The 72,089-nt window shown below is 47.4% G+C and overlaps 1 long non-coding RNA gene across 1 annotated transcript; it reads left to right on the forward strand.

The window, feature by feature from the left end:
- Positions 1–9,597: 9,597 nt before the first annotated feature.
- LOC144807978 (uncharacterized) lies at positions 9,598–43,545 on the forward strand. The gene is made up of 4 exons (XR_013606547.1): positions 9,598–9,652; positions 20,833–20,951; positions 22,584–22,714; positions 42,603–43,545. It is a non-coding gene; the product is annotated as an uncharacterized LOC144807978 (long non-coding RNA).
- The last annotated feature ends 28,544 nt before the right edge of the window (positions 43,546–72,089 follow it).

Consider the following 72,089-nt stretch of genomic DNA (forward strand, 5'->3'; position numbering starts at 1 on the left):
ATGAGAATCCTTCATCGAGAGCTCCTGTCAGAAGCACCAAGAGGCCTGTCCAGGGATGCAGAGGAGGTGAGGCCTGTCCGGGGGTGCAGAGGAGGTGAGGCCTGTCCAGGTCTGCAGAGGAGGTGAGGCCTCTCCAGGAGTGCAGTGGAGGTGAGAGGAGGTGAGACCTGTCCATGGGGTTGGGGAGGAGGTCAGGCCTGTCCAGGGGAACAGTGTCTCTCTTTGGGCCCAGTGCATAGCGCCCCGAGGCTCAGGGCGGAGTCAGAGGCGTTGTATGGGGGGAATGAACTCTGGGCTACTCTGTCCTTAATATGAATCCTTCACTGAGAGCTCCTTTGAGAAGCATCGAGAGGCCTGTCCAGGGGTACAGAGGAGGTGAGGCCTGTCCAGGGGTGCAGAGGAGGAGAGGCCTGTCCAGGGGTGCAGAGGAGTTGAGGCCTGTCCAGGGGTGCAGAGGAGGAGAGGCCTGTCCAGGGGTGCAGAGGAGTTGAGGCCTGTCCAGGGGTGCAGAGAGGTGATGCCTGTCCAGGGGAGCAGAGGAGGAGAGGCCTGTCCAGGGAGTAGAGGAGGTGAGGCCCGTCCAGCGGTGCAGAGGAGAAGAGTCGTGTCCAGGGGCAGAGGAGGAGAGGCCTGTCCAGGGGTCAGAGGAGGAGAAGCCTGTCCAGGGGGCAGAGGAGGTGAGGAATGTCCTGGGGGCAGAGGAGATGAGGCCTGTCCAGGAGTGCAGAGGAGGAGAGGCCTGTACAGGGAGCAGAGGAAGAGAGGCCTGTCCAGGGGACAGAAGAGGTGAGGCATGTCCAGGGGGCAGAGGGGGTGAGGCCTGTCCAGGGGGCAGAGGAGGTGAGGCCTGTCCAGGGGGGCAGAGGAGGTGAGGCCTATCCAGGGGGCAACAGAGGTGAGGCCTGTTCCGGGGGCAGAGGAGGAGAGGCCTGTCCAGGGGCAGAGGAAGTGCTGCTTGTCCAGGGGTTACAGAGGAGGTGAGGCCTGTCCAGGGTTGCAGAGGAGGGGAGGCCTGTCCAGGGGTGCAGAGGAGGTGAGGCCTGTCCAGGGGGCAGAGGAGGTGAAGCATTTCCAGGGGTGCAGAGGAGGTGAGTGTGAGAAGTTGGCCTGGCATATGCTGTCCACTAGTTATAGTGGGAATCATGCACCAGTCCAAACAACCCTTATTGATGATAGATTAAAGAAAACCTTTATTGAAAGCTGTCCTAGTAGTAGCTATGGAAAGCAGCCTTCAGGATAAGTCTTGAAGGAATATAAAGCAGCTTGTTTTACCAGTCTATAATCTCTTGAATGACCAAATGAGAACTACACCAGGTATATATATAAAATACATGTATTTATTCTAAAACACTCCCCTTAGTCTCTTTATGAGGCTAGAAGTCGAAGTACACAAGTTACAAGTCAAATATTCACAGTAAATAGCACAGTTTTCGATAGGCCCCAGGGGGGGACCAAACCATATACTAAAATAGTGGTATAAGAGCTACGGCTTGACTGTACACAAGGCCAGAGCCTGTAGAATCGCTGGGCCCCTTCAGAACCACCCAAGGTTCTGAAGGGAACCACAGGGAACCCACGGGGGACGCGTTCACTGTGGGAACATAGCTGCAAGCGCCGTTAGCTTCTATTGGGAAAGTCGCTGTTGGAAATTTAAAGTTTAAGGACACTTAGAAGTTGACTAGAAACAAACCCTTTTGGACTTAGATGGTTAATACCCATGGGAGCACCGGAGTACTCGAGTTATCTAACCCAGGAAAGCCGGGAGCATAGGTGCCAAATGGTGTCGGGTCGCGTTGTTGTTTTCAATGGCGAGTTGCTGCAAAGTGCTGCTGCCAGGGAAGAGGAGAAGTGTCGGAGAGATCCAAGCCTGAATCGAAGATGATAAGAACCTGAAAGCAGAGGGGACAGAGTCTGGGTCACTTGCCAGTGATCAGGGGCACGAAGGTCGAATGTCCACCGATGTCGGATGCTTTAGGTGAGATGAGGGGAAATTTGACTCTTCAGCCACGAGGACCAGGAGGTGTCAACGACAAACAGGAGCTGGATTCGAGCTGTCCCACAAGGTATTGGTGCCCGGATTGGACACAACAAGCCTTAGCAACAGCAACCCATGCAGGAAGAGAACAATGGCTTCGGAGTGGACCAGCAAGGTCCAGGGGACTCACCAAGTTAGGCGTAAGGGCACGTCTTGAGCAACCAGGGAAGCCCAAAGAAAGTTACAGCTGCCTTCTCAGGGACCCACAGGTCAACGGACAGGGGATCGCAAAGGTACCTCGAGAGGAACCAAAAAATAGTCTTAGTTTACCGTCGTATCGCAACCATAAGCTGGTGGTTGTGAAGCGCCGGTTTAGTTAGAATGTTAAACACTCTGAGAGCTACATCTTGTTAATGTTAGAACAAGAGGTGACACGTAAAATTACACATTCTTTCTAATGTACCTATGTATACGGCTCAAAAACACCAGCTGGCTATAGTATGCCCCCTTAAAAAAACAAAATATTTAAAAGTTATCATGAAGACATATAACGATGTTAATGTTATCGCAAACTCAACATTAGAAGAATCGTGCTACCTCCTCAGCATTAGCATTATTTTTTACCTTGTTCCACTCTTAAGAGAATCCTCCGCGATGCCACCATGTATCTTCGATGCCGAGTATGCTTGTGCGAAGAAGTTTCCCAAACTAATTTAAATACCGGAAGTGTAAACAGCGTGTTCACGTTGTTGGTGAATTCACTCCCTACTCTCATGGTGTAAACAGAGAGGAAGGACTTAGCGCTCTATTCTAACTTGGCGGCCATTCTAACTACACCGGCTCTTCATATCCACCAACTTATGGTTGCGATACGACGGTAATCTAAGACTATGACGCTCACAATATGCTTCTTTACACGTAGCATAAGAAGGCAGATTTTGGTAACTATGGCCCAAATATGCAGGTATTCATTACAAACAGTATACTGCATGGGTTTTCGTTGGCATGGCTTTTGGGTTAGGATACTTCATTTCGATTGAGTTGTCAATCTGCATGTTCATTAAGCAAACTATAATATTTAAACAACACGTCAGTTGTTCTGAAGACTTTTTAATAAAGAATAGCAAGGGCTTTGTTGCTAGTAATGATTAGTGACTTAAGTAAAAATACGGTTCCAAATAAGCATTATTTAGTGATTTCACATTTTTGCAGCACTGAGAAGATTGTTACTGGAAGAAATAGAAACCAGTGAAATCCGTTCGGAATCATAGACGCTACCACACCTGAAACCCATTGCGGTTCGGAATTATCACCGCATAATAAGTAGGTCCATTTTAAAGGCACTAGTCTTAAAGCTAATCTCAAACATTGAATTTCAAATTATGGATTGATATATACAAATCTTTCTGCTTGTTTTACAGAATCAGTTCTCATACAGGAGATAGGTATTTATATAACCTCAAATAAGACTTGCTTTTAGTGTCTAAATTTCACTTACTCACATCACTATTATATTTTACCTATTCAGTGCAGACTTCAGATTTCTTTTAATATGACCCTTAGCCCTTGTAATGATTCACACTTCTCACGATCACTCTAACAGCGGAAAGTTCTCACTTAGTTTAGTGTGGGAGAGTTTTAGCTGGCTCTTACTATCCTAAGCGCACTTACTTGGTCTCTTCATCGCTATTAGGTTCAGAGACCTACTGTTTCACAGAGGTATATTCTGTGATATTGTGTTGTTGGATGTTTGTATTGATTTCTTATCCCACCACAAGCATGAGTTACACTTGATTGGTGACTTTCCCAATACTGATATAGTATGGTTTGTTTGTTATCAATGGGACTGTTTTTCCCAATATATATACTGGTCTTTTTGTGTCTTTTTCTAAATCACACAGCCTTGAGAAAGTCGCGGGACGACCTCCCGTTTGCGACGAAACACGTGTTGGCTGTAGATAATTTCTGGGAAGACTTGCACATAATAAAGTGACCAACAAAGAAGAAGGAAGACTAATCTTTTGCGCATTATTTAATTTTGAATTTGTGGAAACGTGTCACCTACTTATGTTACTTTATAAGTGAGACTTGTGCTAACGAGTGTCATTTGTTCTAGAAGCCAGAGGCCTATCCTGAGGAGTAGGGTGGTTCTCCTCACCATTTAGCACCGTCAAATACTGGGTTTCTTAAAATAATGCGTGTAATTATTCTATGTGGCGCTTTGTTACCTAAATCAAATACCACAGCCTGGCTTTATCTACTCTTAAGTGCATTATAACCTTGCGGTAAATGCTAACTTTGGACTGGCTGCATGGAAACATGTCATGTTTGGTGTCAAACACCTTGGAATCATACCCCCACACCAGCAACTGGTGTGGGAGTTTGGTCCCACCCTTCTAGAGGGAGAGACATGACAGCACAGGTATACCCTGTGCCAGCTTAAAAGAGCCCTGGCATCACAAAATGGATGCTGCAGCCACAGACACAAGTCTGACCTCCTGCTGCTGACCGAAACTCCGGCAGGGGAGGCCTTAACAATAGTTTTCCTGTCACAGGGAGGTGTAACCACCTCCCAGAGAGGCTTTTGTGTATTGGGGCTGGGTGGGAGCACTCCAAGAGTGCTTTGAAGTCTGCACTGGGGGCACATTTGGTGTCCCTGTGCATAGTCCAGTTCAAACCAGCCTCGGGGGCTACCAGCCCCTGCTCTGGTGCAAAACTGAACAAAGGAAATGGGTGTAGCCCCTCCTCTTTCCAAACCCTCCCAAAGGTGGGACCCTAGAGCTAGTCCAACCCATTCCTTGGGTATAATGAAGGAACCTCAGTAACCAGAACTTTAGATATCCCTGGACGAAACTCTGAAACTGAATCCTGGACCTTCGATGATCTGTTCAACGCCAGATGACTGAAGAATCTCCCTTGGAGTAAAGGAGTTACTCCCCTGCTTGGCAGGCACCATTGACGCATCTGACCGGTCTGCATCTCCGAAGCTCCAGCAAGACGCCAAAGACTTTGCAACACCAGAGGAGGATTTCCAGACTTCCCCTACGCTGATCTGAGTCCCCAGCAAAGCCGAGACCTGTAGCCATCGTGGGTAATGTGGAACCGGAACCCCTGGACACCATGCACATTTGCAAGTACATCAGCTTCTCGACGTTCTTCGAAGCTGTGCTTTGGATTAGTTGTAGCCCGACCCCCAGCAGAGAATCTACTGAAGATTGCTGGCCTACCCACTCCGTGTGAACCGAGGGCTGCCATTTTGTGATTCAGCTCGAGGTACCTTCACGATCCCTTGTCCGTTGACTTGTGGGTACCTGAAAAGGCAATTCTGATTTTCCTTGGGCTTCCCTGGTTGCTTCAGACGAGCTCTGACTCTCCATCGCTTGGTGAGTCGCCGGGACCTTGCTGGTCCACTCCGAAGCCATTGTTTTCTTTCTGCGTCTGTTGCTGTTGCCAAGGCTTGTTGTGTCCAATCCAGGCACCGACACTGCAGCGTTTGACATCCTTTGTGGGCGAGCTTGAATCCTGCTTCTGTTTGTCGTCGACACCTCCTGGTCCTCGTGGCTGAAGAGTCAAGCTTCCCCTCATCTCACCTGAAGTACCCGACATCTGTGGGCATTCAACTATCGTGCCCCTGGTCACTGACTAGTGGCCGAGACTCTGTCCCCTCTGATTTCAGGTTCTTCTCATCTTCGATCCAGACTTGGATCTCTTTGGACACTTCTCCTCTTCATGTCAGCAGCACTTTGCAGCAACTCGCCATTGAAAAGGACGACGTGACCCGACACCATTTGGCACCTATGCTCCCGACTTTCCTGGGTTAGGTAACACGAGTACTCCAGTGCTCCCATCGGTGTTGGACCTAGAACCATCTAAGTCCAAAAGGGTTTGTTCCTAGTCCTCTCCTAAGGGTCCTGAAACTTTAAATTTCCAACCGCGACTTTCCCCATAGAAGATAACGGCGCTTGCGGCTGTGTTCCCACACTGCACGCGTCCCCGTGGGTCCCCTGTGTCACTACCTTGGGTGGTTCCGAAGGGGCCCAGTGATTCTACAGGCTCTAGGCCTTGTGTCTAGTCAAGTCGTGGTTCTTATATAGAGGGTGGGCTCCTCTGTGGGGATAGAGATACTTGGTACTCTTAACTATTACTATAGTGTAACCAGGCGCTTTAAAAATGTCTTATTATTATTATTATTATTATAATTATTATTATTATTATTACCCTTCGATATTTTTTGTAGATGCACTGACTCACCCTACCCTGCGTGCCATAATAATATCCTTTATTTCGGATACATGGAAACTTCTATGCCTTGATAGCCAGTCTGTACATTTATTGCGTAGCTGGTCCCATGACTCATGCTGCTCCCTCTTTAAAGTAGGTATTCCTGCCAGTACCAACACATAAGGGCAAGCAGCGGGCGGCAGATTCAGGACATCCTGATTAGCCATTCATACTTGGGGCGGCAGGAACATTAATGCACGAGGTACTAGACAACCTGTTCTGATTCGAGCCCCTGGGCCTTTTTAACCCATTAGCACCATCCCTGGTGGGGTTGGTATTTGAAATGGTTATTGGTATAGGTGGGTGGGGGGGAGCCGTTTCTATCTATAGGCAATTGACGCAGCCCCTGGATTGATCGTATATCGGGTGAAGGGTGATTGCGGGAGTAGTAACTCTGGCGGTTTGCAACACAATTTCGGCATCAAAAATACTCATACCAACACCTACACTATCGATGGCCCGAATCCCATCAACCTCTTTGATTTTGGCAACCTTTTCCCTCACTGTCCCCTTAAAAAGTTTGGCTACTAAAATAGCCACCCGCCTTCTTATCCAGGGTAGATAAAAAGAACAGATGGGGAAAGAGTTGTGACCTCATTCTATGCCAATCTTTGGAGAGGAGCTGCATCTCCTGGAGGAGGCACACATCTGCCTCCATGTTATCCAGGTAGGAAAGGATGGACCTCCTTTTATTGGGATTGTTGAGACCTCTCGCATTGAGAGTGAGAATTTTCAGTGTGGGCTGGGAAATAGTGTGTCATAGTGAGTGCACCAGCTTTGGCCTATATTTGGGTCCCTGTGATCCCTCTTCCCCCTGAGCTCCCAACGTCTGCCCGGCCTCCATTGCCCTTTGATCCTCTCTTCAACGACTTTAACCTGCTTACCCGTTCTCCACCCTCCCCTCCCTAACCCCAACTTAGAAACCCATTAACCTCAAATTGTCCAGGGCCCGCCATTCGTACGCGCGCGTCCTTAGAAGTCGGAATAGTTGTGAATGTGTGTGGCCTGTTCCCCGTGTCTCTACACTCCCCGTGTCTCTACGCTCCCCGCAGACTTTTTCACTGCCCACCAAGCCTTGCAAATGTCACGTATCTGTCCCTCAGTCGTTCACGGTGTCATCATGGGGGAATGTCTCCTTTGACAATGTCTTCAGCACTGCCAGTCTTTCTTGTGCCATGGTCTTGGGGTCCGGTCTCCTTGCTCGCTCTGTGCTACGCCTCCCGTAGACCTTATGCCTATTTTCTCGAGGAGTTTTAATCTGTGGGCCCTCTGTCTCCTCCTGGATTGGATTCTCGATGCCCAGCACCTGGCAAGTGTCCTGCATGGATCTGAGCTGGAGGAGTTTGCCCTGCCATATGAAAATCAGCCGGAAAGGGTGACCCAAAGAATATGGTATTCCTTGATTTCGAAGACGCGTGGTTGCCACTCGAAATACCCAACACTTTTGAAGGGTTATTAGAGCCAGGTCCTGGTACAAAGCTATGGAGTGGTCCTGATATCTTAGTGGTTGCTTGTGCCTGGCAGTACGTAGTGTACACTCTTTTAGTTTAAAGTCTGGAAAGTAAGCCAAAATATACGGTGGGGGCGCCCAGTATGCTCCTGAAGAGACCCTGCAGGTATTGTGTGATGTCTGGCCCTTCTTCTTTAGGTGGAACTCCCTTAACGTGGATGTTGTTTCGCCGAGACCGATCCTCCAGGTCTTCTGTGTGTGACTGGAGATCGATCTGTTGAACCTTGAGCCGGAGTATCTCTTGCTGTAGATGCTCCACCTCCTCTTCCCGGGCTTGCCCCTGATCTTCGATGGAGGCCACACTGTCCCCAACGGCATTAACGCCCCGCCTTATCGTAAGGAGGACGTTGATGCCGTTGGGGGACGTGTGGCCTCAATCGGTTATCTCCTTCATCTCCCCCGCTATTTCCCTTTTCAGCGTCTGCAAGTCGCCTCATAATGCACCGAATAGCGACTCTAAAAAGGCGTGGGTAACTGGGGCTTCAGAGGTGTCTGCATCTTGGCTGATTTGTGTCATTGGGGAGAGCCTCCCTTCTCTGCTGCTGGTCATTGGGAGCTAGGTCAGCATCTTTTTTAGATTCTGATCCTTCTTGCTTCTCGCTGAGGACATGGCTGCTATATCTCTTACCACATCACTAGACCGTCCTGCCTTGTCGTGGGGGTCCCAGCCCCAGTGACTGGCTGTCACCAGGTTGTCCTCCCGCTGAGCTCCACTATGCTGTTGCTTGATGGTGAGGGCCATAGTTGTCACTCCCTTTCAGTCTCGTCCGGGCCTTGCTGCCTTCAACCGTCTGCTATTGCCCTGCTGGGCATCTGCTGCTTGTTCTCAATACTCTAAGCACTTTGCACCCAAACCTGCAGTGAATCCCCCTGTAGGCCAGCAGCCCTATCTGAGCCTGGAGCACTAGATGTCTTCTTGGACCACTGCGTCTAATTCCTGCACTATGTGCTTGCAGGCCATGGCCTCCGGTTTCCTCTGACTTGGCAGTCAGCTCCAGAGAGACTAATCCATGCCCGGGCCCCTCATCCATTGGCACCTTGTGATTCTTACAGCGTTACAGTTCATATCTAATTCCCCTTATTGGATATTGTCATTTTAGTGTCATTTTGTTTAATACATTTTACTTTATTTTTCTATTTTGGTTTGGGTTTTTTATTGTTTTGCATTTTGACTTTTACTTGTTTTGTTTCTGCATAAATGTTTTACATATTACCTTAAGTTAAGCCTGCCTGTTCGGTGCTTAGGTACCAGGGGGTTGATCCTCGGTTAATTGAATGGGTTTGAAAGTTCACTCTAACAACTATTGTGATTGTTCCTCATCTACCGCAAATAATAATTCAGTTTCTTACAGAAACTATCTGAAATTATCTGCAGAACAGGCAGTTGATAACCTACCAGGGTTGAAACACCCTGTGGACAAATTGGAATATGGGACGAGTATTGTGTGGCAATAGAACCTCTAAAAAAATTCAGCTTGTAGACGAACCAAGAATCACACTTGAATGTCACAACTTTTAAAAACAAGGTAGTCAGGAAAGTGTGGCGAATTAATTGCAGCTCTTTGCATTTTGACAGCCCCAAGCAAATTTGAGAACAGAGTGCATGTATGTAGCAGAGACGAGTGTTCACCCAATGTGAGTGGTGAGATCCGCATTGCAGGTCTGCCTGAAGTTGTGATGCTGCTGACAGTAGCGTGTCTGCTAAAAGCAATGGCGTGGCTGGTGGAACTATAAAGCCAAGTAAGAGAAAGTTATCTTCAGACACCACAGTCTTCGTGACTGAGACCAGTAATACTGAAGACTCTGAGACTCACAGCAGTAATTTCTCCTTTCAGAGTGTTATTGCTGCAGAGGGAGTGAAGCCAAGAAGTAAGCACATTACTAAGGTACCAACAAAATTTAATATTGTTCATTTGTATTAACTGTTTCTCTTTTGAAGCATTTGGAAATGCATTTTCTAGTTTTGTTGCTTTTTGTTAAGTTTTTAGGTCTCGCAGAGAGACCTATTGCCGCCCATCCACAAAGCTGATTTTTACGATGAGGATTTTCAACAGTTCACGTGAATCACGTGACCACAAGCTCCTCGTGCACGAGCTTGCATTCGATCATCAAAGGCAGCCCAGTCTCTCTCACACAAGCTTCTCCCAGCAGGCCGTCCACCCCCCTTCCTCTCCATATGGTTGCTCGAGTTGCAGGCAGCCCACCCCCTCCCTCTCCAGCGCCTGCCTTCTGTGTCTCGCATTTGATCATCAGAGGCAGCCCAGCCCAGCAGGCAGCCCAACCCCTCCCTCCCCATATGGTGCGCTCTGCCTCAGGCCAGCATCTCTCCTCCCATAATTATTCACTGCAGGGCCTGCGTCTCGTCACCCTTCCTACCAGTCCCCACAAGCAGGCAGCAGCTTCAAAGGGATCTGCTTCCCCGCCCACTACTTCACACTTCACGGCCTGGCGGCCGTGACTCGCATTTCTCCTTCCCTCTCCCCACAGCAATGCCAAGAGCTTGTTGTGCTCTAGCCTTGATTCTATGAATATGAGCAGATAAAATCTGAATGCTTGTGCGTGTTGCTTTACCTTCGCTGCTTTTAATACACATTTCCGGTATTTAAGTGCGCTATTGAACCACTTATTTTTGGCCAAACGCTGTTGAAACAACCGTTGCCATTTGTATGCTCCCAGAAATCTTTTGATCTCTTCTTGCATTTGTTCCCCTGTGCTGCTTGCATAAATGAGGAATCTGTTTTCAACTCTGTTATATTAAAAACTTTATTGAGAGTCACGTAGATGCTCAGCCCGCCTTTTGCCTGCCTTCCTCTCCAATTTTTACAGTTGGGTTATAGAATTTTGAGTAACCCATGAGTGGTGTTTCTCCACAGCTCCAGGTCTCCTGGAGACGTCTTATATCAAATGATCTTAAGTGGGTTTCTGATTCAGGCTCTAATGCAATCTTGCCGGCTCCTGCGATGTTCCACGGTGTCAGAGTAATCTTACTGTGGGGCATACAGTAGGCGCTCTTGTTGATAAGTGGATGCTATGATCGCTTGTGAAAAGCTTCCATTAGCCCGTTGGTGTTTAAGTTACTTGGTGTTACTGTTACCCGTCCCTTTCCTCCCACACGCGTCTGAATTACAGTGCCTTAGACTAGTGTTCCTGACACACATTCTTGACACACTGGTGCACGGGCTGCAGACGCGGCCTTGTGACGCGCTTCGGGAATCCGGACGTGCCTGTGAGCTTGAGGCCTCCCCCACCCCCTGGTGTGCAGTGATTCCATATGTGGAAGCGGCGCGTCAGCAGGGATGATGGATTGGATCGAAGCTTGAGGCTGGTGCGCGTCAGCGCCGTTAAAGGCTCGCGCGTCTTCCTGCTTCGCGCGCTTCGTGAAAGAGGGGAGAGCCGCCTGTATGCTTTCAGAATAATCCATCACTTGATCCATATCACACAGCAAACGTACTGAAAGAAACAACGGCTAGTCCGGACTCAAGAGTCGTCAACAAACCATCTTAAGTGTTGCTCATTCACATTGAGCCTCAAAAACATCACATAAAATCTGGATCACAGAGCATCATCTCGGCGAGAGCCAGAGCATACCAAGCTACGGAATCACAACCTCAGTGCACGTGACCTCTCTGCTACTGCACAGAACATCTCAGTCATTTTAGGTGGCTTTATAGCCTGTGCGAGCCATATCACGACTATTGTTCGGGGCTCCTCAACCGACGCAAAAGCCACTGAACAGTTAATCTCTGCAATGTCTGCAACACCTCAATTAGTGCGAAGAACATCCGAGTGGAGCACTAATGAGCGCAGTCAGAGCAGAGAGGGTCTCAAATATTGCACCACATATTTCAAACACTGAACATAGCGTCGCTGCCGTTGCAAGAGCCTCTAAACCAAGCACTTGACCTCTTAATTAGCGCTCACATCTCAAGCAGTGCATAAAGCATCTGAGCCAGCACAAGGGGCCTCGCATTCAATACAACAACTCAACCACCGCACATTGCACCACAAGCAGTGCACATGGCATCACAAGGAGTGAACATAGAACCTCAAGCAGTGCACATAGCACCACAAGCAGTGCACATAGAACCTCAAGCAGTGCACATGGCATCACAAGCAGTGCACAAGGAACCACACACAGTGCTCATAGACCACAAGCAGTGCACATAGCACTACAAGCAGTGCACTTAGAACATCAAGCAGTGCACATAGCACCACAAGCAGTGCACATAGAACCTCAAGCAGTGCACATGGCATCACAAGCAGTGCCCAAGGAACCACAAACAGTGCTCATAGAACCACAAGCAGTGCACATAGCACCACAAGCAGTGCACATAGAACCTCAAGCAGTGCACAAGGAACCACAAACAGTGCTCATAGAACCACAAGCAGTGCACATAGCACCACAAGCAGTGCACATAGAACCTCAAGCAGTGCACATAGAACCTCAAGCAGTGCACATAGCACCACAAGCAGTGCTCATAGAACCTCACGCAGTGCACATGGCATCACCACAATTCCATTGAGTACTCTAACCTTTAAAAATAGCATCTGAACTATTACACAGGACATTTCACCATTGCACAATTGTAAATGCACGTTGCACTGATCACATGTGGACAAGGCTTCTCACCGTTGCATGGATCTTCCTGATCATCACACAGAGTAGTTAAAGGACAGTGCATAGTTTCTCAGCCAGTGCACAGAACATCTTGACAACTGCACAGATCTGACATTTGTGCAAGACTTCTCAACCATTGCACTGAGAATCTTAACCCTTGTACAGTGTCTTCTGATAATGGCACAGAGTATTTAAATGATTGCACATAGCGCGTCAGCCGTTGCACGTAACATTACAAGGAGTACACATAGCATAACCACCATTCATGGAGCACTCCAAACTTTACGTAGCATCTGAACTATTACACAGTACATTTGACCACGTGACAAGCTCCTCATGCACAAGCTTGCCCGAGCCTTCCCCCTGCCAGCAGCATTTCTCCTGCACTCGGCCCACCCCCCTCCCTCTCCATATGGTGCGCTCTGCCTCAGGCCAGCATCTCTCCTCCCATAATTATACACTGCAGGGCCTGCGTCTCGTCACCCTTCCTCCCAGTCCCCACAAGCAGGCAGCAGCTTTAAAGGGATCTGCTTCCCCGCCCACTGCTTCACACTTCACGGCCTGGCGGCCGAGACTCGCATTTCTCCTTCCCCCTCCCCACAGCAATGCCAAGAGCTTGTTGTGCTCTAGCCTTGACTCTATGAATATGAGCAAATGAAATCTGGATGCTTGTGCGTGTTGCTTTACCTTCGCTGCTTTTAATACACATTTCTGGTGTTTAAGTGCGCTATTGAACCACTTATTTTTGGCCAAACGCTGTTGAAACAACCATTGCCATTTGTATGCTCCCAGAAAGCTTTTGATCTCTTCTTGCATTTGTTCCCCTGTGCTGCTTGCATAAATGAAGAATCTGTTTTCAACTCTGTTATATTAAAAACTTTATTGAGAGTCACGTAGATGCTCAGCCCACCTTTTGCCTGCCTTCCGCTCCAATTTTAACAGTTGGGTTATAGAATTTTGAGTAACCCATGAGTGGTGTTTCTCCACAGCTCCAGGTCTCCTGGAGACGTCTTATATCAAATGATCTTAAGTGGGTTTCTGATTCAGGCTCTAATGCAATCTTGCCCGCTCCTGCGATGTTCCACGGTGTCAGAGTAATCTTACTGTGGGGCATACAGTAGGCGCTCTTGTTGATAAGTGGATGCTAGGATCGCTTGTGAAAAGCTTCCATTAGCCCGTTGGTGTTTAAGTTACTTGGTGTTACTGTTACCCGTCCCTTTCCTCCCACACACGTCTGAATTACAGTGCCTTAGACTAGTGTTCCTGACACACATTCTTGACACACAGGTGCACGGGCTGCAGACGCGGCCTTGTGACGCGCTTCGGGTGGTCACTGCACACCCCCTGGTGTGCAGTGATTCTATATGTGGAAGCGGCGCGTCAGCAGGGATGATGGAGTGGATCGAAGCTTGAGGCTGGTGCGCGTTAGCGCCGTTCCAGGCTCGCGTGTCTTCCTGCTGCGCACGCTTCGTGAAAGAGGGGAGAGCCGCCTGTATGCTTTCAGAATAATCCATCACTTGATCCATATCACACAGCAAACGTACTGAAAGAAACAACGGCTAGTCCGGACTCAAGAGTCGTCAACAAACCATCTTAAGTGTTGCTCATTCACATTGAGCCTCAAAAACACCACATGAAATCCGGATCACAGAGCATCATCTCGGCGAGAGCCAGAGCATACCAAGCTACGGAATCACAACCTCAGTGCACGTGACCTCTCTGCTACTGCACAGAACATCTCAGTCATTGTAGGTGGCTTTATAGCCTGTGCGAGCCATATCACGACTATTGTTCAGGGCTCCTCAACCGACGCAAAAGCCACTGAACAGTTCATCTCTGCAATGTCTGCAGCACCTCAATTAGTGCGAAGAACATCCGAGTGGAGCACTAATGAGCGCAGTCAGAGCAGAGAGGGTCTCAAATTTTGCACCACATATTTCAAACACTGAACATAGCGTCGCTGCCGTTGCAAGAGCCTCTGAACCAAGCACTTGACCTCTTAATTAGCGCTCACATCGCAAGCAGTGCATAAAGCATCTGAGCCAGCACAAGGGGCCTCGCATTCAATACAACAACTCAACCACCGCACATTGCACCACAAGCAGTGCACATGGCATCACAAGGAGTGCACAAGGAACGACAAACAGTGCTCATAGAACCACAAGCAGTGCTCATAGAACCACAAGCAGTGCACAAGGAACCACACACAGTGCTCATAGAACCACAAGCAGTGCACATAGCACTACAAGCAGTGCACTTAGAACCTCAAGCAGTGCACATAGCACCACAAGCAGTGCACATAGAACCACAAGCATTGCACATAGCACCACAAGCAGTGCACATAGAACCTCAAGCAGTGCACATAGAACCTCAAGCAGTGCACATGGCATCACAAGCAGTGCACAAGGAACCACACACAGTGCTCATAGAACCACAAGCAGTGCACATAGCACTACAAGCAGTGCACTTAGAACCTCAAGCAGTGCACATAGCACCACAAGCAGTGCACATAGAACCTCAAGCAGTGCACATGGCATCACAAGCAGTGCACAAGGAACCACAAACAGTGCTCATAGAACCACAAGCAGTGCACATAGCACCACAAGCAGTGCACATAGAACCTCAAGCAGTGCACAAGAAACCACAAACAGTGCTCGTAGAACCACAAGAAGTGCACATAGAACCTCAAGCAGTGCACATAGAACCTCAAGCAGTGCTCAAGGAACCACAAACAGTGCTCGTAGAACCACAAGAAGTGCACATAGAACCTCAAGCAGTGCACATAGCACCTCAAGCAGTGCACATAGCACCACAAGCAGTGCACATAGAACCTCAAGCAGTGCACATAGCATCACCACAATTCCATTGAGCACTCTAACCTTTAAAAATAGCATCTGAACTATAACACAGGACATTTCACCATTGCACAATTGTAAATGCACGTTGCACTGATCACATGTGCACAAGGCTTCTCACCGTTGCATGGATCTTCCTGATCATCACACAGAGTAGTTAAAGCACAGTGCATCGTTTCTCAGCCAGTGCACAGAACATCTTGACAACTGCACATATCTGACATTTGCACAAGACTTCTCAACCATTGCACTGAGAATCTTAACCCTTGTATAGTGTGTTCTGATAATGGCACAGAGTATTTAAATCATTGCACATAGCGCGTCAGCCGTTGCACGTAACATTACAAGCAGTACACATAGCATAACCACCATTCATGGAGCACTCCAAACTTTACGTAGCATCTGAACTATTACACAGGACATTTGACCACTGCACATATGCAGTTGCACGTTGTACTGATCACCTCAACATGTGCACAGAGCTTCTTAATCATTGCACAGAGGGGTTCAACCATTGCACAGATCTTTCTGATCATCATATATCATATTTAAATCACTGCTCTTAGTTTCTCAGCCAGTGCACAGAGCATCTTCACAACTGCACAAATCTCTGGGTGGAGTCACATCTCACTAGACGCAACTTGTGATCAAGAACCTGGATGCACGTGTGATTCCAAATGATAAAGGGACCACGGAGAAAGACCCGTTCTCAGTCTTGGGAATGGTAGAATGACTCAGGTGCTTATCATTGTAGCCAACCATCAAGCCGAAATACTAATGTAGATAAAATAGGTACGTATAACTTAGTACATGAAGGAGCCTCCAATAGTCTTCAGTACAATTATCTGCAACAGGATAGTTGTTAATACCGAAACGGGACAGCTGCTTTCAGAACTTACGCTCGTGTCCCTTGACAATTTCTTCAAAACAAAAATATTTGGATAGATGGATGATACTAAAATAACGGGGAACCGCATTCAAGATATCTGCTCGCGTCCCTTAACGATGTCTTCGATACGAGAATGTCGTAAGACGAGCGTTAACATCAACCTGCGGGCGCCACAATCGACGTGTCTGTTGGCGTCCTGCAGCCGTTGGAAGAGGTGATTAGAACTGGCTAAGTGTGCCATGAAGTTGGCATTTCAGTACATCCATGAGAAGTGAGCTTTGAGTCATGTAGTGGTCTTCTTATACCACGTGCAGTTCACCCTCTCCAAAGCCTCAATAATCCCTGGGTGAAAAGGACGGCTGATTCTGATTGGGTGCCTGATAGTTTTCCAGAAACTTATGTTCTTGATTGTTCATGTTTGTCAGTAGTTGATTATACTTTAATTTGTGTGCTTTTAAAATGTGTTGCGGTGATTACGACCGCCTAATTCTCACCTGCTGACCTTCTTCGTCTGCTGGTCCCCGTTCCGCCACGGCTTGTGCCGGTTGTGCGGAGGGACAGGAAGCACCTGGCGCACCAGCAGCGTCATCAGAGCTGCCCGCCCCCTTCCCTACTTAAACCACCACACAGCGCGGACGTGTGCAGCGAGATTGGCAACCTTGCTGTGTGTTGCACTTGCGCTGATTACTGAGTGGGTTCGGGGATTTAACTCCTCACTGGAAACGCTTCTTTTGCTTGAAGGCCAATGGCTGTTTTACCTGCGTACTTTTTTCTAATACTTTGTAGAGTTTTAAACATTGCATGCGGTGACTACGACCACGTTTATACTTTAATTTGTGTGCTTTTAAAATGTGTTGCGGTGATTACGACCGCCTAATTCTCACCTGCTGACCTTCTTCGTGTGCTGGTCCCCGTTCCCCCACGGATTGTGCCGGTTGTGCGGAGGGACAGGAAGCACCTGGCGCACCAGCAGCGTCATTAGAGCTGCCCGCCCCCTTCCCTACTTAAACCTCCACACAGCGCGGACGCGCGCAGCAGAGCGCCGGCGGCGCGCCAAAGGCAAGCCCGTCTGCGCCCATCCGCGCCAGGACGCCGCCCGTCGCCCACACCCCATGTGGATTTTTTAAATTTGCGTGGCTCCTAAGTGGTCCGTGTATATTAACCATGATCTGCTATAACCGGCAGGATCTGCTCTCATTAAACCAGCATAATCTAGTAGATTCCCAGGTAGTCTGTCCCACTGCCACCCCTTTTAGGAATGATTCCGCCAGGATGGCTGTCTCCTCTCTATTGCGTAGGGGCTCAGAGGAATTTATGTCCGAAAGTTCGCAGGAACTGAGCAATATTAGTACGAAAACGGACCTTAATTTACTCACTGCTCTCTATCTTAATACTAGATCTATCCCTAAAATGCCTTAGAGCTTTGGTGCCTACAGGACAATCGGTAACCTGACATCTGTTTCTTTACGGAAATGTGGCTCCATAGTCAGGCTTCCTCTGATATTGCTACGGCATTCCCCAGTGAATACCATCTGATTAGGCAAGATAGAGTTGGAAAACAAGGGGGAGGCATTGCAGTAGCCGCAAAAGGCCCCCATAGAGATTACCCGGCTTGATTCGCTTTCCAACGACACGCTCGAAATTTTGATAATTAACATAAAAAACAACATTTCAGCGGTCGGCAAAGCATCCCTGGTATATAGACCCCCGGGAGGTAAATCCGAATTCGCCAACAATTTGTTAGATATTTTAGCCTCCCATGTGCTGGCTACAGATAATTTTATCTTATTAGGTGACTTCAATCATCATGCAGAGCTATTATATGACATGGATTCTTGCCATTTAATCTCAACCCTGGAAACCCTGGGACTAACTCAGCGGGTACAAGGCTCCACTCACCAAGCGGGTCATTTATTGGATCTAGTATTTTCCAATGTGACTGATTTAAACTGTGACCCCCCTTTGCAGATGATCTGGACGGATCATTTCTTAATACATTTTAATTTTCCTATACCTTCCAGGTCATGGACCACTACCCAAAAAGAATCCGTACTTATCCGACCTTGGCATAAACTGACTCCTGAGGCGTTTCATATGCATTTTAAACCTCCGGACAATTTTCCTAATGATACTGGAACAATGGCTATTCAATTAGAAACATCTATTAGAAACACGCTTGATGCAATTATCCCGGAAACAAAAGTTAATTTGAAAAGAATCGCCTCACCTTGGTTTACTGAGACTCTGAAACAAGAGAAAATGGACTGTAGATCGGCGGAGAGAATATGACGGAAGTTCAGAACGCCTGAAAACCGCAAGAAGTATAAATTAATGCACTTTGATTATATGAAACATATAAAGGCGGCCAAATCTCTTTATCACGCAAAGAATAAATAAGCCTCCCAATCCAGCAAAGAATTGTACAAAATACTCAGGGAATTTACCACTCCTCAGGTGGAGCAATCAGAATTTGTCCCCTCCTTGGAGTGGGTGAACTCACTGTCCTCCTATTTCCATAGTAAGATCCAACTAATATATTCCTCATTTCCTTCCTCTTCTCAAAAAGTGGCTTTAAGTGGGTTGGTTTCTTCCGGCTCCGAGCCCTCATTTGAAACCACTGATTTTCCATCCATGATAGAATTTTAGCCCACTTCCCCAGCAGAAGTGCTATTGGCACTCAAAAAAATTAAATCAGGATCTCCTACCGACCCCCTGCTCCCTCGTAAGTGCGGTGAGCTATTCCCGTTGCTGACTGATGGTCTGACCAGTATTTTTAACGCTTCCTTTGAGAGCGCCTCCTTCCCCAGTAGCTGGAAACTGGCGCAAGTCAGGCCTATTCTTAAAAAGCCTAACAGTGATCCCTCTATCCTGTCCAATTACAGACCAATATCCCTACTACCGTACTTTGGTAAGGTTCTTGAATATTTGGTCAACAAACGTGTGTCTTCCTACATTGAAACATATGCACTTCTTGACCCGTCGCAGTCAGGTTTCCGTGCCGCTCATGGCACTGAAACTGCAGTAATTGAAATAGTGGATAACATCCGACTCTCCTTGGATAGGGGCGAATCAGCCATTCTGGTATTATTGGATCTTTCCGCTGCCTTTGACACCGTCTCCCACAGCATTCTGAAACATCGGCTGTGGGAGGTTGGTGTCAGAGGCAATGCTTTGGCCTGGTTCGCGGACTATCTCAAGGATCGTTACTCTTATATCAGGATGAATTCTCATGCATCCGCCACTATCCCTCTTTCTGTGGGGGTCCCGCAGGGTTCGATCCTTAGTCCCTTATTATTTAACCTTTATCTCTGCCCTCTGGCCCACATTATAAAATCTTATGGCTTCACTACGGTGTCTTACGCAGACGATACTCAGGTACTTATCACCTGTAGATCCAATTCCTAGGAAACCTGTACTAGTTTTAAACAATGTATGATTCACATTAATAGTTGGATGAGTGAAAACAAACTTCAACTCAACTGCAGTAAGTCAGAAATTTTGCTATTCGGCAAGGCCAAGACATTCTGGTCTCAGGACTGGTGGCCTCATGATCTAGGGCCCAGCCCTGAGCCTAAAGAAGCCGTAAGAGACTTAGGGATCATGCTTGACGGGGCTCTTTCTATGAAAGTTCATGTCAACCAGGTTGTCGGGACTTGTTTTGGAATACTTCGCCAACTGCGTAAAATCTTTAAATGGCTCCCACCTGAAGCCAGAAAGCCCCTGGTCTAGGGATTGATCGTCAGCAGGCTTGATTATGGAAATGCCATGTTTGCCTCCATAAATGAGAATCTGCTGTCTAAGCTACAAACCATCCAGAACGCGGCCGCGAGGCTATGCTGGGATTGCCTCCTAGGTCTGCCTCTAAACCCATTCTTAAAAAACTGCACTGGTTACCTGTGCGCCAAATATGCCATTTAAAAATCTTGAGTTTAACCCATAAACTCCTTCACAGCATCGACCCTTCTTACTTAGCAAAAAAATTAGTGTGGTACACTCCGTTCAGAGCCCTTCGCTCCAGCTCAAAGTTCTTGCTATCTCAACCTAGAGTCCGGACGTCCAGGAATGGATGCCGATCCTTTTCATATGTGGCCCCCCAACTATGGAATAAGTTACCTATTCATCTTCTGTCCCTCTCCAATTATTTGGAGTTTCGAAGGGGTTTAAAGGCGTGGCTCTTTCCCAAATAAAGTTTCCCTGTGATGTGTCTCCACTCTGGTAGGTCAATGCCTTTCTTCTGCAAAGCGCCTTGAGACCTCTTTTGGTGATAAGTGCGCTATATAAAAGCATTTGACATTTGAGATTTGACAAACACGCCCAGGGGTTTTATCTCTTCCGTTGACATGAGCTGCAATAAAAGTTTCTTTTATATGATATGAACGGCCAACGAGCCTCTGTAGGCCAAAAAATGGAAGGGCTGGGGAACTGTCAGTCATCTCACTGCTAAGCAGAGCACTGTCATGCTTCATCCTCCATCAGGCCTCTGATTTTGACCAACATCGCGTAGAACACTGGGACTTTAGAGACCATTCTTTTATGGAGAAAAACAAAACTACAAGTCCCATAAGCAATAGTGGTGGAAGGAACATCCGATTCAGCACATCCAGGTCAATTTTTTAAGTATTTGGCACAATATTGAATTTATAATCTTTGTTTTTTATGGTCATGAGCCACCAGAATACTAAAAATGTGTCTTTTATTTTCAAGGTCAATTAAGTAATGGTCACCAGCTTGGAAGCTCTGTTAATTCTTCAGTATTTGTCATTGATCTCCATGTGTGGCTGATTTGGGTCTGCCCCCTGCATCATTCCCGATAACTCGCACAGGTAAGGAGCTTGTAGCAGCAACATGATAACCCCATTCTCATCTGTAAGAAGTGCACTCCGAGGCAGGTATCGGATCATTTTTGTGAAACAAGCAAGCACCAATATCTGCTATGTACATTTGTTAAAATAAAACACAATCAAATCACAGTATACTGTTCCGGACGTTCAGTCCCAGAAACATTATCTGTAACTGAACGCAGTCACCCTAGGAAGCATGTGCTTTTAAGACAAGTTGCGTTCACTCACCTGAAAGTGACATGCTTCATCATTGGGCTATACTCCTCACCAGGCCGGCGCTACAATGCCTGGTGGGCACCACAAGAGGGCACTTTGTCGGAAATCTTTTATTAAGTATGCCGGATGTGTATAGTAGGACAGAGGATGTTGTGTCATAAGATGTGAGATTGGTGAAAGTCTGAATATAAGATCAACTATTGACCATTTGCTACAATATAGTTAATGTGATCATCCTGGTCCATGTTGAGATTAAAAACGGTGCCAGAGAAATTGAGGAACTAATGACCCCTATCACTGTGTGAAAGTGTGGATCACCTATGGACCTGCTGGTAAGCTGGGGTCTATACTTCAGGTCAACCTTTTTCATGCCTTGTGTAGTCATGGAGCAATCTGTTGGCATTTCATCAGGACCAAATATGGGAAAATGGGTAAATGTGACCTAATCTTCTCCACAGCGTGAGGAGCTCTGTAACTCAAAGCCCTGCACCGTGCATAGGTGATAAGGTGCCTAGTAACATCTTACTACCACAGGTGAGCGCTGTCTAACAGAGTGCACTAGATACGGTAACCCTCATAAAATTCAGGACATACTGACTTATCCAATAGCGAGGACGCCGCATCAGAGGGCAACTGGTTTGAAAAGCACATGCTTCCTAGGGTGCCTACGTTCAGTTAGAGATAATGTCTGTGGGACTGAACCTCCAGAACAGTATACTGTGAGTTGATTTATATGAAAAATGTGTATACTGGACTGTCATTTTCCTCGTCATCTCTTGTGCTATGTAAAATAATACACAACACACCTGGAGGCCAACACATCTATCATACATTTAATGCAAAAATAGCAAAAGGCCAAGCAAACTAACAAGTGACAATTGTCTTTGCAATGGACGAGAGCATCCACCCTAAAGCAAGTTGGAGTATATAATGCTAATGCTACACAATGTATTTTTATACACTTTTCTCCTAATACAAGTCAATGAAACATGAACACGTGATAAAAACAGTTACTGAAACAACACTAATGAGTAGGAGGCAGGATCTTCTCTCGAGATGAATGTGAGGAGTCCGTGAGGTGCAGATAAAAGATACACAGACAAGCTGAAGAATTCACTGTTTCTGGAAATAAAACTCCTGTTTGCCAATATTCAATTTACTGCAAGATACAGGAAAGTGTGCCGATGGACATCACTAAATAAAATGGTTCTGGGCCCTAATAGAATTATGTAACTTTGCAGGCATATTAAGGCGAACAGTCACATCAAATTAATATAAGAATATTATAATTTGGTAATGTAATATATCAGTGCACGTTGTGGCATTCATGTGTAACCAATTATCGGTATTAAGGAAACCAGTATATCCAGTTATGCTTTCTCAATTCCTTCTTCCTAGAGGCCACCACTGCTGCTAGCCAGCCATATTCAGCAGTGCCTCCTGTGACCTGGAATCCTACATTTAATCAATACCAAAGGTCGTCAATGCTTCTAGCCAACTCCGGTCCCTGGTGTCTTTCCAGTCACAAGGTAAGGTGACTCCTCCTTTCGGTGATAGTGTGCATGGGCATCAACTCCATTGTTGAATTGTTTTTTACCCCAAACGGGTTCGGAGCCATATTGCTGCGCTCCAACACCGCTCTTTGGGTTCCCCTCAATGCTCAGTCCACTCTACCCTCAACGGTATTGTTTCAGTACGCGTTTCCGTGTTCTCCGCATTTCAAATTGATCGGCAAACTCTCAAATTTTGATAGAAACCCTCGTGGGCAACCGTCTGGCCTGCTGCATAGGGCCAGCCATCTGCAAATGGAACGGACTCCATTCCATTTCTGTCCTGGATGCCACGCCAAGTACCCTCGCACCGACCTACATCAAGTTTGTAACTTGTGCCTCTCTCCGGAGCACAAGGAGGAAGACTGCCTGCTTGTAAGTCGTTTCGGTCCAAGAGGACTCTACCTGATCATCAGGCTCAATGACGAGAGAGGCAGCGCCAAAGCATTCAACACACTCTGGATATCTTCGGGGAAGAATCTGACCAAGACGAGATAGAAGCGTCCGCCGTAGAAGAAGAGACCCATCTCTATGCCAGAGCGCAATCGTTGGGGCATGCTGGGGCAGCCATGTGATTGCAATTCTACGTCATGCCAGTACCATAGGTGACTGACCACATTTATAGGTCTTCTTGCGCCCTTCTGGCATCTAAAGAGGCCTAATAAACAGCATTTGGGTATCAGCTCAATACTTAGTTTTGTTGCATGCATTATTTCTTTGACAGCTAGTTGCTAGAAGGAGTGTATTTCATCGCAGGACCATGGTTAATGTAAGAAATCGGCTCCCACAGTGTTGCAGCGCAAGCATATATCTGGGCAAGACCCGACCATTCGATGAGGGTCTTGTGACGTTAAGTAGGTTCTTTGCAGAAAATTATAATGTATCAGTCGAAAATGGGCATTACTAGAAACCATGCGTATTAGTTCACAGGCCCGCTGCCAGTCTTGATCTTCCATTGGAATGTTATAGTCTAAATTACAGGCCTCTCGGGCCCGTGTGTACTGTCTACGGGAAACAGCCATAACAACACAACTTTTACTACGCATTACCATCACAACGCAACCATTACAACACAGGTGCCATTACAACGCAGGTGCTATTACAACGCATGTCATTACAACGTAAGTATAGGTAAGTATTTAATTTTATTAATATTAAAATTTAATTTTAATTTCTTTTAATTCAATAAAATTAATTTAATTTTTTTAAAATATTTTTAATATTAATGTACTTTTTTGGGGTTTTAAGAAATAATTAATTTAAAATAATTATAACTTTTTAAATATATTTAATATTTTTTAAATTACAATTTTAACCCCTACATTATCCAACACTTACACTACTATTACACCCCCCTGGTGTTAGAATAGTAATTTTAACCCCTACACTATCCAACACTTACCCTACTATTACACCCCCCTGGAGTTAGACTAGTAATTTAAGCCCCTATCCAACACTTACCCTACTATTACACCCCCCTGGAGTTAGAATAGTAATTTTAACGCCTACACTATCAAATACTTACCCTGCTATTACACCCCTCTGGAGTAAGAATAGTAAATTAAAATAGAATTTTTAAATTAAAAATATGAATATAAATAAAATATGACTTTTATCAAACATAATTTTAAAATAAATTAATATTATTAAAATGAAATACTTACCAAATACTTATGTTGTAATGGCATGCGTTGTAATAGCGCCTGCGTTGTAATGGCATGCGTTGTAATGGATTGCGTTGTAATGGTTGCGTTGTGATGGCATGCGTTGTAAATGCATGCGTTGTAATGTCATACATCCACTGTCTACTGTATCTGATCACGTTGTTCTGTAAAGATGCATAGTTAGGTGTCTACACGTTCCATACGCTAGCAGTATCTCAAGGGTTTGAGTATGCGGCAGAGCTGTCGCATAGCATGGACAGGTGTGCTTAGTTGTGTCTGCTAAGCACCACATGTTGTTAAAATTGCCCCTGGCTTAGACCAAACTCTTTGCGGGTATGTTTACAGGCGATAAGTCTCATGTGGGTACAATTCACCCTATTGCTCGCAGCCCCCTTCCTCCATGCCTGGAAGGACATACTGAGTGCTATCTGCCTGATTGGTTTTAATATCCAGATTGGGAGCTCCCTATGGAATGGTGCGCACTTAAGTTCTCTCACTACAAACCATTGCCATCTGTCGCACAATATATGGAGTATCTCTCGGTGTACCTGATTCCTCCATCAATCAATCAATCAATCAGGTCATTTGTAGAGCGCACTACTCACCCGTAGGGTCTCAAGGCGCTGGGAGGGGGGGGGTGCCGCTACTGCTCGAACAGCCAGGTCTTGAGCTTCTTCCTGAAGGAGAGGTGGTCCAGGGTCAGGCGCAGGTTGGTCGGAAGTGAGTTCCAGGTCTTGGCGGCCAGGTAGGAGAAGGATCTTCCTCCTGTTGTCGCTCTTCGAATGCGGGGGACGGCGGCGAGGGCGTGGTTGGTTGATCTGAGGAGGCGCTTGGGAGTGTAGAAGTTGATCCGGTTGTTGAGGTAGCTCGGGCCTTGGTCGTGTAGGGCTTTGTGTGCGTGGGTGAGGAGCCGGAAGGTGATTCTCTTGTTGACCGGGAGCCAGTGCAGATCTCTCAGGTGTCCGGAGATGTGGCTGCGTCGGGGGATGTCGAGGATGAGTCTCGCCGAGGCGTTCTGGATCCGCTGGAGTCTCTTCTGGAGTTTGGCAGTGGTTCCGGCGTAGAGGGCGTTGCCGTAGTCCAGTCGGCTGGTGACGAGGGCTTGGGTGACCGTCTTCCTCGTCTCGGTGGGGATCCACCGGAAGATCCTACGTAGCATGCGCAGGATGTTGAAGCATGACGAGGAGACGGCGTTGACTTGTCTGGTCATGGAGAGGGAGGAGTCCAGGATGAAGCCCAGGTTGCGTGCGTGGTCCGTCGGTTTGGGTGCGGTGCCCAGGGCGGGGGGCCACCAGGAGTCGTCCCAGGCGGAGGGCGTGGAGCCCAGGATGAGGACCTCCGTCTTGTCTGAGTTCAGTTTCAGGCGGCTGGTCGTCATCCATTCGGCTACGTCTCTCATCCCTTCGTGCAGGTTGGCTCTGGCGGTGGCGGGGTCGTTGGTCAGGGAGAGGATCAGCTGGGTGTCGTCGGCGTAGGAGATGATGTTCAGGTTGTGTTGGCGTGCGATGGCCGCGAGGGGGCTCATGTAGACGTTGAAGAGGGTTGGGCTCAGCGAGGATCCCTGGGGTACGCCGCAGATGACTTTGGTGGCCTCTGACTTGTACGGTGGTAGGCGGACTCTTTGTGTTCTTCCGTCGAGGAAGGAGGTGATCCATTCCAGTGCCTTCTCCTGGATTCCGATGTTGCTGAGGCGCTGTACTAGGGTGCGGTGGCAGACAGTGTCGAAAGCCGCGGAGAGGTCCAGGAGGATGAGGGCCGCTGTTTCTCCGTTGTCCATCAGAGTTCGAAGGTCGTCGGTGGCGGCGATGAGGGCGGTCTCGGTGCTGTGGTTCGCTCGGAAGCCGGACTGTGAGGGGTCGAGGGATCCATTCGTCTCGAGGAAGGCGGCCAGCTGTTTGTTGACGGTCTTCTCGATGACTTTGGCCGGGAACGGGAGGAGCGAGATGGGACGGTAGTTCTTGAGGTCGGTGGGGTCTGCTGTGGGTTTCTTGAGGAGAGCGCTGAGTTCGGCGTGCTTCCAGCTCTCAGGGAAGGTGGCGGAGTCGAAGGAGGTGTTGATGATGTCCCGCAGGTGGGGTGCGAGGACAGCGTCGGCTTTGTTGAAGACGTGGTGAGGGCAGGGGTCAGTCGGAGATCCGGAATGGATGGAGTTCATGGTGCGGATGGTGTCTTCGGTGCTGATCGGGGTCCAGGTGCGGAGGGTGGTGGATGGTGGCGTCGTTGCGGTTGTGGCTTGCGTTGGTTGGTTGTCCATTAACAGCTCTGGAAGACAACCAGCATCCACCATTCCCGCCAAGAGCCGCATTTCCCAACTAGGGTCTGTGTTGAGCGATCGAGCTGCGTGTTGCAATTGAACGGCATAATATTAGGGGTCCAAATGTGGGACCTTCAATCCCCCGCTGCATAAGTCCTGGTCAGTGTGGCCAAAGCCACTCTGCTATGTGTAATGGCTGTGTTGAAAGATTTAACAAGACCATGAAGGGCATGATTGGTGGACTTCCTGAAAAACTCAAAAGAAGATGGGATGTCTTACTACCATGCCTGCTTTTTGCCTATTGGGAAGGGCCACAGAAGGGAGTGGGGTCCTCCTTATTTTAGCTTCTGTTTGGGTTTCCTGTCGGGACCACTGTGCCTTGTGAAGGAGGGATAGGAGAAATCTCTTGGTGAACCTTAGCAAGAGATAGTGGACTATGTGCTTGGCTTTTGCTCCAGGATGTATGAGTACATGGAAAAAGCAAGCAAAAACGTTGCGGCCAGCCTAGAGCTCCAGAAGACCTGGTAAGGCCAAAAGGCTGCTATGGTTGAGTTCCAGGCTGGGCAGATGGTGTGGGTTTTGGGGCCTGTGAATCCTAGGGCTCTGCAAGGTAAGTGGAGTGGATCCTACCCTATCCTAGAAAGAAAAGGGGCGGTCACCTACCTGGTAGACCCCGGCTCTGACAGGAGTCATAAGAGGGTCATCCATGTCAACCGCCTTACACGCTACTATGCCATGGCAGTTGTGACCTTGCTCATGGTTCCAGGATCAGGAAGCAAAGAGTAAACCTGCCCCTAACCTGTCCAACAATCCAAAAGATGGGTCAGTGGAAGGTGTGGTCTTGTCAGACACCCTACCTGCCCACCAGGAGGCTGATTGCAGGCAAGTCCTAAATCAGTTTAATGAGCTCTTCTTTTTGACCTCTCCCCAGACTAGCTGGTGTAACCATGATGTAGACGCTGATGAAAGCCTACCTGTCGAGAATAAAATATACAGGCAGACTGAACATGTGAAAGAGAGCATCAAAGCTGAAGTAAGCATGATGCTGCAATTGGGAGTTCTAAAGCCTTCTGCGAGCCCCTGGACCTGCCCAGTTGTCTTAATCCCCAAGCCTCATAACCAGGATGGTAAGAAAGAAATGAGGTTTTGTGTGGACTATTGGGGCATGAATGCTGTGACCAAAAGCAATGAATACCAAACTCCATGGGCAGATGAACTTATTGACAGGTTGGGAGCAGCCAAGTATCTGAGTATGTTTGATCTCACATCAGAGTCCTGGCTGATAGGTCTGACTCCAGGAGCTCAATAAATATCTTCATTTTTAACCCTAGATGGGTATTACCAGTTCACTGTAATGCTCCTTGGTTTGAACAATGCATCTGCCACTTTTCAAAGGTTGGTGAACTAAGCCCTTGCTGGATTGGAATCCTTGAGTGCAGCATTTCTACACAATATTGCTGTCTTTAGCTCCACCTGGCAGGAGCACCTGATCCACCTTAGGAAAGTACTGGAGGCTCTGAAAAGTGCAGGCCTCATTATCAAGGCATGCAAGTGTCAGATAGGGCAGGGAAAGGTTGCATACTTGGGTCGCCTCGTGAGTGGAGACCAGGTTCAACCCTAACAACCCAAGATCTAGACCATTCTGGAATGGGTGGCTCCAACTACCCAGACTCAAGTGAGGGCCTTCCTTAGCTTCCCTGGTACTATAGGAGGTTTGTGAGGGATTATAGCACCATTGTGGCACCCCTCACAGAACTGACTTCCAAAAGAATCCCCACAAATAGTGAACTGGACTCTGAGCTGTCTAAAGGCTCTTGACACGCTGAAGGAAGCAATGTGCTCTGCAGCTGTTCAGAAAGCTGCGGATTATGTCAAGCAATTCATTGTGCAGACTGATGCCTCTGAACATGGTATAGGAGCAGTGCTATCCCAAAAACATGACCAAGGTCAAGATCAGCCACTGGCTTTCATCAGTAGAAGGCTAATCCCCAGGGAGCGGCATTGAACTGCCATTTAGATTGACGCCTTTGCTGTGGTTTAGTCCCTTGAGAAGTTTAGGTCAAACATCTTTGGCTCTCACTTCCTAGTTCAAACAGACCACAGGCCTCTCCGATGGTTAATGCAAATGAAAGGTGGAAATCCCAATTGGCTAAAGTAGTCCATCACCCTACAGGGAATAGGCTTTGAAGTGAAACAGAGACCTGGGATTGCCAATGCAGATGGACTTTCCAGGTTGTCCCATTTAGACGATGTTAAATGCTATGCTATGTTAAAAATACTTATAAAGCGTGCGTACACCACAAGGTTTCAGGGCGCTGCGGACAAGGGAGTCCTGCCGCTAAGTGATTCATTCATAAGTCTGGCGAAAGAGCCAGGTCTTTAAGTGTTTCCAAAATTGAGAATATGATATCATCGAGCTAATGTCCTGAGGGAGAGAATTCCAAAATTGAGGGGCCAGAACCTCAAATCTTAGTTCCCCCAATTTCTAGCGTTTAAAGGATGGAGTAGCTAGGGGATTCAAATGGGAAGACCTAAGATCCTGAATGTGGATATATCTCTAGACCCGAGTAAATACAGACACTGGGCAGTTGCCCTGGAGAGCTTTAAAGAGGAGGCATCCCAACTTGAATGCACTGAGTTCGACTACCAGAAGCCAATGTAACTTTTTCATAAGAGGGGTGACATACTGCATTCTTGGCTGGCAATAGATTAATCTAGCAGCCTGGTTTGGCACTAGTTGCAGTCTTTTAGATTGATATGCTGGAATGCCAAAGTAAAGAGTCAGTGTAGTCAATGTGAGATATGACTAAGGCTAAAGCAACTTGGGTAAGAGCTTCAGTAGTGAGAAATCTGCTGTTCCCCAGTAATGGGGTATCTTTCATAGATTCACGTGCTTGAATCATTGCCTGTCATCGAAGTGGGAGTCCCACGGTACATAGAATAGCAATAGCATAGCGAAAGCATAGTTAAAAGAGCAATAGGAAGTATTGTAACATAGACGTTTACAGGAAAACACTTGTCACTTTAATAACTTGTCCAAGTCATTAGATATGGTCCAAACTCCAGCCAATCAGGCGACAGCACCCTCTGGAACCTTCTCCTCTGAGGCTCAGGCTCTCAGATTTTCTACCGTACGTCTTGTGAAGGGAGTCTCCCTGAGCTCTGCTCAGTACCTCTACCTTTTCTCTTCAGAAACTCTTCAGAATATCTTCACTGCTTTGTCTACTACAAAGAGGTCACTCATCAGACGCTTTGAGTCCTGTGGGCAACTCCGGCTTCATTCCGAAGACCCCCACAAAAATTTGTATCTACTGCCTCCACCCTGAAAGTCAGGTGAGAGATTGTAAAATTCTACAGGACTTTCCCTCAAAAGACTTTAAGAGGCAGAGAGGGACGTCTACCATCTGTGGTTACAGAAACTCACGACCAAGGATAACCCCTTATCAGATGTTGAGATTGATTCCGCTCTCAGGACTGTCATTCTAAGAAGAGGGCTAGTGAGGCGGAGATGGTATCTACTAAGGTGCTCAAGAAAGACCACACCTCTACTCATGAAGGTCAGACTTCTTCCTCAAAAAGGGCTCCTGCTCCTTCTAAGGGACTACCTGTGCCCTCTATGCCTCCGAGATCTGTCTCTAAGTCTCAGGCATCTAAGTCTCTTCCTGAGACAAATTTGCCTAAAAAAATGGGTCCCTTGTCGACGAAGACTTCCGTCACCACTGCTACAACGACTACTTCCACCTTCTCTTCTCCTCAACCTACAATGATTATGTCATCAGAGTCCTCTCCATTGACGTTTGTCATGGTGTCGGTGAAGCCTCGCTCGTCTGCCACCTCCCTCAATTCGTCGTCGATGAAAAAGAGGACTGTCTCCGGTCGGTCGTCGACAGATGCCTCTTCGCCCGCGAGACGGTCGATGGCTCTCAAGGCTCTACCTGCTTCGTCGACGGATGCCTCGATGTCTGTAACGACCTGACGTTCCCAGGATCGGGGACAGACACCCACAGAACACAAAGCCACTTCTTGTGAGTTTAAGGATTTATTGATAATGTGCAAGGTAGCGGGAAGTATATACACAGAATGTCATTTTGAATTCACCAGGTCTGTATTCGTTACCCCATTCACAGCGCTGGTGTTATGCACCGTCCTCCGCAAGTACAACGGTCCCGTTGTACGCCAACGGAGGGCACTGTGCTAAAAGTGGCCGACAATGCCGTTCGATAGCGGTGAGGGGTCTTGATCTCTGACGTTGGGGTAGCAGACGTGAGGAAGGTGGGAGTCGCCCAGCCGGGTTCTCTACCACTCCTTCCTTGGGGATACGGGGAGCAGCCGCTCTACCGGTATCTCAATCTGGCGGTTCTCGCTGCTTATCACTCAAGAACCAAAAGAGAGAGGTGGTCGAGAGCAGACCTACCTCTGGATGCTAGGACTGTGGAGACGCCACAAACTCCTCCCGGAGTGCGTCTCAACACTAATCCCTGACTAGTACAAGGACGGGGGCTGGGAGCTACGGCTCACACCAACCTCCGTTTACCTGGCCTCCGAGAAGACCCTTGGACCGGGCTGGGAGCAGCCGCTCTTACCAGCCTCAACTCGGGATCCTGAGCCAAGCCTCGCTGACTCGTCAGAGTCAGAGGACGCTTACGCGCTGCAGACCACTGTTCCGCAAGTAACAGAGACACGGGGCGTTCCTACCTCCGTTCTCTTGAAGATCCTCGATAGTTTCTACAGTCTCTGCTCACGGAGCGCTCTGCTTCAGGATACGTCGGCTTTGGAGTCTGAATATCCGACACGGCGTCCTTTCCCTTTCCGCCTATATAGGCGGTCCTTCATGTTATGCAACACGTACTCTAGGTGTTGCGTAATCTCGCTGCGCTAGGCTTCCTGGGATTTGTAGTCCGCTCTGCAAGCAGCACGCGACAACGGCGAAGGCATGACGATGGCTGGAAATCATGACAATGTCGAAGGTTGCCTCATCATTGACTGGTGCTTCGTCGACGATTGCTTCGTCGGCGGTTGGCTTGTCGGCGGTTGCCTCATCGACGGTTGCCTCGTCGACAGCAGAGAAGCTTTGCCTTACGGAACTTCAACCACGCTCTTCGTCGTTGACCGCTGAGTCGGTGGCGGCATCCTTGGTTCCACCTTCAGCTTTGATGTGTCTAGTCCTCTTGAAATCTTCAACAAAACTTTTGCCGCCTTCAGGAACGACGGATGTTTCCCTACTTCAACGTAGGAACTCTTCTTTGGGTCTATTGCCAACTCAACCATCACCAAATCTTCCTGTGTAGCTTTTGACTATGACGCTAATGAGGAGGATTCGGAAGAGGATGACCGGTTCCGTACTGCTCGTACTCCTTCCGAGCTTCTCATCAAATGCCAAGATATTGATGATGACCAAGGATATGATTATTACCCTGAGCCTAATACTCAACCACCACTTGAGTATCCAGCTGTGCAGATGCCCATGTCTCTCATCTCTAATTTGCAACATATGCTTGATTACTACTGCTGTCGATTTCCTCCCTCGGAGTCGGCCTCATCTGTTCCACAGATGCCTGTTCCTCTGCCTTCATCGATCATCGGGCCGACCCCTCCGGTGGCATCAGTGTCTCATCACCCGGAGGACGCACACACAACTGACGACGACAGAGAAGGGGAGTGGGTGATAGATCCCTCCTTACTGAGTAGGACAATTATCAAATTCATACTCTGTCACCTTCCACTCCAATTCCTGTTGAATCTCCGCCAGCTGACATAGGTGGGTTTCATGTTCTAATGGACAGGCCGGTCAAGAGATTACAACTTCCTATAGTCACGAAGGACGACGACTGTTTCTTGTATGATTTCAAAGACCAGCCACGGAAACAGATCTGGGCTATCCCAATCATTGACTTTATCTGGCAAGACGGTTTGAAGGTCCACCCCTCTCTCTTCTGAATGAGTCACTATTTTAGGGTTGTGTCCCTAAGGCCTTTAAAGAGGCAATTGTGGTTCCCCTTCTGAAGAAATCAGGGGCAGACTCCCAGATCCCGTTGAATAACTGCCCAATCTCCTTGCTCCCGTACCTGGTAAAGGTACTGGAGGCTCATGTGGTGAAGTGCCTGTCCAATTTTATTGAACAATCCAACTATCTCGACTCACACTAACCTGGGTTTCGGCCTGCCCACTCAACGGAGACTGTAATACTGGCGGTGTCTTGTCTTTTCTTGACAGAAACCTGGCTAAATGACTCCTCGGCCCCTGACTTAGCTAATGCCATCCCTCCCAATTTTTCCATCATTAGGAGGGATAGATCATCTGGGCGAGGGGGCGGTGTGGCTATCATAGTTAACAAACAGCTGCACTGCACCACATTTCCGATTGATAACATCCAGGACACCGAGGCTCTTGGCTTCACACTCCATCTCTCCCCCTCTCAGGCATGTACCGGTATTCTTCTATATAGAGCCCCTGGCCCTTTAGGTCCCTTCTTGGACGAATTACAGGTAGCACTCTCAGTCCCTTGTCTTAAGTCGGAGCACGGCATACTTCTAGGTGACTTAAATATACATATGGACGATGCCACTAATCCAGACACTATGAAACTTATGGATATAACTACCTCATTAGGACTGCTACCGCTCATTCACGAACCTACGCATAACAAGGGTCACACCCTGGACCAAGTCTACTCCACCATTCCTATTGATTTTCAAGCACCGCAGCCGGTGTTATGGTCGGATCATTATTTAATTACTTTCTTCCTTTCTTGTGTTCCATCTTCTAGAATCAAACTTACTGCCTCTCCCAAGCGTACTTCCAGACCCTTCCACCTTCTCTCTAATGAGATGTTACTGCAGGCTATGGAATGTGCACCCTGTACTTTGTCAGGCAACTTGGAAGATGACCTAGCCTTTTTTGTCGATTGGCTCACGTCAAGACTGGCGATTCTTGTCCCCGAGAAAATAGCTAAGTCTGGCAACAAACGGCCCTCAGCCCCTTGGTTCACCTCTCAGCTCAGGGAAGCTCGCCAAAATTGTAAGAGAGCTGAAAGAGCTTGGAGGAGGGAATACAATCCCTTGGAGAAAGTAAATTTCAAAAATTTGACTAGATCCTACTATAAGTTGATGTGGAAAGAGAAAAAATCCTATCTTGAACGTCGCATCGATGAATCGGGAAACACATGTAAGGAAATATTTAGAATTGTCAAAGACTTTACTTCACCGTCCCTAGGCACCCCGATCCAGTCCCATTCAAAATCCTGGCTAAGTGAACTGGCCCATTACTTTGTTAATAAGATAACGTCCATCCAAGCTTCCCTTGCTGTCTATTCCCAACAAACTGATGTAGATCTACCAGCTGCCCACTCCTCCTCAAAACCTGTTCTGGCTCCCACTCTCTGGGAATTTCCCCCGCTGAGTCTTGATTCCTCTTTAGACCTCTTGTCCGGGCTGAAGTCGGGCTCACCTCTTGATCCTTGCCCAGCCCCATGTCTCAACAAAATAGCTCCGGCCCTAAATGGTCTCATCAATCCCATCCTCAACTCCTCGCTGTCTTCTGGTGTAGTCCCTCGGGCTTGGAAGTGTGCTCTCATTCTTCCACTTCTAAAAAAACCAGCCCTAGATCCTACCGTCCATGCCAACTACAGGCCAATCTCTCTCCTCCCCGCTCTGGCGAAAGTGGCAGAAAGACACGTGCACAGATCAATCTCTAATTTTATCGAGGAGAACCATCTGTTGCACAGCACTCAATCTGGTTTTCATGCTAATTACAGCACGGAGACCGCGTTACTGGAAGTCACAGACGCTATCAGAGAGGTGTTGGATGTTGGAGGAAAGGCCATGTTGGTCATGTTGGACTTGTCGGCGGCGTTCGACACCGTTCCCCATGACACCCTCCTAATACGACTCTGGGAGTGTGGTCTTCGGGGGACGGTGTGGAATTGGCTCAAATCCTTTCTAGCCGACCGTCGACAAACGATCTGGGCGCCCCCGCACTCCGCCGACATGGCACCTCTGGAGGTAGGGGTCCCTCAGGGGTCTATTCTTAGCCCCCTGCTTTTCAACATCTTTTTGGCCCCCCTAGCAGAGGTGGCGGAGTCCTTCGGTGCTCAGATCGTGTCCTACGCCGACGACACCCAACTCTTGTTTACATGTGGCAAGAATGAGGTGTTTGACGGGACTCTCATCAGAAGCTGCCTAGAGGCAGTCTTTGGGTTGTTCAGAGGGCACGGACTAAAATGCAACTCCGATAAGTCGGAGCTGCTTTTCTTTGGCTGCGCCACTGAACCGAACTGGAAAAGCTGGTGGCCGCAAGACCTGTTTCCACCTGCAAATGCGTCCATCAAAGCTAAAAATGTAGGAATCATTGTCGATAATGACCTAGCTTTCGGACCCCAAATATCTTGCCTTTCCGGGAAATGTTTCGGCATCCTTCGGATGCTCAGAAAATTTCTCCCCTTGATTTCAATCAATCATAGAAGGGTCATTGTTCAATCACTTATTGGGTCTAGATTAGACTACGCAAATGCTCTTTATTTAGGACTCTCTAAATACCTTGTGAGGCGACTTCAAGTAGTCCAAAATTCAGATGCCCGTGCCATCTACGGGCTCCCTAGACGTACTGGTGCCTCTGATCTGTTAAGAGAATTGCACTGGCTTCCCATAGCTAAGAGAGTCCTTTTCAAAAGTCTGACGCTGACCTTCAAAGCCCTTCATGAAATTGGCCCTAGTTGCATCAGAAAACGCCTTGCTTTTTATAAGCCTAATAGAGCTTTAAGGTCTGCCTCCTTGTCTAAAAGGGTAGTTCCGACCATCAAACGCGCTAGACTGGGTGGCCGCTCTTTTCGCCACCTGGCTCCTCGTGCCTGTAACGAGCTTCCCCTTTCTCTGAGACAGATCCCTAACCTTATGTCCTTCAGAAAGGCTTTAAAAACGTGGCTTTTCACCAGCTAGGGCCCCCGCCTTTCCTTATTTTCTGTTATGTTGCTGCCCTCTGCGGACCTCTTCGCCAAAGCCCTGGGACACTCCTTTTGGAGTAGCTGTTGCACTATAGAAGAATTTGTTAACATAACATAACATAACATATTGGGCTCCCTGTGAGAGAAGGCTGTCATGGATACTCCTCAGGCTCTGGTGCTGTTGGATGTCTCGGTCGCTGTTGACACGGTCGACCATGGGATCTTGGTGGACCGTGTCAAGGAGGCCGGCATTCAAGGCTCATCCTTTGGCAGGATTAGCTCCTTTCTAGAGGATCGCTCCCAATCAGTCTAGAGCGAGAGTCCACCATGAGCTGACCTCGTCTGGATTCCTCGATGTTACCTCCAGCCTCTGCAAGGAGACCCCCTCAACCGTGACCTGCTCTGTCAGGTCTTGGTCTAGTGCGTCTCGGTCCTCATTCGTTAGCATTGGCAGGGTCAGGTCTTTCAGGAAGATTCTCCCAGTATTTCCGTCCCCTTGTTGTCTGTGTCCTCAAGGATCCAGTTCCGTCCTTTGTCTTGTCTCTCTAACCATGTAAGCAACTCATTGGCTTTCTCACCAACATCATAGATACAATGCTGGGTAGCCAGCGCTTGAGTGCACGCTATTTTCCATTAGTGCTCTTAATGTGTGCTGCTTCAGTTGATGGTGTAATGGGAGAGAAACAGATTCCCCACTTGCCAAGCGAGCCTCCAGGAAAGCACATTCCCTGCCTTGAATTCACCCTATAGCACGCAAGCTGATTCAACAGGCCGCCCGTTCGCCTTAAAATAGAGGTCTGTTCCATCTCTCATACAAGCTTTGAACGTCTTGTCTTATAAATATCACGGATCAACCCTTGGGGGTAGCATGAAGTCCACAACCGGACCATCGAGTTGCACCTCCACCAGCGAATCATCTGAGATTCCCCCTGCTATGTGTGTAGTGGCACTAAAATCATCTTTATGGACAGTCTGGGTGAAAAGATAGTGCAGGCATGCCAGACTATCATGTGCTGCAGACAGGTGCGTCTGGTACTGATACCCTCTTCCCCCTCTAGGGGCATTTAGGAGTATCATGAATATAGTATAGGTGCAGTTCTGTCACTCCAGTCACCCCAATGCTTGTACAGGATGATAATCTATTCTAGACCTATGATCTCCTGCTTGAAAAGTCCATGCTGGTGGCGAATATTGAGGAAATCGCCCATTTAGCTCTCTTAGACCTATGGTTTCTAATTCTAATTATGTTTTTTTCTAATTCTTTTACAAGAGTCTTGCTGATGTTTTCATTCTTTTGTTCCCTCATGCCCATTGTTGATGAAAGACTTGGATTTGACCATAAGTAATTTTGCCGTTGTATTTCAACATTTCTATCGTAAGACCATAGCATATTCATGTTATAAAGGAGAAGTGTGGCTCAGGGGTTAGAGGCGGCAGACCTGGAGCTTGAGTTCGGCCCGGGACCAGGGTTCAATTCCCCGCCTCGGCGGGTCTTGGGCTCAAAAATTCCACGGACTCGTTAATTCTCGCTCCGGTGCCTTCTCGACTCACGGGTTCACACTCTGCGACTCTGGGCAATAGCTTGCTTAATCTCCACAACGGCCCCTCGCGGTGGGATGCCTGGCTTTCACCTTGTGGATACCCTGCCAGGGTTATCTCACAGGGGAATACCAGGACGGGTTCCCTAAGCAAGCGCTGAGATGCCCCAGGGTAAGTCGTGCGCTATATAAGTTTCATTCATTTCATTTCATAAACACCGGTAATAATAATCTCAGGTTGGGTGCCATTGTCCAGTTGCTGCAATATCATAATTATCAAATTTATCAAATTGGTCGCCATTGTTCTTCGTAATTATATACGTTGATTACTACAAGAGATTTAATTATAATTTTTTACTTGTATCGTATTTTGACAATTAGATAATCCTTTTGACTTGGGACGTCCATTTCACTTTCCATTTTTAGCTCAGTTGATATAAAAATAGCCAAACCCCCAAAAGGTCTGCCATAGTTACTTGTTCTCTTAGCTAATGAGTAATAACCCTATAACCTTCCCATCTAAAAGGAACTAAAGCCCAAGTCTCGTGTAAACAAATGATTTGAAAACAGCACAGAGTAGCAAGTTCGTTATTCTGAATCTTTGCTGGAACCCCATTTATATTCCACAAACATAATCTGACCCTTTCATTCATAATTGTTGGGCCCCTTAAAGGAACTTCAGAGTGTAGATGTCAATCCTGCCTGACATTATGGAGGGCTGCTGATAGCCAACCTAATTTGACAGTGTCAAATAATCGGTCTCCTATTTTTACGTCTAATGATTTTAAAAGATGCCCGTTGGTCATACCTATGGAGTTTTTAATATTGAATATTTCTTATTATTCTTGGTTCTCATTTGGTTATGATTTTGTAATTTTGATGAAACAAAAGGGCTAGGATAGGAAGGTTGCAGGGGAGTTGTTATTTTTATTCCCCAGTCCTGAAAGAGATTATGTTCTTGCATAATACGGCTGGCGGCAGTAGATGATGTCTAAGTTACTAATGTTGATTCACGATTATTATTCTTGATTGTGAGGAATTCAATTGATTCTATGTCGGTACATTTAATTTTCTTTAATGAGGGTACTGCATTACACAATTTATTGTAATATGTTCCCACGAGTCAAGATATCATTATTACTCCTAGATTTATATTCCGGCGTAATAATTACCTGCACCACTCCTTCTTTTTGATCTGGGTTATTTTATTTAATTTGTTGCAGGCTATTTTCACCTTGAGCATGCTCAGTTAACCTTCCATTATGATTACTAACAGTTTGAGACCATGATTGTCGATGTTTATGTAACTGCTTCGTTTCGGTTCCCAGATCTTGTGGTAATTTAATATCCTTACAGGTTTTTAACAAATCTCTATTCGTTTCATCCCCTCTGATACTCTCCCTCTTTGCTCTATTTGTTTCCAATTGTGATGGCTTATTTTCCACCTGTTTATTAATTTCCTCCACTTGCAGCATTTCTAAGGACTGAATTTTCCCATTCTCTATCATTTTTATACTATCAGCTTGATTATTTAGGCATTTATTTTTCATAACTAAAAGGGTTTTGTTGGAGACATTTGTTTACCCTCACCTTCACTATATGGTATTTGGTCATGGTTGTTTCCAGTGTTCAATCTTACTATATCTGATGCATTTGTATTTTTTTATACTTTTAAGAACTTTATTTCTTGCTACCGTTGTTTTTTCGTTTCTCTTTTTGATAGATGAACTTCCGGAGCTGCGTCTGTCATTGTTGATTGTGTCGAGCATAGGTTTATCACTTCTTGATCTTTTGTTATATCATCTATTTTTTCTTTAACAACAACAATATTGTCTTAACATTTTATTGTATCTTTAGCGTGGCAGTCGGTCTTGATGGGTTGAATTCCCACATTAGGAAAATTCCCTTTTACATCGTCAATTATTGTTTTTAAAATATCCGGAATGGTAGTTAGTTTGTTAGTTAGTGGGGCACAACTACACTCTGCATACGTAGATATTGGCTGAGATTGCGCCCTTACTATTAGATTATTTTGCGTTTTTATCTTCTGCTCAATTCTGGTAACAGAGGATGCCGTAGCGCTCAAGATCTATTTGGACCTCCTTTTTGTTGGACTGATATGTTAAAGCTTCCAGAGTTAATTGCGAGGTTTTGAAGAATAAATCCCAAATTGCTCCTGCGTTCCCACTTCCTGGTGCCTGAGTACCTGGGCTATGGTGTTGCCCATTTATGAATGATAGGTCCTTATACTCCTCTTTTTGTGGTCCTTGAAAATCATCTCCCTCTTCACAAGAATTAATGAATTGTGGACTACTATTCAAAACATCTTTTTGATACGGAGTACTCCAACGCTGCAGAGTTTCTGGGTTGCTGTTGTATTCGTCCTTATTAATTTGAGATGCATTATTTTGATTACATTTCGGCTGGTCCTGTTTTTTAGCTGAATTTATTTTAGACAGAGTAAGATCCGATTTCAGTGGGGGTATTGGCTTCCCTTATGATTTTCACCCCACCATTTAGTTAATTTGGAGCATCTTGCTCTTGTTGATTTATTTGGCCCAAAAAGGTGATGGTTCCCCTATCCCGTTAGCTTTTCTGATTTTTACTTGCACTTCTATTGGCATTGGCTGCCTAGTTTGTAGTAAGTGCCGAGTATCTCCCATTGTTAGATTTGTGCATTTTGCGTCCTCTTATTGTGAACGACCAGTAAGTGGAATAGTTAACATCTCTAGGTCTGTTATTTGACACCAATGGTTGACTTGGTCCTTATTTGAATTTCACATTCGATCGACTTCAGCTTCAGACTCAGGGTGGCCTGGTTCACTTACTCCTTGCTTAGGGGATATAATATTTGCTCTACTCAGTGGTTTAATTGGAGTTTGAAGATCACAGGGGTTATTAGCAAAGTTAGCATAGCACCAGTTGGATCTTTCATAAAATCAAACTTTGACAGCGACTTTACCTAGTATCGCAAATGTATGGACCTTAGATGATTTAAAGGACTATATGTCACCTGCCTGTTTTATTTTAAACGTATCTAGTATTAGTGTTTGTTGTATTTTTCTTTTCCTTTTGATAGCAGGGAAAGGTGGCCGCTCCTTTCCTGACCTCATAATAGGTGAAGAAGTCTTGCTTCTTTCAGAGAATCAAAGGGGCCGGTGACAAGACCAAAGGGTGCTTTGATAGGACAAAACACCACCAAATACCTCCAAGGGAAAACACCCCCAAAGCACACCTCGGTACAGAATCTGCCGGTACTGCTGGTTACTTAATTAATTAATTAATTAATTAACCGATTCATTAATATCCGGGCTCCAGGTAGGGCTGTAGTCAAGGCATGCAGAGTAATTCAGGGGTCGAGGGGTGCTTCAACAGGGTCAAAGTCTATTGTCACTTTCCCCTTTGCATAATTTCTCAGATTTTGTATTACGGACTTGTTACAGACTCCAATGGCTCAGCGACTTACGGACCGTTCAACCTTAAGTACTCGCCACACGCCACACACCTCTTGCCACTTGTCACTCACCACTCACTGTTCATTGCTTGTTCGTTGCTATTCATCGCTGTCAAGAGTACAAGGGAGAATGCTGGCAATCCTTCAGGAGCAAGAGCGGGATCCAGAGCCAGTCCCACTACAGACGGCAGATGTAGACACTTCACTCCACTTCTCGGCTCAGCTCTGCTCTGCTCAATGCTTTGTGTATACGTAAAATCAGGCGGCAGTTCCCTGAGATCTGAGGAAGAGAAGGGAGGCTCCAGCTATTTCCCTATGGCACTCTCATCTTTGGAGACTGCTTAGCCTAGAACGTATGGCTGATATTTTCAGGGATAATTATAAGAATTTTTAATTTAAATGGGGCCCCCTTATCTCCTTCCTCTCCCAGGGCCGTCCTTCTGCGGTGTGTCCCTCCACCATCGAAGCCCGCCATCTCTTCCAGTTTTGATCACAATCCCAGTGTCGACCAACCTCTCGTTAGTATGAACACACCGCCACCAAGGATGGGGTGGGGGTTGATTTTTTTGTGTTTTTTATCTTTGTTCCTTGTTAGATTCATAATTACTTATCCCATGTTAGGATGAGTTTGTCCACGCTTTTTGGCTATTCCGCATACAACACCTCGGTGGAGCAACCTGGAGAAATTACCGTTACAGAAGGCCGTTAAGTTTTCTTTAGACCTATCTGCTGGCTTAGCAAAGTTGCATGATGTTCTTTTTTTTCTTTTTTATCTCTCTGTCTCAGCTCCGGGGCACTTAAAAGCTGTATCTTTCATTTGACTTATCTAATAAGAGGAGGAGCTGGTTTATATTAATCAATGTACTTTGTCCACCTGTCATAATTCTGTTGAGGCTTTCTGATCCCCTGCGTGGGACCAAGTGATGGTGTAATTTTTGCCTGTGGACTGTGGAAAAAAAAAATGAATGAACACATTTTTGACATAAATCAGGTGGCAGGCCAAGGCTCCTCTGTGCCTTGCAGCAGCCGCCGCACGAGCAGCACCACAAGCGACTTAGCACCGCGGTGCCGGCAGCGTCCGTTCCTGCCCCCAAAGCAGATCTGTAGAACTTAAAGCGCCCGTATAACCGGACGCGGGTGAAGCGGGAACCGGTCACAAAACAAACCCTGGCAGTCGTCCCAGGCTCCGCTCCGCTTGCTCGTCAACTCCTCTTCGGCTCGGCCCCTCGGCTCTAATCGATACGCTCTGTACTCAACGCCGAATCACAGGCCGACAACAAATGTGAACACCAACAGAGGGAAGAATTGTGTGTTTCCCCCAGTTAGTGAAAAAAACCAGCATAAGTCTTGGCTGCTTCTGCTGTACCCAGAGTCTTATGCGTCTTTTCAGTCTAATTTTTCTGTCTGGAAAAAGATTGTGTCCTGGTTTTCTGCACCCAGTAAATCCAGGTGCAGAAAAACCTAACAACTGATAATCAAGTGGAATAAAAAGAACACATGAAAGTACGCCTTCATTTCATTCCCCTTGATTCATACTCTGGACCATAGTTGAGGGATATGTTTAGGCATAGTCCTCGCAGCACACAATAGATTTGCTTGAGGCAGAGGCCAAAACTCAAAAGTCAGGAAACCAGATACAAGTAGGTGGTAACTCAGGGCAGGGGAAAACGCCTGTTGTCCGTGGAGGAGGCATTCCCTTCCCAGAAATCTGCATTACAAATTAATTAATAGTATATATTTTTTAAATATTTGTTTGGTGCCAGTCCATATGACTTTCAGATCTGCCTTTGGGATTCTATGTTGCAACTTTATAGGGTACATGTATCCTTTGTGAGCTTAATAAAATGTTGAAAATTCTACAGATCCTCACTCCTACATCCAATTACTCTCATTCTACCATTCTACACTCTGCTCTGTCTGAAAAACAGCTCAGCATTTTCAAAATTCTGCATTGATTTGGCTTGTAAATTATATTTTTGGAAATGCACATGTATTACCTATTTAATTTAAATACTATAGGTGATTGAAATTACGGACGAAGAAAGCAAGATTTGAATGTCAGTGCCAGAAGAAGGATTATTTTGAAAAACTGAAGGACATCCAGCATTCTACGTTTAAACAATTTCCAAAAATCTAAGTGTGGCGAGGAAAGTACTATACCTGTAAGTGAAGTCTCTAATTTTGCATTTCATTAACCCAGAGCAAAGCCATATCTGTGCACACAGCATCAGAAATAATGTAGAAAGACTGCTTCAGCATCCTCATCTGAAATATTATCAGAAAGACAAATTGCCTCAGCATGACAGAATAACATTCATCTAAAGCATCATGTAATTCTAGAGAGGAAGCACACACTGCATAAAAAGTTACAACTAAAGGTTTCTTCTGCATACCATCAAAGAAAAGACGCTGAAAGAAGACTGCGAAGCTGACACATTAACAACTAAGAGATTGGAAAATCGCCTTTGTTCAACAACCGTTTTAACCAGTTATGCAAGTTTGAGACTATCTGCCTCGGGATATAACACCTTGACCCACTCTGCTCACTCTTGCGAAAACCTTAAAAATTCACCACTTTATTGTGTTAATGACCATCTCAGATTGTCTCCTTTTTATTGTGTACTGTTCTGTAATTCTATGTAAATGGCCTCAACATTATCTGTTGTGCAGTAGTGATATGTAAAACTGTTAAATATAAAAATGGATTAAAGGAGCACAGTTGCGCTATAGCTAATGTAAATAAATCCTCATCTTCAGAACTACAAACCTTAACCTTACACCAAACATAGAAAGGGTAGAAGGAACTGATGTTCTGCGACTAATGATCCACAATAGTACTCTGCACGTTCAAACGCCCTCAGTTACTGCCATTACATCAGTGCAAAAAGGTACTTATCAGTTTAATCATTAAATATCAGACTAACACCTTATTACTGCATTGCTAAGAACCTATACAAATCGATTTGAGAAAAACTTCAGTCACAAATTAAGTTGCTGCCAGAGAGGCTATAACCTAAAGACTATTATCTACTAGGAAAATTTCAACAGGTGTTACAGGACTGCTTCCCGACATTTTTTGCTCAATTCAAGTGTTGAGAAATTTACACACAATTTCTTTTAGAGATGAGTGCTGAACATTATCTAAACAAGCACGACTCTAAAATCGAGGCAAAATAACCGAAGTTGGGGAAAAAAGTTACCTGTGTCAAAAAGATACAGCCATAAATCTTATCTCACAGAATTTGACAGAATGCACACAAGGGTAAACCACTTTCAGTGCAAAGTATGCCAAAAAAGTTTCAGGCGTAAATCTTATCTCACTGAGCATATGAGAATCCACACTGGGGGAAAACACTCTCCGTGTAAAGTATGCCAAAAAAGTTTCAGGCGTAAATCTTATCTCACTGAGCATATGAGAATCCACACTGGGGGAAAACACTCTCCGTGTAAAGTATGCCAAAAAAGTTTCAGGCGTAAATCTTATCTCACTGAGCATATGAGAATCCACACTGGGGAAAAACCTTTTCAGTGCTCTGAATGTCAGAAAAGGTTTAGTTTCAAACTGAGTCTATATCGACATGCATTAACCCACTCTGTGGAAAAACCTTACCAGTGCGCTGAATGCCAAAAAAGATTCAACCAAAAATCTCATCTCACTGAACATATGAGAATCCACTCTAGGGAAAAACCTTACCAGTGCTCTGAATGCCCAAAAGATTTCAAACTTAAATCACTACTAACGGCACATGTGAGATTCCACACTGGGGAAAAACCTTATGAGTGCTCTGAATGCCAGAGATGTTTCAGTGACAAAATGAGACTCACTAAACATACAAGGACCCACTCTTGGGTAAAACGTTATCGGTGCACTGAATGTGACAAATGTTTCAGTGAAAAAAGCAGTCTCGCTCAGCATATAAGAACCCACACTGGGGAAAAACCTTATCAGTGCTCTGAATGTTACAAATGTTTCAGCCAAAAAAGCAGTCTCACTGAGCATATAAGAATCCACACTGGGGAAAAACCTTATCAGTGCTCCGAATGCCAAAAATGTTTCAGCCAAAAATCTCATCTCACTGAACATATGAGAATCCACTCTGGGGAAAACCCTTATCAGTGCTCTGAATGCCAGAAAAGTTTTTGTAAGAAACAGAGTCTATCTCGACATGCAATAACCCACTCTGTGGACAAACCTTATCAGTGCCCGGATTGTCAGAAATTTTTCAAAGACAAAAGCAGTCTCACTCAGCATACAAGATACCACTCTAAGACTAAGGAAAAACTTTATCAGTGCTCTGAATGCCAGAAATGTTTCCGTAATCAAAGCACTCTGACTCAGCATACAAGAACCCACACTGGGGAAAAACCTCATCAGTGCACAGAATGCCAGAAATGTTTCATTGACAAAAACAGTCTCACTCGGCATACAATAACCCACACTGGAGAGAAACCATATCAGTGCACGGAATGCCAGAAATGTTTCAATGAAAAACGCGATCTCACAGTGCATATAAGAACCCACACTGGGGAAAAACCTTATCAGTGCTCTGAATGCCAGAAAAGGTTTTGTTACAGACAAAGTCTTTCTCAGCATGCAATGACCCATTCTGTGGAGCAACCTTATCAGTGCTCTGAATGCCAGAAATGTTTCAGTTTAAAAAGTAGTCTCAAAAAGCACATAAGAACCCACACTGGGGAAAAACCTTATCAGTGCTCTGAATGCCAGAAATGTTTCAGTTTAAAATGTAGTCTCACAAAGCACATAAGAACCCACACTGGGGAAAAACCTTATCATTGCTCTGAATGCCCAAAACATTTCAACCGTAAATCACTTCTAACTGCACATGTGAGATTCCACACTGGGGAAAAACCTTATCAGTGCTCTGAATGCCAGAGATGTTTCAGTGACAAAATGAGACTCACTAAACATACAAGGACCCACACTTGGGTAAAACGTTATCGGTGCACTGAATGCGACACATGTTTCAGTGAAAAAAGCAGTCTCACTCGGCATATAAGAACCCACACTGGGGAAAAACCTTATCAGTGCTCTGAATGCCAGAAATGTTTCAGTGAAAAAAGACCTCTCACGCTGCATATAAAAACCCACACTGGGGAAAAACCTTATCAGTGCTCTGAATGCCAGAAATGTTTCAGTATAAAAAGTAGTCTCACACAGCACATAAGAACCCACACTGGGGAAAAACCTTATCAGTGCTCTGAATGCCAGAAATGTTTCAGTATAAAAAGTGGTCTCACACAGCACATAAGAACCCACACTGGGGAAAAACCTTATCAGTGCTCCGAATGCCAAAAATGTTTCAGCCAAAAATCTCATCTCACTAAACATGTGAGAATCCACACTGGTGAATAAAATTATCAGTGCTCTAAATGTCAGAAAAGATTCAGAGGTAGAGATGGTTACAAGCACCATAAGAAAACACACTGTAGGAAGGTGGATATCTGACTATGGTTACCCCCAACTTTTTGCCTAGTGTTTAGCTGGTTTTCAACTTAGTTGGCCTGGGATCCTGCTATTCAGGGCCCCAGGCTATCGGCTCTCTCCTTAAAATGGACTCCATGTAACTTAGGTACATACACAATTGGATATTGGTTCTCCTTATGAGTCCCTGTATAGTGTACCCTAGGTACTCAGGGCATAGGTGCAACCAAGGCCTACCAGGGGCTGCAGCATGTATTATGCCACCCCTGGCTGGCCACCCAAATAGACACAACTGGCTGATCACTCAGCTGGGGCAAGGTCGTGTAATTCCCCCTTGCTTAGGTGTAGTATTCCTATACCTACACACATATAGATACATAGTAACCTATAAGTCACTCCTATGGCAGGCCTTAACAATCCTGAAGGCAGAGTGCTTGGTTATATGTGAGATGGTGCTCTAGAATGAGCTGAGCCTGTCTGCAGCGTTCGGAACTACTTCCTTATAGCTGTTCTATGATATTGCCATACTATATAAGAGCATTATAATCCTCGTGGTTAATGCTAACTTTGGTTTGGCTTTATCGAAACATGTCGTGTAAGGTGTCATACGCTTTGGAATACTACCCCCTCGCCAATTCTGGAGATGGGGGTAGCATTCCACTCTTCTAGACGGAGAAGACATGTTAGTTCTGACGATCACGGTTAAAGTTAACCAGAGCCCCAGCGTTACAAAATGAACGCTGCTGCCCCAGACACAAGTCTGGCCTCCTGCTGCTGGGAGTCCTTCCAGCTAGGGAGGCCTGGACAATAGGTTTACTGCCTGGAGAGGTGCGAGCACCGCCCCATACAGGAGTTTGTGTATTAGGACAGGGAGGGTTGAAAAGAAACACACTGCCTGGAGCACTCAAGGTGCTTCATGCATACCCCAGTTCAAACCGGTTGCTGGGGCAACCCTGCCCCAGCTCTGGCGCGAAACTGGAGTAAGGAAAGGGTGTGTAACCACACCCCTTCCTGGTCCCACCCATAGGAGGGACCTAGTAGGTAATCCAGCCCGCTTTAGTTGTATAAAGATAGGAGCTGACCCAGGAGACTTTAGATTAATCCTGGAATCGAACTGAAGACGAAACTCTGGACCCTTCGACATTCACCTGAGCTGAAGACTGAAGAATCTCCCTTGTGACCAAGGAGTGACCACCCTGGGCAACCAGGCACCATCCAGCAACTTGAAGGCTTGCTTTGCCCCCGTTCCCGCCGGAACCCGAGCGCAGTGCCTGACAAGATCCTGACTCCCTGAGCCCTCTGACCCCACTGCACGACTCCAGCACAGCTGAGCACTGTGGACGGCGTTGGACCTTGTGGACCGGACATCTTGAAAAGTCCTTCTTCTTGCTACCAGCGCAGCTCCTGAGGCATCCTCGAAGCTGTGCACTGGGGACTGAGACACCCCGGGACTGAGCACCACCTGCACCGAAGATCAGCCCTCTGCATTCCACGTGTTCTGCGTGGGGCCCTTCTGTTTGTGTTCTACTCGACGCGTTGTCCCGGTTGCTGGCCAGTTGGCTAGTAGCCCTGAGACGACTATCCTTTAAGAAATCCATCGCTGGTCTGGTTGCTCCAGACTGGCACTTGCTTCCCTGAAAAGGTGAAGTACCTCAGACCCTCCTGGTCTGCACCAGAAGCCTTTTGTGTATCCTGGGTGGGTTACCTTTGCTTAGGCTTGTTGGCTCCGATCTTGAAGTCGACCCCTCCTTCTGCGAGAACCTTCGTGAGACAGCTCCTCGCTAGCGCCTGGTCATCCACGACCTCTTCCTGGTCCGCGTGGCAGCAGAGACCAGCTTCACAACAGCACCTGATTGCTCCTCGACGACGTCTGGTTTCTTCCTAGTTCCACCCGGTCACTGGCTAGTGACCTAGACTCGTCCCCTCTGCTTTTAGGTCCTTTTTCAACTTCGATCCACCCTTGGATCCACCCGGACATCTTCCTCCTGGTCGCCTGCAGCATCTTTCTTCACGGCTCCATTGGAATCAACGGCGAAACCCGACACACTTTGACACCTATGCACCCGCAGCCCGTGGGTGAGGTAAAGCGAGTACTTCGGTGCTCCTGTAGGGATTGACTATCCTAGTGTCCAGATTTGCTTGTAGTTTCCTCCTATCTAAACCGGAAGTGTCCTAAAACTATAATTACTTACCTTTTAAGTTCCCATAGACTTTCTATTGACTCCCCCGTGAGTGTTCCGACTCTTCACGCGCCGCGTGTGGGCCTCCTACTCCTAACCTAAGGGTCAGATAGTGTAGCCCCAGCGATGCCCTAGGCCTACTCCTTTCACCAGTCGTGGTTCTTATACCACTTAAATTAGTATATAGTTTTACACGCCCCTAGGGCCTAACTGTAAATTGTGCTATTTAAAGTATTTCTAAGTGTAAGGCTTTTGCCTCTGTCCTCATAAAGAGTTCAGAGGAGTATGTTAGTGAATAAATACATATATATTTTATATATATCCTGTGTGGTGTCCTTTCATTTGGTATTCAAGGGGTTACGTATGGTAAAACAGCTGGCTTTACACGCCCTCTAGAGTTATAGCCTAAGACTGCTCTGTCCATGCTACCCCTAGGATAGCTGGTCTATAAGGTGTCACGTGTTTGTAATTATACCTTCACACTGTGTTAAGTTAGCATGAGCGTTTTACAAGTTTAAAAGCCATTTTCCTTTTCTGCTGCCTCTGCACACGGCACATTATGTTATTACAGCTTTTCGCCTAGTTGCATATTTTGCTTGACGTGAGAATAACAAGGTTTGCTTGATAATCTATGTCCGTACAGTGAGTGCCGAGGCCTTCAAGGTTTTTCAACACAGTGCTTGTTGTTCGAGTTGATCAGCGCACGGTCTAGACATAACACATTTGCAGCTGTGGCCAACTTTGGGATTGAGCGGGTTTAATAATGCACTGCACAGAGAAGTAAAACACACTTGATGGAGATTCGTATGCTGAGTGTTGGTGCAGGAGATGATGTGATCCGTTTCTGCTAAGACCAAGAGGTATGGGTCTGCCCTTCTAAACCCAAAAGAGACCTTCTTTAGATATAATATAATATACTGACTAGGGAGGGTAAACTTACGTTTAATGTAACCTTTTACTATTAGCATTTCGACATGCTTTCTCCTTTTGTATTTTATGGAATAGTAACAATGCTGATAACCTTGTTCTTGATAATGTTTCCTTGTATTATCTAAGACACTGCGCTTGAGAACACGGCATTAGAAATAAACATTTCAAAATTGCACGTGTCTTCATTTACTCCTCGTTCTCGACTGATATGTTGGTATGACGAAAGAGTGTTCATGTATTCCACTTTACCTGAGGTGTTCTGAGTTCATGTTCTGGGTTGTCTAATCATTGGGGATGAGAAAGAACCAATGAGACACTGGTTGCTAGTCTGGTAGGGGATTTTGGATACTGAGGTGAGTTTTTGGCACACCCTCATTCACTGATGTTCTGGGTCTCTATGCACAGTTCTGTATAGGTACAGAATCCCTGCTACAAAGGTTGAGTTTACAACCATCACCATAAGGGTTGTTTGGACTTGTGCAAGGTGCTCACTAGAAGAGTGAACATCATTTATGTGTGTTCTGAATGTCAGATAAGGTTTAGTCTTGAATACAATGTCATTTCACATGAGAATTCACACTGGACTAAAGCATTATACAGGAGGGGTGTTGGACGTGGCCCTTCTGGCAGGTCCCCCCCCTGAAGTTTTGTGCTTGTTATATGTGACCTGGGACTGGTGATCCCCCTTCTGAGTGTGTGTGTGGTGAGAGAGACCTGCCTCCCATAGGAATGCATGGGGAATGTATGTGGCTCTGGTAGTCCCTGATGATTGGGGCGTGCCGGGTCGAGTTTGGTATGTGTGCCCTCGTGAGGTTGAATGCTACAAGATGATGTATGCGGCATGTGGGTGACTAGAAGGGAAGTGCCACTTCTAGACCCTGGTGTGTGTGTGCAGTAGGTGTGCTGGCGTATGATTGGCTGAAGCCGGCTGGGCCTCCCCCCACCAGGCTGGCTCCACCCCCCTGGGGTGCGTCCAGTGTCCCTAGCCTGGCCAGTACCAAGAAATTCCTTATAACCAGTTCTAGCTGGTTCTCTCCCTGCCTGCCCCTTTTGGAGACAAAGGGAGGTCCTGTATAAAAGGAGGGTGGGCCCTCTGCTCTCTCTCTCTTCTTCTTCCTGCTTGGAACCCTGCCAGGGTCGTGCTGCTGCTTGGGCTCAGGGAAGGGCGTGCCTCCCTGGGCCCTGCTCTGCTCCTGAACTACGGACTTCCTATGGACTCTGCTTTCCATGCCACTAGCCCTGGGGAGCGTTTTCCTGCTGTCCTAGCGCCTTGGGCGCTTCATCAATGCTTCTAGCGCTCGGGAGCGCTCTCCTGCCGGCCTAGCGCCTTGGGACGCTTCATTTATGTTTCTAGCGCTGGGAGCGCTATCTTTCACCAGCCGGTGCCACCCGGCAATTGCCCGATCGTGTGAGGGGCCCGAGCCCCCAGCGAGTGCCTACCTCGCTTGCCCCCGCCCTTGCTGTAATTATCGAGGGAGCCCACTCCTCGTTAATCCCCCCGGTGTTCACCGCCGCAGCCCGGGAACCCTCGTGAGGCCCGCCCCCGGGCCGCGCTATGATTGGCTGATGACGCTCCCCCGGGCCGTGCTCTGATTGGCCGGCGGCCCGGGGAGCTGTGGAGGCGGGGAGAGAGAGCCGAGCAGTGCAGGGGGCAGCGGGAGCCGACTCCGCGCCCCTGCGTCCCCCAACAGAAGTGCCGCTTCCCCCCGGGGCCCCCCAGGAGTGAACGGGAGCCCCGGAGAACGAGGAGGAACCGGCGCGACCGGAGCGGTGAGTGCTGCAGGAGGGGAGGCGGGGCGTCGGAGCACATTGCCGGTGCTCGCCCCTCCCTTCCCGCGTGGGCACACATGTGCATAGAGGCCCGCGGGGCCCCCAGGGATGCCGGGTCCCCCGAGGGGGACCCCACCTGTCCGCAACTTCCTCCCTGAGCCCCGCGAGGCTCCGTCACGGCCCCTGGGGCCCCCATTGATGCCGGGTCCCCCGAGGGGGATCCCGCCTGGCCATCCCTTGTCCCCTGAGCCCCGAGAGGCTCCATCTGCACACTCTCCCCCGAGCCCCGAGGAGGCTCCAACGTGTCCTGGCCCCCTGAGCCCCGAGAGGCTCCATCTAAATTCCCTGGGCCCCGAGGAGGCTCCACCCCGGGCCCATTTGCCCCTGAGCCCCGAGGAGGCTCCACCATGTGTCTCTGGCCCTCCGAGCCCGCGAGGCTCCGCCCAGTGTTCCTGAGCCCGAGTGGCTCCAGCTATAATCCCCGAGCCCCGAGAGGCTCCACCACGTGTCCCTGACCCTGCCGAGCCTGGGAGAGGCTCCACCATTGCCCCCCTGTTCCCCTGAGCCTGCAAGGCTACGTCCAAGTCCCCCAGCGGCCCAGCACTTCGTGGGCCGCTGCCACGTTTAGGTTTGCCCCGGGTCCCTTGCAGCCCACTCTGGACATCGAGACTCTAGAGCGCCCTTGCCCCAGGAAGGCCATCTGGCCTAGGGGGCGCTGCTGACTATTATCAAAGTAATGCTGAGAATTCTTATGTGTTGCCCTGCTGATGGGGGCCTCTGTTGTGTTATGTACCTTGCCATTCCTTCCCTCCTGTATAACCTTGCCTCATGTATGTCTATACTGGTTAGAGTGAGTTCTATTGCTAGTTCTATGAGACTATGAGACCCCGGGGCGTGACGTATTCTAATGCTAAGCTCCTGGTGATTATGTGTTCTAGTCCTAGTCCGAGGAAGCTCCCAGTGGATATGTGTTCTAATGCTAGATCCATCATGTGCATACCCCTGGCAGGGGCCCCTTGGCCCTGCCCTGTACCTTCTTCCCTGTAAACCCTGCCCGTGCCCCTGGCACCTTGTACAATGTGTGTTCCTATGTGTCCTTCTTAATACAAAGACTATTTTCATATATACTTTGTGTGGAGTTCCTTTTGTGGGAGGCCTGGGATGTTGCTGTTGGTGGGTGCGTGCGCAAATGCTTCACACATGTCCTCCGAGATAGGCCTGACTGCCCACGCCGCGTTACCTAGAGGGTGAGCAGGGGTCGACTTTATATAGGGGTGGCGGTCTCTGACTGGCTGTGGCGCAAGCCCTGGCCGGCCGGGGGTCCCATTTCCTACACTGGTGGCTAGCGGTGGGATCCGGACTTGTGTTTGCGCTGTACCACAACGATAACTGGCCTCCCTACAAAACTCTGCATTGTAAAGGGTCGCAAAGAAAGGAGATTATTGTTTTTAAGAGGTTACTTAAATGTCCGTTCTGTGAAAAATGTATTCTGGTACGCTATGAGTTAGGTGGCCCTAGCTCGGGAGGGTAGATCAACTCCCTAGTGCAATGTGTTTTCTGGATTCACCAGAAGGGTGGGATCCAGTGGTGGCAGCGTAATTGTGTTCAATGTGTATGGTCCCTGTCCCTTCCCTGGAGTAATGATACCTGCGCCACATGGGTCAGGTCAGGTTGCTAAAAATGTCTGTTCTATGGAAATGTTTAATGATTAATAGAAATACCCATTCTGTGGAAAGTTTTTAAGGTTACTTAAATGTCCGTTCTGTGGAAAAATGTGTGCGTATACACTGTGAGTTAGGTGTCCCTAGCTTGGGAGGGTAAATAATCTCCCTAGTACAATATGGTTTTCTGAATTCACCAGAAGGGTGGGATCCAGTAGTAGTTGCGTAATTGTGTTCAAGTGTGTGGTCCTTGTCCCTTCCCTAGAGTGATGGTACCTGTGCCACAAGGGTCAGGTTGAGGAATCAGGGGCGGTGGAAAACTGTCTTACCAGTCTAGGGGACGGTGTGTGGATGAATGTTGAGGTGTGCGGAGTAATGGAGTGTAAGTTCTCTGGGATGGGGAGCTTGCTGAATCAACGATAATAGTGTCCTTCCTTACCCCGCTGAATGTGTTGGATGCATCATGTGTTCCGTACACCGCTGAATGTGGTTGATGCGTCAGGTGTCCCCCCTTTTCCCAGCTAAATGTGTTTGACGCATCATGTCTTCCTTACCCCGCTGAATGTGTTTTAGGCGTCAGGTGTCGCCCTGGCTGAATTTATGTTGAGTTGTATCCCGGACAAGGAAGACCTGCTGGCGCTGCCGCGGCTTGCCTTGGGGAGAGCTGAACACTGAGACCTGCTGGCGCTGCCGCGGCTCATCTTGTTGTGTTTTCGGTGTCAGGTGTCGCCCTGGCTGAATTTATGTTGAGTTGTATCCCGGACAAGGAAGACCTGCTGGCGCTGCCGCGGCTTGCCTTGGGGAGAGCTGAACACTGAGACCTGCTGGCGCTGCCGCGGCTCATCTTGTTGTGTTTTAGGCGTCATGTGTTGCCCTGGCTGAATTTATGTTAAGTGGTATCCCGGTCAAGGAATACCTGCTGGCTCGGCCGCGGCTTGCTTTAGGGGAGAGCTGAACACTTAGTTCCCAGGTGGAAGACCAGTGGAGGGAGGAAGTTCCAAGACTGGTAAGCGAGTGTGTTCTGAGGGTGTTCTCCTGGGAGAGCGCGGAACCTCAGAAGTAGAGGTAGGGTGGGGCATTCTTGCCCGTGACCTCTGGCAAGCCTGAGGGTGCGGACCCTAGGTGGAAGGAACAGTGGTAGTCGTGGCTACCCTGAGAAAGGGAGTGGAGAAGGGCTATTGTGGGCCAGGGGTTACCACCCCCCACTTCGGATTAGCAGGGATCAGTGGTATCTGGGTGGCCTAGGGCCTGGTCCTAGTCACGGACAACTAAGGCGTGCCAGTGGGGTAGCCTGGTTGGGCCTATGTCTTTGTTATTTTTTATTTTTTTTTATTTTTAGTCTGTGTGTGTCTATCGGTCCATGTGGCGTCGAACTGGAGGGTGGCTCGGCAGCGCGGGCCACGTCCATGTTCTATCGCCCTGCAGCAGGGAAGTCCATCACGGTAGTGATTGGTCTACCCTGCGTTTGGGCTGGGAGGGGCATGTGTTGGACGTGGCCCTTCTGGCAGGTCCCCCCCTGAAGTTTTGTGCTTGTTATATGTGACCTGGGACTGGTGATCCCCCTTCTGAGTGTGTGTGTGGTGAGAGAGACCTGCCTCCCATAGGAATGCATGGGGAATGTATGTGGCTCTGGTAGTCCCTGATGCTTGGGGCGTGCCGGGTCGAGTTTGGTATGTGTGCGCTCGTGAGGTTGAATGCTACAAGATGATGTATGCGGCATGTGGGTGACTAGAAGGGAAGTGCCACTTCTAGACCTTGGTGCGTGTGTGCAGTAGGTGTGCTGGCGTATGATTGGCTGAAGCCGGCTGGGCCTCCCCCCACCAGGCTGGCTCCACCCCCCTGGGGTGCGTCCAGTGTCCCTAGCCTGGCCAGTACCAAGAAATTCCTTATAACCAGTTCTAGCTGGTTCTCTCCCTGCCTGCCCCTTTTGGAGACAAAGGGAGCTCCTGTATAAAAGGTGGGTGGGCCCTCTTCTCTCTCTCTTCTTCTTCCTGCTTGGGACCCTGCCAGGGTCGTGCTGCTGCTTGGGCTCAGGGAAGGGCGTGCCTCCCTGGGCCCTGTTCTGCTCCTGAACTACGGACTTCCTATGGACTCTGCTTTCCATGCCACTAGCCCTGGGGAGCGCTTTCCTGCTGTCCTAGCGCCTTGGGCGCTTCATCAATGCTTCTAGCACTCGGGAGCGCTCTCCTGCCGGCCTAGCGCCTTGGGGCGCTTCATTTATGTTTCTAGCGCTGGGAGCGCTATCTTTCACCAGCCGGTGCCACCCGGCAATTGCCCGATCGTGTGAGGGGCCCGAGCCCCCAGCGAGTGCCTACCTCGCTTGCCCCCGCCCTTGCTGTAATTATCGAGGGAGCCCACTCCTCGTTAATCCCCCCGGTGTTCACCGCCGCAGCCCGGGAACCCTTGTGAGGCCCGCCCCCGGGCTGCGCTCTGATTGGCTGATGACGCTCCCCCGGGCCGCGCTCTGATTGGCCGGCGGCCCGGGGAGCTGTGGAGGCGGGGAGAGAGAGCCGAGCAGTGCAGGGGGCAGCGGGAGCCGACTCCGCACCCCTGCGTCCCCCAACAGAAGTGCCGCTTCCCCCCGGGGCCCCCCAGGAGTGAACGGGAGCCCCGGAGAACGAGGAGAAACCGGCGCGACCGGAGCGGTGAGTGCTGCAGGAGGGGAGGCGGGGCGTCGGAGCACATTGCCGGTGCTCGCCCCTCCCTTCCCGCGTGGGCACACATGTGCATAGAGGCCCGCGGGGCCCCCAGGGATGCCGGGTCCCCCGAGGGGGACCCCACCTGTCCGCAACTCCCTCCCTGAGCCCCGCGAGGCTCTGTCACGGCCCCTGGGGCCCCCATTGATGCCGGGTCCCCCGAGGGGGATCCCGCCTGGCCATCCCTTGTCCCATGAGCCCCGAGAGGCTCCATCTGCACACTCTCCCCCGAGCCCCGAGGAGGCTCCAACGTGTCCTGGCCCCCTGAGCCCCGAGAGGCTCCATCTAAATTCCCTGGGCCCCGAGGAGGCTCCACCCCGGGCCCATTTGCCCCTGAGCCCCGAGGAGGCTCCACCATGTGTCTCTGGCCCTCCGAGCCCACGAGGCTCCGCCCAGTGTTCCTGAGCCCGAGTGGCTCCAGCTATAATCCCCGAGCCCCGAGAGGCTCCACCACGTGTCCCTGACCCTGCCGAGCCTGCGAGAGGCTCCACCATTGCCCCCCTAACCCCCTGAGCCTGCAAGGCTACGTCCAAGTCCCCCAGCGGCCCAGCACTTCGTGGGCCGCTGCCACGTTTAGGTTTGCCCCGGGCCCCTTGCAGCCCACTCTGGACATCGAGACTCTAGAGCGCCCTTGCCCCAGGAAGGCCATCTGGCCTAGGGGGCGCTGCTGACTATTATCAAAGTAATGCTGAGAATTCTTATGTGTTGCCCTGCTGATGGGGGCCTCTGTTGTGTTATGTACCTTGCCATTCCTTCCCTCCTGTATAACCTTGCCTCATGTATGTCTATACTGGTTAGAGTGAGTTCTATTGCTAGTTCTATGAGACCCCGGGGCGTGACGTATTCTAATGCTAAGCTCCTGGTGATTATGTGTTCTAGTCCTAGTCTGAGGAAGCTCCCAGTGGATATGTGTTCTAATGCTAGATCCATCATGTGCATACCCCTGGCAGGGGCCCCTTGGCCCTGCCCTGTACCTTCTTCCCTGTAAACCCTGCCCGTGCCCCTGGCACCTTGTACAATGTGTGTTCCTATGAGTCCTTCTTAATACAAAGACTATTTTCATATATACTTTGTGTGGAGTTCCTTTTGTGGGAGGCCTGGGATGTTGCTGTTGGTGGGTGCGTGCGCAAATGCTTCACACATGTCCTCCGAGATAGGCCTGACTGCCCACGCCGCGTTACCTAGAGGTTGAGCAGGGGTCGACTTTATATAGGGGTGGCGGTCTCTGACTGGCTGTGGCGCAAGCCCTGGCCGGCCGGGGGTCCCATTTCCTACAAGGGGAAAGCCAGAAACGTTTTACTCAGAAAGGAGATCTCACTAAACATGAGAAATGCATCAACATGAGGTGAAAAGTAAGGCGTATCTTGAGTTGCAGAAAAGCTTCTAACAACCTGACTTTACATGAGAGAGCACATATTGTAGTTGCAATAGAATTCATCAAGAAACTCTGCATGATAACTTAGGCTGCCCGCTTGCAACCTCCAAAGAAATTTCAGGCCTGGAAATATTTTTAATTGCAACAGAATCCACAGTTTGAGTATCTGAAAGTTACAAAACTCTCAATGTCTTTACTTTACACAGAGAAGTGTTAGTGCTTGCAAAAATCAACTAATTGCACAAAAAATCACAATAATAATGTCTTAAATTTTACTCCATCCAAAAGGTTTCTACTCACCCTTGTTTCTTAACATATGACTGATATCTATTTTTTCATGATAAGATTAAGCCTATGTGGAGTTCTTCAGTGAGAAACTCCGCAAAGTGACAAAAAAACTCTGGCGGTCTACGCGGAGTTCCGCAAGCAGCGGAGTGCGTAAGGGTCATGCAGTTTGTGGTGATTTCATCCCATGTCGGAGGATCATTTGGCCCTTCTCTTCCAGGAAGTTATGGATCTCTTTTCCAAGGGAGCTATCAAACGCATCCCTGTGCCAGAAATAGGTCGGCGTTGCTACTCCCACTACTTGTTGGTACCCAAGAAGGACAAAGGCCTGCATCCTATCTTATTCCTCAGGGACATCAACCGCTTCCTCCGAAAGGAGAAGTTTAAGATGTTAACATTGGCTCATGTCTTGTCTGCCTTCGAACCTGGAGATTTGATGGTAGCGTTGGACTTGCAGGACACTTAATTTCACATCCCCGTCTTGCCTGCCTACCGGCATTACCTACGGTTCACGGTAGGCCACACACATTTTCAGTTTACCACGCTCCCCTTTGACCTTACCAGCCACCCCTCCCCCGGGTGTTCACGAAAGTGATGGCGGTGGTCGCAGCTCGTCTGCGCAGATCAGGGGTTCCAGTCTTCCCCTCTCTCGACGACTGGCTGTTGAAGGTGAGCTCGCCCAGGCTGTCGTCTCCCGCCTCCAGACTACGACGGACTTCCTGCATTTGCTGGGGTTCTCAGTTAACGTGCTGAAGTCACACCTGATTCCCTCCTATAAGCTCCTTTTCATCAGAGCGGTTCTGGACACAGCACAGTTTTGGGTCTATCCTCCCTAGCAGCAAGTCCAGTATATTTGGGCTATGATACCGATGTTTCAGCCTCCATCCAGGTGTTCGGTGACAATGACCCTGAGGCTGCTGGGCCTTATGTCCTGCATCCTGCTGGTGCATCATGCCAGATGGCATATACGTGCTCTGCAGTGGGACCTGAAGTTCCAGTGGGCGCAGCACCAGGGGAATCTTTTCGATGACTTTCAGATTTCGGAGGGGACTGCAAGTTAGTTGCAGTGGTGGTTCACAAACCAGTATTGGGTCAACGGCAGATCCCTCTCCCTTCCCCAACCTGAGTTCACAGTAGTAATGGATGCGTCACTCCTGGGTTGGGGCAGCCATATGGGAATGGCGGAGATCAAAGACCTCTGGTCTCTGGCAGAGTCCAGGCACCACATCAACCCTCTGGAGCTCCGGGCGATTTGTCTTGCACTGAAGGCATTCCTTATTTCTGTCAAAGGAAGAGTGGTGCAGGTGTTCACGGACAACACCACCGCCATGTGGGACTGCAACAAACAGGGCAGGGTGTGGTCGTGGACCCTATGTCAAGAGGCTCTTCGCCTTTAGACATGGCTGGAACATCAGGGCATATCTCTGGTGGTTCAACGCCTAACAGGTTCACTGAACGCCAGGACGGACAAACTCAGCCGTCAGTGCATGATGGATCACAAATGGCATCTTCACTCGAAGGTGGTGCTAGGTCTCTTTCAGTAGTGGGGAGAGCCTTGGTTAGATCTATTCGCCACCGAAGAGAACGCTCAATGTCAGCAGTTCTACTTGTTAGAGTTTCCAAGGCGGCTTTCGCTCGGCGACCCTTTTAGTTGCGAGTGGAGTTGCGGCCTCCTGTACCACTTCTGCCAAGATTGCTGAAGAAGATCAAACGCGATCAGTCCCAAGTCTGGTACCCCCGAGCCCTTGAGCATGGTCAACGATCCTATTGTTAACAGATTTTTGAAGTGCATTACTCTTCTCGTTCCTCCTTCTCCTTTCGTAATGCCCTAGTGGGAGTTGAATCTTGTCCTCACTTGTCTTATGTTTGCTCCCTTTGAGCGCCTACCAAATTGTCCTCTTCGCCTCCTTTGAAGACTGCTTTTTTGCTTGCCATCACCTCTGCTTGCAGGATGGGTGAGCTTCAGGCTTATCTTCCAGACCTCCCTTTCTTGCTGTCCATCCGGACAAAGTAGTCCTCTTTTCTGCCCAAAGTGATTGCATCTTTCCACATAGGTCTGACCATCACATTACCTACCTTCTTCCCACCTCTGCTGTGTTTTTCTCTGCCAGGCGCACAACATATAGACTGTTCACACACTTTTCGTAGTATGCTTCGTTCTGGGCAGATAAACTCTGATCCCCACTCTACTTCTATCCTTGTGTTAGTGCAGCCCGATGTAAACAGTAATTGTAATGCATTTAGATTTACATAACACTTACTACCCCATACGAACTTTGAAGCGCTTTTTCGGCGAGTAGCACGCTACTCCAGGATCCAAAAATGATTATTGGTGAATTAGTATAGGGAAATATAAAATGTATTTGAGAGCTGTACATGTTGGTCTGTTAGTTGGGTTAAAAAAGATAGTGGGGGGATAGAAGAGGGAAGGTTTTGCATTTATATAGCGCTTGCTGTGAGAAGTTGGCCTGGTATATGATGCTCACTAATTCTAGTGATCACCTTGTACCATGCCAAGCAACCCTTATGATGATTGGTTGTAAGTCAACCTTATAGACCAGCTATCCTAGAGGTAGCATGGACAAAGCAGTCTTAGGCTAAACTCTGGTAAGGCATTTGAAGCAAGCTGTTTTACCATATACAATCCCCTTGAATACCAAATGAAAGGACACCACACAGATATGTATTGAAAATATATATATATTTATTTACTACAAGTATCCCCTATACTCTTTATGAGCATAGAAGCAAATGCGTTAAAACAGAACACTGTTTAAATATAAAAAAGTTGCACAATATGGATAGGCCCTAGGGGCCACTCAACTCATATACTAAAATAGTGGTATAAGTATCACTAATCGAAAAGGAAGTAGGCCTAGGACCTTGGGAATCGCTGGAGCTATGCGGGACTAGCAGTGATGAAGTCGGGAAAGGCCCGCGGGACTCGGGTGCAGCTCTTAAAGCACACGCATGTACCAATGCAAAGTCAATGGTGCGTAAAAAGTACAAAGTTACTGCAAAGGGAACCTTCCGGATGACCTAGAACCTAGCAACTTGGAACAAAGACACTAGAGGTGTATTGCTACACAGGAGCACCGGAGTGCCAGGGTTACCTCACCCACAGGAAGCGGGTGCATATGTCTCAAAGTGTGTCGGGTTTCGTCGCGCTGGTCTAATTAGCCTGTAGATGAAGATGCTGCAGGCGGGTCGTCGAGAAGAGTTCCGGTGGATCCAAGGGTGGATCTGAAGAGGTGAAGACCTGAAAGCAGAGGGGACAATGTTCAAAGCCACTAGCCAGTGACTACCGTGTAACCAGGAGGGAACCAGGCGATGTTGGGTGCAAACAGGTGAAGAAGTGAAGATTGTCTCTGCAGCCACGTGGACACGAAGAGGTCGAGGATGTCCAGGAGCCGATCACGAGCTGTCCCATGAAGGCTCTAGCTGATGGCGGTGTCGGCTTCTTGATCGGAGCAAACAGGCCTTGGCTAATGCAAGCCACGCAGGAAACGATACAAGCTTCTCACTCGGACCAGCAAGGTCAGAGGGGCTGCTCCTTTTTACAGGAGCGAGGGCCAGTCTGGAGCAACCAGACCAGTGGTGTTGAATTCGGATTTTGTCACCAAGATGGCCACTAGCCAACGGGCCAGTAACCGGGATGACGCGGCGAGTGACAAAATGCAAAAGGGCCCCACGCAGATCGTGGAGATGCTGGGGGGCTGATCTTCGGTGCAGATGCTGCTCGGTGGCAGGGCTTCTCAAACCCCAAAGCACAGCATCAAGGGTGCCTCGGGTGCTGCGCAGTCAGCTCCTCGTGGATCTTCCAAGATGGCCAGTCCCACATCTCTCGGTGCCTCCATGGGTCTCTTCTTTTCAGGGACTGTGGATCGGGCTCTGAGATGTCTGAGAATCCAGGTCTTGTCGAGCTCTGGGCTCGGGCTCCGGCGGGAGGCGGCGGCAAAGCAGACGTCGAGTTGCTGGATGGTGCCTGTATTCACAGGGTGGTCACTCCTTGGCCACAAGGGAGATGCTCTTCAGTCTTCTGTGCAGCAGAATGTCGAAGTCCAGTTTTCTTCTTAGTTTCAAGTTGAGTTCAGGATGATCTGAAGTCTTGGGACACAGCTCCTACTCTTATTCCAAATCTAGGGGCCGGATCACCTGCTAGGTCCCTCCTCTGGGTGGGACCAGGAAGGGGGGTGGTTACACCCCCTTTCCTTTGTCCAGTTCCGCGCCAGGACTGGGGCCGGAAAGCCCCAGCACCGGTTTGAACCGGCATGTGCACAGGGACACCTTGTGTGCCCCAGGCATGTCTCATTCTATTCAGCCCTGTCCTACCTAATACACAAAATCCTGTCTTGGGTGGTGCTAGCACCTCCCAAGGCAGGAAACCTTTTGTCCAAGCCTCCCTCGCTGGAAGGACTCCCAGCAGCAGGTCAGACTTGTGTCTGTGGTGGCAGCATCCATTTTGTGATGCTGAGGCTCGAGTTAACTTTAACCGGGGTTCAGGTTATGTACATGCCGTATCCCTCTAGAAGGGTGGAATGCTACCCCCGTCGCCAGAATTGGCGAGGGGGTAGTATTCCAATTCGTATGACACCTTACTCGACATGTTTTGATAAACCCAAACCAAAGTTAGCAAGTAACCGTGAGGATTATAATGCACTTAAGAGTATATGGTATGGCAATATCCCGGAACAGCTAAGGGAGTTGTTCCCGACAGCTGCAGACAGGCTCAGCTCGTGCCAGAGCACCATCTCACATGAAACCAAGCACTCTGCCTCCAGGATTGTTAAGGCCTGCCATAGGAGTGACTTATAGGTTACCATGTGTCCATATATGTTAGATATAGATATACTATATCTAAGTAAGAGGTGATAACACCAACTTACCCCAGCTGAGTGATCAGCCAGTTGTGTCAAATATGGAGGCCAGGCCAGGGGTGGCACAATACATGCTGCAGCCCCTGGAAGGCCTTGGAAACACCTATGCCCTGGGTACCTAGGGTACACTGTTACAGGGGCCAATAAGGTGAACCAGTTCCAATTGGTAATGTACCTAAGGTACATGGAGTCCATTTTAAGGAGAGAGCAATTAGCCTGGGGCCCTGAATAGCAGGATCCCAGGCCAACTGAGTCAAAAAACAGCTAAACACCAGGCAAAAAGTTTGGGGGTAACCATAGTCCGATATCCACCTTCCTACACTTGCTACCCCTGATGAAGTGTTGAAGTGCTTTTCGGCGAGTAGCATGCTACTCCAGATCCCAAAAAGATGAATAGACGGATCAATTATGGTGGGTAGGTTGTTTTATTGTATACACACAACTGTACAAAAATTAATACATTTCTGTTGTAAAGTTGTATCCAAGAGGCAAGTATAGTCTCTGATAATAATGTGTACAATACTGATAAGTTTTAAGTTGGCTTGCCAGCAAGACTGATGCCCCGTAATGTTGATGCAAAGTCAGTTGTGCTGAAGTATCTTAGACTCTTGTTGAATTGTACGATCCACCTTGTAGGTACTGCTATTCATATCAGGTCCACGTTGTAGGTAGACACAAACGCCTAAATTGTGCACTATTTATATTAAGCATAATGTATGTGAGCAGAGGTCAGTAACCACTGTACAAGCTGTATTAGGTGCTTAGAAGTAGAGTGACATAGAGGGCGATAAACACTCACTAAATCTTTTTTTATTATTAACAGTCCTCATAAGACCATACAATTCAATACGATGTACAAATAGCCCATTGGGGAACAGTTCAGGCATCATCTGGGGATTACATATCCGAGAAACACAAGTGTCTTTCATGAATACAAATTGACTACTCCTCCAAGGACTGCACTGTATTATTGACACGGGCGAAAAGGCAAACAAGCAGTCAGGTGGCGCACTGATTGTATACCCCCACCTGACAGGATGGTGACAGACCCCAACCATCTGCAGAGGAAACGTGCCACCTCATTTAATAGCTGCCAGACGCTTTACTATGTAAGCAGACTGCTGGTTTATAACTGTACCTACGTTGGGGCACCAGATGCTTTTTCCAGCATAATCTGGTGTACTCCCCCTGTGTGACATGACAGCACCCACTGAAGACTGCACCGTTGTGTAGTCTGGGACAGTGCACCTTCCATGTAATTCAGAACTGGGCCTTTAAATACAGTAGTATTTTGTGTGCCTATTTAATTCAGGTATACAAAGAATGTGGTACTACTTGTATACTAAGGTACATAATGAGATTACGTAGAATACACCTCTGCATGCCTAATGCTTCCATTTGCATTTCAAGACCAGTGATTAATGTGGCTTTATGAAGTTCAACGCCATTGGGTGTTCCCAACCTGTCTGATACTTGCATATGGAAAAGATGGGCCATTTGGAACCTAAAGATAGATAAACATATTCAAAGGTCACGATTTAAGTCTGCATCTAAAATAAAACTGTAAATTAGGAGAGGTGATAAGTGAGATGTTAAAAGGCAGCCGCTTATCGAGCTGCATTTGTAAGTAGGCCTCCCTATATTATGAGATCTATTCCTGCTTAAGTCCTTAATTGCAATGAATACTTTAATACCCAGGCATGAAGTCATTGTCGAGCTGTTTAAATATCCACCTGTCTCCCCACCTCTTCCCCACTGCATCCTTAACCAGTGGCCTAGCCAGTGGGCCCTGGGCCCCAAGGCAAGAAAGGAAATGTGACCCCTGCCTTCTGTTTGGACTGTGGAAAACAGCAATAATCATTGTTCTGTGGGCCCCTCAGGCCTTTGTTTGAACTGTGACAAACAGCAGTTATCAGGGTTCAGTGGGCCTTTAACGCGCCTGGGGCCTGGTGCCACTGCACCTGCTGCACCAATAGGAAGCTAAGCCCCTGCCCTTAACAGCTTCTATTCTAGCCCCACTGGTGAACTGAACCAGCCAAGTACTGATCTGGCCATATCTGCAGGCATGCAGCCGCCTCTTGGACTGAAGGGATTTAAGTCGCATGAAAGCAGCATGCGGGAAACAACTATTTTCTGAGGCAGTCAACCAACACCTCGTCTGTTCCAACCTGAATCCATTTAAAACCAGGGACGAAAAAACGGTTCATCGTCATCTCTTGCTTATCAAAAGGGTAAAACCGATTCATCTAACATGATAGTGTACCACATAAAACATTTGTGATTCTGTGTACAAATTAAAACTAGCATGCATAAAGAAAGGGGAGCCTTTGGCCAAAATAGCCATTTTCCCTACCCATACTTCTAACACATCTTTTACAAAAAAATGCTAACTACATTGTCATCCGGAAATAGTCATTAGAGCCTACTCATAAGCAAATGACATTTAGAATTCTCTTTCACTTTCAAGCTTTCAAAAGTAAATTGATATAAAAGCAGAATTGAATATTTTGAAATTGTGTACTCTTACCAAAATTTAGAGCATCAATTTTATATGACAGGCCATAAAAAAGGAGTTTTTTATATATACTAAACCTCCAGAAACAGTTGATTAACCAGTTATAAAGTCACGTCTAGCTTAGTTAGTTTATAGTCTTCTTTTTTAAGAGCAATTCTTTCACATTGTTACTGGATCTGCATGGCTAAACACTTATAAGTCCCAAAGGCGAGACCTATTGGCTATGCCAATGATTGTTATTATTTGAGTACAATGAACAGCAGCACTTTTGATTAGGTCCTGAAGAAAGCAGCAAACACCTCTTTGGAGGGTTAATAGGCTGAAACATGTTGACCTCTTATTAACTTTCACTCTGCTGCCCCCCACTACCCTGAGCTCATTTTTGTGGTATTTCGTATAACATTCTCTATAACAAAACATGCCTGAACTCCTCCCTCTCAGTGAGGGGGCTGTACCCTGTACTGTAACTAGGTATAATGGTGGGAGAAGATTCCGAATGAGGAAGCATGCCAACTATGGTGGGTGAGGGAAATCTTCCCTTTAAAGGGATATTTAATCTTAGCTAGGTCTTCATTTGCAACAGTAATCCTCATAGACCCATGGGTTTCTTGATTGTGGTAGAAATACATTTTTACCCCTTCATTGTACGTTTAAGCACAGGCCATTGCTTGAAATGTTGTGATCAATGTAGGAAAAATACTCTTTGCACTGAGAAAATGTGTTAAAATAACAGAAAGTTGATAAACGCATTTAATACCTTCTCATACCTGGATTTATCTAGAAGAGAAGTCTGTTAATTCTAGCAGATTTTTGATAGCACAAGGTATAAGAAATTAGGGGATCTTTTTATCTGATATCTTTATCATTAAATTATCTGAAATTATTGGACATAAACATTTGCAAGTATTATTTCTAAAGAAGTTCTATATTTGACTTTTGTAAGCTAACCCCAGTGCGTATGACTTCAATAACCACCTCTCTCAAATCAATATTGTGCTTGGTTTAGTGAGAAAGCTAAATGATCTAGGAGAAACCAGGACTGCGCGTCAGTATTTTTCTTAGGAAGCTTTAAGTTACAGAGTGAAAACATTTTTTAGAATGCCCCAAAAATTATGACAAAGATATTTCAATATGTTTGACAAAAAGAATAGGTACATTTCATGACAATATTGAAATTGAAAATAAAATAATAGAAACAAATATTTACACCACATGACAAAAATATTAGACTACATTTCAGCAATATGTAGGAAATACTGAGGTTCATGTATTAATAATCCATTTGGTAAAAGTGGTTGCTTGTGGAGTCAGCACACTACTGTGTCTGTGTTGGCTTTTAAATAAATTTAATGCACCCCATTTTACTTTCAGATTCACAAATGTCCCCTTGGGTTACTACTGCCTGTTACAGTTTTTCAGCCCACGTATGGTTTCAAAGCTTCATACATACCTTAAGGATGTATTACGTATTTAGAAGGGACTCTATGAACATTCCACTTCCAAATTCTGAATTGTTAAATGGGCTTAGTACATTTCAAAAAGGGGTTTAGCATTTGCAAACTCTGTGCATTACCGAACCAGTGGATTTTTGAACAATAAAACCCTTGGTACATGAGTCAATTTTTCTCAATTCCCTCCAAATTAGGTTTGCTAATAATGTTGGTTGAATGATAACCGGTGGACGTACCTATTTAGTGTTAGTGTTGCTTCAGATCAAATAAAAACCATCACACATAACTCTTACACAATGCTTAAAGACAGAATTTCTGACATCCAGCTTTAATGTTTTGTTAAATATATTTGCAAATGTTGTCACTTAAACAGGAAAGCATCTAAACCGGTCTCTGGACTTAAAATAGGTTGTAATCATAATCTTTTGATAAATTTTCTGAGTTTCAGGAACAATGTGTGTCATCTGTGTTTACTCTAAACCAACATAATAAACATATTCAATGCGTTTAGATTTGATCTGTTTGTACTGGTTTCTATTGCAGACAATAATCTAGATTTAAACCAAGGATCAATCCCACCCATGGCTTTTAAAACCTATTTATCATTGATCTCTTTTAGTGTTATTGCAAATAAAACTGTAATAGAACTGATTTGAGAGATGGACCTTCAAGTATTATGCTCAGTCAATTTATTGAACAAACTATGGAGTTAACATCTAAATAGATTAGATCCACAAGCATTGCCTGACCACTGTATTTTACATCAATAGATTACTAATCAGCACATGTTGTCTAAGTACAATTCACTCATCTTCAATTTTTCACGGAGCTCATGCCGGGGCTGTTAGAACTCTTTTAAAATATGACATTTAAATGTCCAAAAGTTCAGGAATTCTAGTTTTAAGCCTGGTCAAACCTTAATGAATGCTATACCTACAGATGCTTTTCTGTTCCTACATTTTATTGTGCACCATGATTCAGAAATGGCATGTTTTTGCTTTCGGAGGTAAAATTCTAAACATATTTATTGTTGTTGCCATCTGAAACATTATCACTAATTGGGAAGATAACAACAAGTGGACCTGTGATGCTTGCTGGAATGGGAAGTGTTTAATCAAAAGGTGGATTGAATTCAAGTTTAGGTGACAATTTTACAAAAGTGTATGGATTTTGTATATATTTAAAATTGTTGATCTCCAAAAAGGCCTAAATCAATAAATCAAATTTTAATTTAAGTTTATCATTTTAATCCTATCGTTGGAAAAGATGTGATTTTGAACCCCATACGGCGGTTCCTTTCCAGAAAGCATTCAGGTTGTAATCATGAGTCAAATAATGCTGAGAAGGTTAAAATATTCAAATTGAATTCTAATTACACATGAAATGTTCATTCTTCAATATATTTCTCTTAGCATTTTAATGTGAGGACTTTATTGCTTAAGAAAAATAATTAGTATTTGTTTTTCTATATGTAGGAAGCATTACATTAATGAAACTACTGTATACCACCTTCTTTCTTTCCTTTCCTGTTCTTTATGAATGTTTCTATTGTTGAACTTTAAAGACTGCCCGAAATTAAGAATTGTGCTCTACATAACTTTGCTGTGTTACAGTTTGTTGATTTTTATGTACAACTTTCGTCTCTTATGTGTATGGCAACTAATGTTCTGTTTTGCTTTAATAATCAGCTTATGTTTATTAGGTTTTCTTATTCAATAAAATGTTTCGAACACAACAAATGGTAGTTGATATGTATTTACAACTGCAGCATTTTTATTGTATGGGCACTTTCAAAGGGGCCAAAAAGATGGTCTGCGGGTTGACGGAGTACCACATTGGCATCAGGAGGGAGAGGTTTGGGCTGGTGATTGGGGATACATGTAAAGTTGGAAGTAGGGGGAACAACGCATGTACATTGTGTGGACTGTGACTCCTGGAGTTATTGTGAGGGATACCATGCTACCCCGTAAATGAATCCCCTAGTGATTATTATCAACAAACTTTATTCGGTTTTATAAAAGAAAACCATAAAAGTCATACATAAAATGATAAAAGATTTTCCCGGTTACAGATTGATAAATATAATATGTCCAAGTTAATCAAAACACAAGATAAAAATTCATGAATTACAGTACAGTAGTTAATCGCAGCTTGACCTGAGTCTAACAGCGAACCGTAAAAAGTAAAGTGTATGCAAAACAATGTATTTAGAGAGGAGTTGTAAAAAGATAGGAGCTGATCTCACCTTCCTAAAACCTGTTTTTTTGAGAATGGGAATAAGAAATAACTTTCTAGGGACAGCATAAAAACTACAAAACATTATAAAGTGCATCATGTCCTGACGAGACTCACTGTTGCAGCTACAGGGCATGAGGCACTGGCCTCTGTGAAAGCCGAGAGGGTGTGCCATGAGGTAATGGAAGAGGTTGAGCCGAAACCGGGTTATTGAAAATGATTATGGATGCTTTTAAGCCCTAGAAGATAAGGTTCGCTGGTTGGTAATGTTTTTAACACGATGTACATACACACACTAGGCTTACAGAGCTCATTTCCCTCTATCACAGTGGCTCATTCCTAAAAAATACTCTATGACCAGAGAAAAGTCACTCTTACATCTGCGCTCAGGGTTAGCGAATAGTTCCTACCTACCCTGGAGAGGCCAACTCTTATATACTGGAGCCATCGGATGCGTGAGACACTGCCAAGTGAAAGGCATTCCCGTAGGATATCTTTGCTTAGTGTATTTTCTTGCTTAGTCCAAATATTAAGCCACAAAGCCAGGGGACGGAAAGACAACTCTTTGTGCACAACATTAACCGGGGTGCTTTGTGGGACAGAAAGGGCCCATCACAGGAAAGAGTTTTCAGCACTTTGCACTGCCCCTTCACCAATGTGGCCCCATATCTCACTTCCATAACTAACCTTTGAGATATATTTGTCTTCATATGTCTTCAAAAGAGCCCCTATTGGCTTCCCTCCCCCTCTGCTGGCAAAGTTAAAAACAGCTGAAAAAGCTTTCACTAGATCACCTTTCTTCCAAGTAAGCAAAGGGCACCAACTCAGGGAATCGTCAAACACAACTCCCAAATAGGAGAAAACATTGGTCTTCGGTATTGATGAAAGTCAGAGTTTAAAAGTGAACTGCTTAGCTTTACGAGGTCCCACCTGCATAATGAACGACTTGGCATGATGAAACAACAGGTCCAAGTCCTCCATTAAAAGGGCAAAAGAATTCAGAAGAAGTTGTAGGCCCCTAGCTGTCCTCGCCAAGAGGACTGCGTCGTCAGCGTATAGGAGGACTGGCAGGCTATGCTTGCCTACCTGGGGCCAATCCGCATTTGTGGCCAAGGGGCCTTCTCTAAGGAATTAATATATAGGTTAAAAAGAAAGGGTGCTAAAATGCACCCCTGATACACCCCTCTCTTGATGTCAAGACACGTTCAGGTCCTTTGAATAGCGGACAACCGCAGTTTAATCACGGTGAATAAAATGATGTTACTGTCAATGCCAATGGAGGACATCAACTGACACAGCTTGGACCTATTGACCCAGTTGAATGCTGAGGACAGGTCCATGAAGGCTAGGTATATGGGGCTGCAACAAGCCACAGTGTATTTGTTCAGAACCATGTACAGGTTTAAACACTGTTCCACAGTGGACCGACCTGGGCGAAAGCCGTTTTGGATATCGGATAAAAAGTTGTTTTCCTCAACCCATGATACAAGTGTGTCAAGTACCATGCAGCCCACCACCTTCACCACAGAGTCCAGCAGAGAAATGGGCCTATAACAATAGGTGCTGTCCCAGTATCTCCTTTTAAATGCTGGGACTATAATCAATAAAGCCCAAGAATTTGTGTGGCCAATCTGGACTGCATTATTGATGACAGCTGTGAGGACAGGCACCCAGGTTTTTAAGTGGGCAATGTAGAGATCTGGTGGGATCCCATCTGGCGTGGGGGCCTTGTTTTAAGATAGACCCAGAATACCGGCACTCACCTCTTGCGTGGTGAAAATAAGTTCTGACTTGCCTTCCACCCTTTCCTGCCCCTCAATTGGAGGGCTATCCGACTGGAAGATACCCTCGAAATTATGTACCCAATCGTCCTCTGTGATTTGGGCATCTAGTAAATTAGCATTATTTCCAGATAGAAATGGGCTGTTAATAATGCCCCAGAACTTTGAGCTATTATGCAGTGTACTAGCCTCCACTAAATTGATCCAGGCCTCCTCCTTCAGGACAGACTCGCGAGTTGCTAGAGCAGCCTTATATGCTCTTCGTAGTCCGTTGACCGTCACCCGGTCTCGGGGCTTAACACCTAAGGCCTGTCTCAGGTTCCTGGAAGCCTGGGAGCTCGCAGAGTCAAACCATCGTGGACCTGGTTGCTAACAGGCCTGTAGAAAGTTCCTTATGACAGTAGACATGAATCCAAATGCACCCATGATGTCCGGAGCACTTCCCTCATCGTCGAGACAGGTGGCAAACTCGCTGCGACACCGAGTTAAAAGTGACTCGTGGAGTAGCTCTGGGACAATCCACCCCCACTTTACGCTCCTTCCCGCTTCCACCTCTTTAAGGGGGACACCAGCCCCCCGCCCACCTTGGTGAGTCCGAGTGTTCGGGTCCAGCCAGTTGAGACACAAATGGGGTTGTGGTCACTGCATTCACTGGCCTGCACAGAAAAATCGGTAAACCGATACCCCGTGGCCATTCCCCTCCGCACCACAATGGCCCCCGTGGTGAGTCGGGCGTTGATGGGGATCTTTTCCCGCGTAGGTTTTCCCCGAGAGGTCGTGAGCGACCGCGGCACAAATTTCATCTCCAAATACATGATGTCCCTGTGGCAACAATGTGGAGTGTCCTACAAATTCACCACCCCGTACCATCCCCAGGGAAATGGCCTAGTAGTGCGGTTTAACCGGACTCTGAAGGGGATGATCATGGGTCTAGAAGAGCCCCTCCGGCGTAAGTGGGACGTTCTCCTCCCCTACCTCCTGTTTGCCTACCGGGAAGTCCCCCAAAAGTCCTTGGGGTTCAGCCCGTTTGAATTGCTCTATGGGCATCCTGTCCGGGGCCCCCTTAGCCTGGTCAAGGAGGGGTGGGAGACGGCACCCCGAGACCCACCCCAGGATGTGTTTCGATACATCTTGACCCTCCGAAACCAGACTCGGAAGTTCCGAGAGCTGGCCGAGGCCAAACTCGAGGCGAGCCAGGAGGAAATGAAATGCTGGTATGACCAGAATGCCACTCTGGTCGAGTTCCAACCAGGCCAACAGGTCTGGGTGATGGCCCCGGTGAAGCCCTGCGCCTTCCAAGACAGATGGACAGGGCCCTTCAAAGTAGTAGAGCGGAAGAGTCAAGTCACATACTTGGTGGACGTCCAATCCCCTCGGAACCCCCTTCGGGTCCTTCACGTGAACCGCCTCAAGCCTCACTTCGTGCGGACGGAGTTGAGTTTGCTCCTAGCCACAGACAACGGGGCGGAAGAGGAAACGGAGCCTCTCCCTGACCTCCTGTGTGCCAAGGAGAAAGATGGCTCCGTAGAGGGAGTGAGCCTCTCTCCCTCCCTCACTTCCCAGCAACGTGAAGACTGCCGCCAGCTCTTGGGGCAGTTCTCAGACCTTTTCTCCCTCGTCCCAAAGGTCACCGACTGGTGTGTCCACAACGTAGACACCGGAGACAGCTGCCGGCGCAACACCGAGCCTACCGCGTTCCCGACCGAGTCTGGACCTGCATCCAGGCCGAGGTCTCGAAAATGTTAACCCTGGGGTTGGTCGAACCTTCAGACAGTCCCTGGGCCAGCCCGGTGGTATTGGTCCCAAAAGCAGCTGCCCCTGGGGTCGCCCCCGAACTCAGGTTCTGTGTGGACTACCGGGGGATCAATGCAGTCACCCGAGCTGACACTCATCCTATTCCCCGCGCAGATGAGCTCATTGATCGCCTCGGGTCTGCTCACTTCCTCAGTACCTTCGATTTGACCTGCGGTTACTGGCAAATTGCGCTCACCGAGGGAGCCAAGGAGCGGTCCGCCTTCTCCACCCCAGATGGGCACTATCGCTTCTGAGTGATGCCCTTCGGGATGAAAAATGCCCCGGCCACCTTTCAAAGACTGGTTAATCGAGTCCTGGCCGGGCTGGAGGAGTTCAGCGCCGCATATCTGGACGATATCGCGGTATTCAGTTCCCAATGGAGTGAGCACCTCCAGCACCTCCGGAAGGTGTTGATGGCCCTACGTCAGGCAAGCCTAACAGTGAAAGCCAGCAAGTGCCAGATTGGGCAAGGCTCGGTGGTCTACCTGGGGCACCAGGTCGGAAGTGGGCAGG

The sequence above is a fragment of the Lissotriton helveticus genome, chromosome 1_2 (assembly GCF_964261635.1).
Source record: "Lissotriton helveticus chromosome 1_2, aLisHel1.1, whole genome shotgun sequence".
NCBI lineage: Eukaryota > Metazoa > Chordata > Amphibia > Caudata > Salamandridae > Lissotriton > Lissotriton helveticus.